This window comes from Triticum aestivum, chromosome 2A (assembly GCF_018294505.1).
Source record: "Triticum aestivum cultivar Chinese Spring chromosome 2A, IWGSC CS RefSeq v2.1, whole genome shotgun sequence".
In the NCBI taxonomy this organism is placed as follows: domain Eukaryota; kingdom Viridiplantae; phylum Streptophyta; class Magnoliopsida; order Poales; family Poaceae; genus Triticum; species Triticum aestivum.
The window spans coordinates 554,440,832-554,512,920 of NC_057797.1; the positions used below are offsets into that span (position 1 = coordinate 554,440,832).

At 44.4% G+C, this 72,089-nt stretch overlaps 3 protein-coding genes across 4 annotated transcripts; 1 reads left to right on the forward strand and 2 right to left on the reverse strand.

The window, feature by feature from the left end:
* Positions 1-706: 706 nt before the first annotated feature.
* LOC123189390 (probable protein phosphatase 2C 41) lies at positions 707-5,311 on the reverse strand. 2 transcript variants are annotated; one of them, XM_044601791.1, is made up of 6 exons: positions 5,135-5,311; positions 4,771-4,986; positions 3,954-4,196; positions 3,595-3,871; positions 1,306-1,460; positions 707-1,129 (listed from the first exon to the last, which is right to left on the reverse strand). In XM_044601791.1, exons 2-6 carry the CDS (start codon positions 4,807-4,809, stop codon positions 989-991), a joined length of 855 nt encoding a protein of 284 aa, XP_044457726.1. In that variant the 5' UTR covers positions 4,810-4,986; positions 5,135-5,311; the 3' UTR covers positions 707-988. The 2 variants fall into 2 exon arrangements, with proteins under 2 accessions (XP_044457726.1, XP_044457725.1); XM_044601790.1 differs by having other exon boundaries at positions 4,771-4,979; positions 5,135-5,289.
* Positions 5,312-9,606: 4,295 nt separating this feature from the next.
* Positions 9,607-14,479, forward strand: LOC123189391 (cryptochrome-1). The gene is made up of 5 exons (XM_044601792.1): positions 9,607-10,338; positions 11,350-11,568; positions 11,774-12,480; positions 12,588-13,399; positions 14,078-14,479. The coding sequence occupies exons 1-5, from the start codon at positions 9,990-9,992 to the stop codon at positions 14,127-14,129; spliced, it is 2,139 nt and encodes a 712-aa protein (XP_044457727.1). The 5' UTR covers positions 9,607-9,989; the 3' UTR covers positions 14,130-14,479.
* Positions 14,480-15,052: 573 nt separating this feature from the next.
* On the reverse strand, positions 15,053-19,941 carry LOC123189392 (ubiquitin carboxyl-terminal hydrolase 4). Its single transcript, XM_044601793.1, has 7 exons — positions 19,584-19,941; positions 19,284-19,506; positions 17,597-17,713; positions 16,973-17,071; positions 16,403-16,588; positions 16,107-16,288; positions 15,053-15,777 (listed from the first exon to the last, which is right to left on the reverse strand). The coding sequence occupies exons 2-7, from the start codon at positions 19,404-19,406 to the stop codon at positions 15,372-15,374; spliced, it is 1,113 nt and encodes a 370-aa protein (XP_044457728.1). The 5' UTR covers positions 19,407-19,506; positions 19,584-19,941; the 3' UTR covers positions 15,053-15,371.
* Between the last annotated feature and the right edge of the window lie 52,148 nt (positions 19,942-72,089).

The window sequence follows — 72,089 nt, forward strand, 5'->3', positions numbered from 1 at the left end:
TGTACGAAAAGACAGTGTGCATTGTTTTGCCGCAAATTTTCAGTGTAGGAAACGAAGAGGGCATAAAACAGTGTGCACGGTTTCTTCTAGCGTGTCTATGTATATAGTTTTGCCTAAAATTTTCAGGTCCACATTTTATCAAATAATGCATGTCTGGGACGGCTCCACTCTATCAAAATCAGCTTCACTTCATCAAATCCACTTTGGAGCAGTTGCATATAGGAGTTGCAGCTCCACAAAGAGCAGTTTATCATATTTGACTTCCAGGTAGCTCCAGCTTCAAGAATGAGAAATTTAGTGGAAAGAGTCTATTTGAATGAATGTCGTGGGAAAAAACAGAAGGGTATCCACTTAACTCCAACGGAGCACTCCCTCAAGAGCTTCATAAAAAATAGTGAGTTGTACCCTAGATTTTAGTTTTCTTGGAGTGGCATATTGTGGAGCTACCCTGTTTGGTTTGTAATTTCTAGAGCAGATATGAATTTTAGGGAGTGGAGCAGTCCCAAACAGGCCCATACATGCTTATAAAAACTGGGAGTTATTCACATTTTATCATACCCGAAATCGCAATCACTGTTTGTGATTTTGTAGAAAAGCAATGAGTTGCCCTTGATTTTAAACATGAAAATCGCCCATTTTAAAATTAATTTTACCCAATTTTGGGTAAACTTCAAGTTGGAAGATGAAGACAACCCACCCAAAAAGCTCTCACAACGGAGCACCCTGAACTTTGAATATCTGAAAACCATTATTTACAGAAGAAGGCTATTTGGACCCACTCGCATGTACCCTGGAATCACCAAACAAAGAATTCTAGCATATTTATATATGAACTTACAATCAAGCTAACACATCCTTTACAGCCAGCATTCCAGAGAATTATTCTTTTGCATTACCACTATCCTTGTCAAGCAGGCTATGTTTTGCTGTTATAATTCCTTGTGCTCTCCTCTCGGTGACAATTCTTCACGAGTTGCCTGCAACAAATTTACATCTTGAACCGAACGACCACGCATGATATATCATCTTTACTGTCTCTTTTCACTGCTTCGGCGACTAATTGCTTGGCAGCTGTTTGTGGGTCCTTGTACCTTTTCACCACATCAACGGCTTCCTGATTGTTCATTACCTGGTTGACACAAACAAGTATAAGCATATATCAACCAATGTGCTACTCCCTCTGATCCAAATCAATTGTCGCAGCTTTAGTACAAAACTTTGTACTAAAGCTGCGACAATTGATTTGGATTGGAGGGAGTACTAGGTTTTATCCCAGCAATCCACTATATCTGTAACAAACCACACCTTCCAAACTCCATCGCTCGCAAGGACAACTAGCTCAGCAGTGTGATCGATATCTTCAACTTTCACATCAGGCTCTGATTTCAAAAGTGATTTTAGATTCCTGTCCCCAAACGCTCTGGACACGGCCAACTGACCACAGACTCTGGGAACATCTCCTGTAAATTACAGCATCATATTTCAGGCACAAACACAAAAACATATCTAGGCAATTATAGAAAAAGACACTAATGCATAGAGTTAACAGGCTATTATATATAAAATCATGGAGTTAACTAGAAACAAGAGTGGATGCCACGCAAGCTGCACCAGTGTACGTCCTGGCAATTTTTGTCGTTTGTATTCTACTCTGCTGCCACATTGCTGAGGCTGGCTCAACTAAAAAACTTCTGCCCTTGATGTGAACTACACTCGTTTATTACTTAATCAGTGCAATGTTTGAACAAAATTGGTGGTATCAATCAGCAACTGCTACATGGTGTACCGATGGCATTAAGATCCCATTTTCTTCACACGATCATGTTCTACATTTCCGTGGCTACCGTTTACTCATTCACAACCTTTCAGCAGAAACCATGTTATCATTCTGCATCGTCACCTTTTCATTCCATGTTCCTTTTCAACACGCATTTATGCTCTTCTTAGTAGTGTAGCGAGCTCTTCTGCAACTCGGACAGCAGATTGCCAGTAAGGCAGAAAGGATAGAGCGTGAGGAAGCAAACGAGTATATTTTGTCGGTAGCTTTGTTCAGGACTAGCAGAAAAGATAGGCGAAATGGAGTAAGCGAGTATTTAATCAGTGTCTTTGTTCAGGACTTGTTAACGTTTAGCATGGGCTAAAAAATCCTTATCCAGATAGTCAGAAGTTCTGAGTCATGTTAGGAGCCTTAAGGTTGATTACATCCTTACAAAAGGAGGGCTTGTACTTGACAAGGTTCAAGCAACAAAGAAATCTCCATCATCCCTATAGTTCACTCATTCCCAATATACTATGTCTGTATCCCCTTTCAATTATCCCCACTATGTATGTCTCCCCTTTCAATACCTTAGTCCTCTCCAAGCCATCCCGATGTGAATCAATGTCGACATCACAATGCATGATACCATTAACATAAGAATTTTTGTAGCCACGGGTCAGATGCATCAAAATTACTCCTGCCCTTTCAATTTTTGTACCTACTAGCTACTAATCGCAAATACAAGATAATATCAGTCACATCCTACTAAACAACTAAAGGTAATACTGTTCTGGCATTTAATGCCTCCTGCCCGCAACTGTCATTCTTTTCATAAGAAGACGTTGAGGCTAAACTTGCATATTTGTATTTATAGTCATCACTAGCGTCCATTCTCACGGCAATTATTGATTTTTATCAGAAGCATGCTATGGTGGTGGAAAAAGGCAACAATGATGAACATACTGATACTCTAATATATGTCAGAGCAGATATTTTGTTGGCTTTTCGTGCTAGGGCCTTGTGCCCTTGTGGAACTTACGTGAAAAATAATGCATAAGACTAGGGATGGTGACTATTGCCACTTTCTCAAGAATGAATTGACAAGAGTTTCAAAAAAAAAATTGAATTGACAAGGATGGATTTACAAAGCTTTCTGCCTTTTGAGTTGTAACACTAGTACTTCTTATTTGTTCAGACACTTTAAGGTTAGCTAATACAGAGTAGTGCTATAATAATATTATCAAATTCATTGAAAACCTTAAAGTAGACGGAAAATAATTGCTGCATACGTGTAATAATATTGGTTGTATTAGAATCACAATACTGAACACTTATACATCGTTTTATGTGATCCAATATTGACCACGGGGCTTAGTATCCACTTGTTACAGTTGTGTATAAATTTTAAAAAGTAAAGCACTTCCAACATTTTCTGGATAATTTAAGATTAGCTAACTACTCCCTCCGTCCCACAATAGAAGATCATTTTTCAAGCTATGTTTTTCAAGCTATGTTAGCTTGAAAAATGATCTTATATTGTGGGGCGGAGGGAGTACATTACATGGCAGGTCAAAAAATTCATATAATTTAACAATAAAGAATGGCAAGAATATAGCAAGCATATCACTAATCTAAGCAGTATTCAGTAGCGGATACGTTTTTCATTTTGACATCACTAAAAACTTTTCACTAGTACAAAACATTTGAACTAATATTCTGCGTTTGCAGTATCCTGATATTCCAGAACAAGATTAGTGAATCAAATATCAGATGAACAACTGGATGCAAGCCTGTAACAATGATTTCAATCAAAAATATTAAAATAGAAGACCCACCTGGCATATTTGAAACAAAACCACCCTTGTTTTCAATAGCTCCACGCTCTGCATTCGGGTCGTGGTCAATTGACATCTGTATGGCCTCACCTCCTTTCAGAAGAACAGCCCGCGAATCCCCAACATTAGCTACCCACAACTTACTGCCATTTATAAGGATGGCAGTTACGGCAGTGGAGCCACCTTGTCCCAAATCTGGAGTATGTGACAGAATAGCCTTGTCCGTCTTTTCATAAGCCTTTGTGATTGCTCTGTCCGGATGTGTCCAAAACTCTTCCTGAAATGACCCAATTAAACTAAGATCACAAAAAGTACTAGTGAATGGGCCATTCGTATTGAAACAGATGTCGAAAACTCGCCTCGTTCAAAATATTAGGAAACAAATTTTTCTGTAGGTATGCAGGAACAGTATCGCCTAAATGACCATCATAAATAGCAAAAAGACCAAGCTCGTTTCCTTTCACTTCAGCAAGTTCTGCGACATGAAAATCCTCCATCGGATGGTTTGTCTTTCCTCTTACAAGGCTAAACCCGTAGCTAACCTTGACTTGGCCCTGACAGCCTTTCCCTTTACCAGAGGTGGTTGATGCATGCCCTGTCAACTATATTGAAACAGAACAGTCAGCAAGAGTAAATTAACCAATATAGCTTCCAACCAATGCATTCGACGAGCTTCTAACAATTTTTAGTTAAAAAGTTTCAAGTATCAATAAATTTACTTCTAGGAATACTATAAAAAGCATCTTAGAGTAGGTGAGGTGTAGTTCTTCTTTTTTCTTTTTGAAAGGAAACACAGAGCAGGTATAGTCCAGTCAACAACTAACGAAAATCATGTCATAAGAAGATGAGGGCTAGTTTCAAAAAAAAAGATGAGGGCTGATGGGCTTTTGTGTCCAATAAGTCAACTTTAGTCAATTAAAAGATTACCACAAAGCATATGTCACCGGCAGTGAAATCTGTGCCATATCAAAGGCAGTGTAATTCGTGAAGAAAGTACAGCTTTGCTCACTAGGAGCCACATGCTCTAGATATCATCGTAGGAGTACTTAATTTCCCGAATTATCACGTGATATTCTGTACAGACAGCCTCACAGGAAAAATCCTATTCTATTTATGCAGAAAAAAACATGCAATTAGCAAAGAAAATACTGGGACATGGAAGGAAACAAAACTTACCTCGGAGCAACCAGCGCCGAAGCAGCAAAACCTGGCCATATCTCGTAAACTCCCAACCAGTTCCAACCCGTGAACTAAAACAAGATAGAGCAGCCGGAGGGAGAAGAAGAATAGGAAGCCCCCGCCGCCAGCGAGACCCGTCTCGGGACACCACGGGGCTCGGCTTCGGTTACAACGGCCTCCCAAAACCGCGCCTCTTTCATGGAACTCTGCACCCTGACGGCAAGCAAAAAGATGGCGAGGGAATTCGATCACCTCAGTCAGATCCGGTGGCGTGGCGGGAAGCAGAATTAAAGAACGGCCACAGAAAAGAAGAAGAAAAAGAAAAAATCGTGGTTTTCTCCGGCGAAGCGGGTCGACTCACCGATCGATCCAGCGGTGGACGAGCTCGGAGATTCGCAGGGGAGATGGAGGAGAGCTCGAGGCCTTGAGCGATGGAGGCGAAGGAGCTGAGCTGCTCTCGCTCAGGGTCGGGGGGGCCTCCGGTTTTGGGTATTTTTCCTTTCGTCAGGTTTGCGCGTGTGGACGAAGAAGTCTATGGGAGGGGCCTTTCCGGGGGTCAACACTCAGCAGGGTACAGACGGCGGGCCCACACTGACATAGACCCGGCTCATGCACCGGATTAATCGAGCCACACTATCCAGGCGGAATGAACGGTGGCGATGCTTCCGTCTGAAGACCAGGTGCGCGCAGAGGGGCTTGCGTGAGGGGGGCGACAGGGGAGCAGAAACGGTCGTAAATGACGGGTCCAAGCGAGAAAATTCAGCTCCATACGCCGACCTGTGGGCCTGGAGGAGTGGGGCCGATTCGTCATGTGCTGCTGTTCGGTGGAGGTAGGACACGGGCGCGGAAATTAAAGACTTCGGCGGAGGGAGCGGGGCTCGCCGGTTTGACTTGCCTGTCTAGGGGCCGAGACGAGACAAAACAGGCGTTTGGCTTCTCGGGGAACAGGGTCTATGGACCGGAGGCGGCCATCCGCGTGACGGATGCACGGTGTTGACGCTTCAGTTCTGTGGACCATGTTTTGTTCGGCGCTGTGGGAAATTTAATTCAGCGGCAGACGCAGGCGACGACTGGGAAACTAGACCGAGAGAATAATGAGGTGCACAATTGATTTTTTTTTTATTTGCGAGAAGAGGTGCACAATTGATTGCTTGTGCTTCAGTCCGTTACCCACTGGTAATAGTACTATGTGTGAAAAAAATTCTCGTTTCTTCAAATTTAAAGTTAAGGAGCGTTTCCACTGCGGTTCAAAATGATTTTGACCCTTTTTCAAGGGAAAGCTCGAGTGAGTTTTTACGCAATTCATAGGTTTTATGCACGGCTTTTGCTCCCCGCAATTCATAGGTTTTATGCACGGCTTTTGCTCCGAACCACCACCTGATTGTTTGCATGGGGGTACATGCTGACTGCCGATGCTTTGGGGGTAAAGTAGAAAATGTGCTGAATATGCCTAAATTAACTTTGTTCAAAGGAGAGTCCCACTAGGCATTGTTTAAAAGAGGCTTTGGAAAATACTACGAAGGCTCTATTCACAGAAATACTTTAGGTGAGAAACCGGCATAGTTGCTAGGATTCTCGTTTGGCAGTTGTTGTCAGCAGAACTCAATCGGTATTGGTCTGGGTCTCTTTTGAGTAAACATATTTATATGCTCCATTACATGGCATGGCATGAGGTTCTTTGCCAAATTTACGAGAGGACCAGATTAAAAGAAGCCAAGAAAAAGAAAAGTCCACTTCGCCCGTCCGTCCATCCAGGCCCTGCCTGGGCTTGGGCTCCAAGCGAATCACCAGCAGGCCCGCACAACAAACTTGCACGCCCACCCACCACCGGGCCACTTTTTTCCTCACAGTTGGGCTCGGGCTACTTCCCTATCGGGCCACGCATCCGAACTGTGAGAGCTGATAACTTGTCTCTCGAAACCTGCCGATGACCATCATCCCAAGAATCCCACAGCAGGGGCACGTCATGAGGGGTAGCTGTAGATGAGCACCAGGTCCACGTCCGGCAAATTGCGCGCGCGGGACGCGGCCGAAGCCGTGGCGCTCGCCCGCGCCCACGAGAGACTTTGCGCGCCCACACCCCATGCCGGAGCCCACGGGGAGCCGACGGCGACGGCGCGGCGCCCCCCGAGCGCAAGTGGTATCCACGCCCACACCACCAGCAAGCAACACCAACGGTCCCCTTCAGAGCGCCCCGGCAAATTAAACACGCGCCACCGTGCGCGCGGACGGCGGGCGCTCGCGCGGAGGGGCCGTTTGATCGGAGGGCGAGTTCTGTTTGGGCCCGCCGGGTGCGAGGGGGGCCGCCGCGTGGCGTGCTGCGACCGATCGTGTGGCTCTCCTATCATCCACGCCACACAAGAATATATTCGTCTCTCGTTACAGGATGGCCCATGCACGGCATGCACCCATGTGAAAAGCTCCGCGGCCTTTCCGCCCCTTGGCTCAGTGCGGTGTCGCTTGATCCAGATTACTCCTTTTCTGGCTCCAAAGGAGAAGCACCCAATGATTCATCATGCTATCATGTGTGCAAAGTTTTCGTTCACTGTTGGAAGGTGTGGTATTTCCACTATTGAATACGTTTTGACGAGCTTTTTTAAAAACCATATAAATTTTAAGTGCCGAAACTTAATACAGAGCTAACGAAAAAATGCAAGTTTCAAAAACTAACACTTAAAACCTAGTGTGCCTTCGCGCCAAATTCTACCAACTTTGTAGATCACGAAACAATCATGCGCTCTGACAGAGCTGGGCAGATGCGTGCCCCTGCAAATTTCCGTTGTAGCCTGGCCGTGGGAGGCCAACTTTGCTATATCGTTGCCGTCTCTCATTTGTGCATATTTCACATCTTCTTTTTCTTCTATGTTGTAATGCAAAAACGCGGCATTTAGCAACAGTAGGCAAATGTTGTATTTGGCATGGATTATTCGGCCTCACGGAAATAAATGGACTAATTAGCACGCCTCTAAAAGAACCCAATTCCTATGTCAAAGAAATTTTGAACCGACATCAATATACCATATATACGAATATTGTAGCTTGTTGTATACTTGTATGCCACACACAACAAGGAACTATCTTGTGAGAAGCGCCGGAGGGCAACAGATCTACTCCCTCCGTTCCTAAATATAAGTCTTTGTAGAGATTTCACTATAAACCACATACGGATGTATATAGATGCATTTTAAGTATAGATTCACTCATTTTGCTTCGTATGTGGTCTATAGTAGAATCACTCCAGAGACTTATATTTAGGAACGGAGAGAGTAGTACAATTTATGGCTCTATGTACTTCCCTCGCTAGGAAAAAAAAGAATAACATATTAAATTTCCATTCCCCTGCCCAAAGGTTATCCAACAGGTTGTGAGTGTCTTGCTTGAACTTTTACAAGATGCTCCGAGATTTTAGACGTTACCTCTCTTTTATGTTTACATGATGTTTTATTTATGTATAATAATCAATATATCGATTACTTTGTCACATTTTTGTGACGAGAACTTACTTTATTGATATAAATGTCCCTTTCATAATTGCATCGGAAGTTGACTATGAGAAATAGACATCAGTTGGTAATCTTGTACTAAGCATCTACCTAAGCTAGGAAATTCTCCCAACTCAAAAAGAAAACTAGCAAATTCTCATTATAAAAGTGGTTACCAACAATTTTTCTCTCTCTCATTGATGGTTGGGCTTGCTCTATTTTTGGGTAGCCAATAATTAAGATTGAGATTTGTTGATATCCTCGGTGTCACCAAACATAACGGGACATAAGTCCATCCACCATGTGCATCCAATACGATAATGGGTGGAGGAAAATGTTTTGGCTACTTCTACAACTTTTAAACTTCGTTGGCTTCACAGGTGGGATGCCTTGATGCAAATAGTATATTTTCCTTCTTTCTCTCATATCACTCACACAAAGCCACATGTATTAGATAAGGTGTCGGTGCAAGGCGGAGAAAAATGTAGCATGGTGGCATCTTGGTGCACCAATTCAAGGTTGCTAGACACACGTATAGGTGCCTCCAGATGCAGAGGCCGGGGGTCATCCTCCTTTTCTAAAAAAAACACGTATAGGTGCCTGGAGCGCAAAATGATGGAAGCTCCCATGCCATTGACAAAAGTCTAGGCTCGAGGAAGCAAACATGGGTCGTCATATATTGATATCATCGACTACCATTGTGAAGAGCGGTTGGAAGAAACGACAAAGAATGAGTTGTATATTTTGTTTGGTGGGTGGGTGGAGGGGGGAGGGGGTATTTAGCGGCCTGTAAGAAACATAGCTTATTTACTGCAAGATTTGAGAGAAACAACAAAAGAGACAACGATATACCATGGTCGTTTAATTTGGGAAAACATATTTTGTGTTTGCGTGGGTAATTCTCTATCTCTCTGGTCAGTCTTGTTAACGAATGAAATTTCAAATCGATTTCACCAAAAAAAAAAGGTATTGCCCTAAAAAAGAAATTCAAATCAATTTCAGCTAAGAACAAAAACTTCCAAAATCTTAGGGTCACCAAGTATATCATGGTACTATCTACTCCCTCCGTATCAAAATATAAGATATTTTTTACACTGTTATAGTGTAAAAAAATCTTATACTTTGATACATATTAAAATGAAAAGATTAGTGTTGGGCGCGTCTGGTGGATGCCGTCGGGCCGGATGTCATCTGGAATCGTTCATGCTCGGTTGATCTTTCGCGAGGAAACAAGATGGGTACAAATACTAGGAGGAATATTATCGGGGGTGAGAGGAGAATGGTCAGGTCGCCAAGATAAATGGGGGAGTGGAAAGGTTAGATCAAATCCAGCCAAGCAATCCCGATATCCTCAACCTCCCCCTCTATTGGACCAGAAGCGCACGGCCGAGACCCGCCGCAACAGCGCCAGGCACCAAACAAAAAAACCAATCACTCCAGAAAGTTACGCAGAAAAGAGGAGGAAAAACAAACCACTCCTCGTGCGCCTGCGCTCACTCCGAGGCGAAGACGCCAGAGCAGAAAAAGAAAAATCGCCTGACCCAATCCAATCCAGCGCAGCCCGGCTCCACTGTTCCCGGGATTCTCGAGAGGCCGAGCTGCCTGGTTCTTGATCGGCTCCATGGTTTCTCCGACGTGTTCTTGATCCGAGGAGCGGGAGGCGGGGTTTCTTTCTTGGATAGGAGAGGAGGCGGTTCTTGGACAGGAGGGGATAGGGTTGTGGGTTGGCCGGCCATGTCGGTCTCGTCCTCCTCTATGTGCGGCGGGGACGCCGGGATGAAGTGCGTGGTCTGGTTCCGGAGGGACCTCAGGGTGGAGGACAACCCGGCGCTGGCGGCGGCGGCGCGCACCGCCGGGGAGGTGGTGCCGGCGTACGTGTGGTCGCCGGAGGAGGACGGCCCCTACTTCCCCGGCCGCGTGTCGCGGTGGTGGCTCAGCCAGAGCCTCAAGCACCTGGAGGCCTCGCTCCACCGCCTCGGCGCCGCCAAGCTCGTCACCCGGAGGTCGCCCGACTCCGTCGCCGCGCTGCTCCAGCTCGTCCGCGACACCGGCGCCACGCACCTCTTCTTCAACCATCTCTACGGTTTGCTTCCTTTTCGGTTGAAAATACGCCTCGCTTGTGTTTGCTCGTGCGCGTGTTCTCTAAACAACACAAGAAATACTGCTCTTGTCGGCCGAGATCTCCTTCTCTTTGTAGATGTCGATGATCCAAATCTGTGGTTTATTAACGCTATTTCACTTGAACTTCTTTACCTTGGCTAGATGAAACGAAGCAGCATCTTTTATTTGTTATTCTTACTTATTTTGGGGCTTGCATCTGATTTGCTCAGGTTGAACCAGATCTACTATACTACTCACTACAGTAGTACTATGAGGGTGCTTGGATACAAGGGACTATTTTTAGTCTGACTAAAAATAGTCTCTTTTAGAGGCTAAAGTTCCAAGCACCCCTGACTAAAGAGAGGCTAGGACTAGTCTTGAGGCTAAAATCTTTTAGTCATGGAAAACCTACTAAAATATGTATTAGCTCTCTCTCTCCTCATTTAATTCCTCTCCTTAGTTCTGGATTGGAGGGTTTGGAGGATAATAAATGCTCAATAACTAGATTTTAGTCTCTTTAGTATTTGGATCCAAGCATGGGTGAGACTAGCAAGTTTTAGTCCCACTACTTTTAGTCATGGGACTAAAACGTATCCAAGCATGCTCTATGTTATCATGTCATATCACATCCCAATTTATTATGCTTTCCGTATGGTACAACTCATGGCAAGTCAATTGGAGTAGCGAGTCCAAATTTAGCAATCTTGAGCTTACACTTTCCATATTAACTAGGTATAAACTATGAACATTTCCAGCAACTCCGTCCTTAATTGCCAACAGTTCTTGATGCCACCAACCAACCAAATCAATCTTTTTCCTTTTGAGGGTACACCAACCTACCAATTCAACGAGGCAGTAACCGTATCTAGCTATATTCTCCATTTAGGCACTTGCACTTTCTACTACAGTCTCAATTAATTGCTTGTGCTGAGACTCCTCATCCATTATCTAACTCAACAATCAGTTAATCACTGTGTCTTGGCCATCTTTTCAGACCCGATCTCGCTGGTCAGGGACCACCGGCTCAAGGAGATGCTGACGGCAGAGGGCATCGTCGTGCAGTCTTTCAATGCCGACCTGCTGTATGATCCATGGGAGGTCAACGATGATAAAGGCCAACCGTTCAACATGTTCATGCCGTTCTGGAACAGGTGCCTCAGCATGCCGTATGATCCCCCCGCGCCACTGCTGCCCCCTAAGAGAATCAATTCAGGTGCCTGCTCAGTTATAACCATGATACTATATTTTTATAACCATAATAAGTAGACAAAGTGATAGACTTATTCTACAGAATAAAAATGTTCAACCTTCTGTGTTTAAAGCATATCTCATATTTTTATTCTAACAAGCACTGCACCACAAGTTGATATTGGAATGTATTCTTCAGTTGATTCACTTGCAAAAAATATATTCAACAGGTGACCTATCGATGTGCCCATCAGACGATCTGATCTTCGAGGATGAGTCAGAGAGGGGAAGCAATGCGCTTCTGGCACGGGCATGGTCACCAGGCTGGCAGAACGCAGATAAGGCGCTCAGTGCCTTCCTGAACGGCCCTTTGATCGACTACTCGGTGAACCGCAAGAAGGCGGACAGCGCAAACACCTCCCTCCTTTCACCTTACCTGCATTTTGGTGAGCTGAGTGTGCGCAAGGTTTTCCACCTTGTTCGAATGAAGCAACTCGTGTGGAGCAATGAGGGCAACCATGCAGCGGAGGAGAGCTGCACTCTATTCCTCCGATCGGTCGGCCTCCGGGAGTACTCGCGATATCTTTGCTTCAACCATCCATGCAGCCATGAGAAGCCCCTCCTTGCACACCTCAGGTTCTTCCCTTGGGTGGTCGACGAAAGCACCTTCAAGTTTTGGCGCCAGGGACGGACTGGCTACCCTCTTGTTGATGCTGGCATGAGGGAGTTGTGGGCGACTGGGTGGCTGCATGATCGGATACGTGTGGTGGTTTCAAGTTTTTTCGTCAAGGTCCTTCAACTACCATGGCGATGGGGGATGAAGTATTTTTGGGACACTTTACTGGATGCTGATCTTGAAAGTGATGCGCTTGGTTGGCAGTACATCTCTGGCTCTCTCCCTGATAGCCGGGAGCTCGACCACATTGACAACCCTCAGGTACGTGCAACTACTAATTTCTTTAGAAAAAAATTAGACAACTTGGTGATGACGAATAGTACTGAGTACTGATGCTTTCTCATGTGAATCTTTATGAATTATGTCAGCTCGAAGGCTACAAGTTTGATCCACATGGGGAATATGTCCGACGGTGGCTTCCTGAACTTGCAAGGCTGCCAACAGAATGGATACACCACCCATGGGATGCGCCTGCGTCTGTGCTGCAAGCTGCAGGAGTTGAGTTAGGCTCCAACTATCCTCTCCCCATAGTTGAGCTAGATACAGCGCAAGTCAGGCTGCAAGAAGCCCTGTCAGAAATGTGGCAACTTGAGGCAGCATCCAGGGCCGCAATGGACACTGGAATGGAGGAAGGCCTGGGCGACTCCTCAGAGGTGCCACCCATCGAATTTCCTCAAGATTTGCAGATGGAAGTCCACTGGGAACCAGCCCGGGTAGCACCCAATGTGCTCACAACTGCACAGAGACGCCAGGATCAGATGGTGCCTACCATGACAACTTCACTCAACAGGGTTGAAACAGAAATTTCTGCTGATTTGGGGAATAGCGTGGATAGTAGGGCAGAGGTGCCGTTCCGCATGCATTTTGAGCCACGGACTGAGAGGGAGGAAATGATTCGAAGCACGGGCAATGCAGCTGGAACTAATGGCATTCACCATCACAATAACTTTCAGCAACCTCAGCACCGTATGAGAAATATTTTTGCGCCATCTGTTTCTGAAGCGTCAAGTAGCTGGACCGGGAGAGATGGTGGCGTGGTCCCAGTTTGGTCACCTCCTGCAGCATCAGGCCATTCCGAAACTTATGGAGCTGATGAAGCTGATGTTTCTAGTAGGAGTTATTTGGATAGGCATCCTCAGTCACACCGGATAATGAACTGGCATCAGCTATCACAGTCATTGTAAGTCACACACATTAGCTCATTCTTCTCGGTAAACTGCATTGATGTTGCCTTTGCATTGCAATTTTGTAAGTTTTGCAGGATAGTATGAGAGATTACGTTAGTGGTACTTTATGCCAGCAAAGTGTCTCTCCGCAAAAAAAAAGCCTCTAAAAATAGTGTTTTGTATGTGAAGCAGCATAAGGGCTAAAATCACGCATATTTATCTGGAGACACTACCCATGAGTGTGTCAAATTTCGTATGAACCAAATGTTTTTTTAAGATAACGAGTCTAGCTGCTAGAGTGCCATACAATCTGATACAGTTTCAATTCCTAGATCAGTTGAAATAGGAGGAACAACCTATTTATTTTAGCTCGGTTTTGCATATGTTTTTTTCAGTTTATTGTGTGTGTGGAATTTGAACTGAAACCTTATCTGGGACTCATACTACACATCGCCCCCAAACATTGATTCTGCATTTAGCAACGAGTTACTATCTTCAGTTGTTTGGCCCCCAAACATGTGAATGAATGCTAACTTAGCTTTTTCTCCCCATCTTCTTTTTTTGTGAATGAATGCTAACTAGCTGTTCTTACGAAAATGTAGCATCGTAACATTGTTGTTTGCAACATTGATACCGACATGCATGACTGTTACTCATATACGATCTGATACATGAAGAATGCTGAATTTCAGGACAACAGGCAGGGACGTGGAGAACTCCGTGCAGCCAAATTTCATCGGTTAGAGTTTTCCGGACAGAGTGGAGATTCACAGACCTGTGATGTATAGTCGGAGGAGCGTGCAAGGCAGGCGTCTTCGTGGAAGCGATAATAGCCATGTAAATTTAATCCTCTAGAACCTGCAAGGATATATGCGTTATATATAGCTTTGCTAGAGTTGGTCGAAAAAGGATGTGTATTATTGATCATCAGACAATTGAGGGTTTCCTAGTGGGGGATGCTTATATTTTTTGTAGGGGGTGTGTTATATGTCTATAGCTGCAAACTCCCCTGTGTGATTGGCAATCTTTGGTTACTCCTGGACGGTTTTGTGCAATCAGAATGTATATATTGGCCTTACCTGCTGCTGCTATCACTAACTGTGTTATGTGGATTGATGTGCTGTGTTTCTTAGGGTACGCGCGACGGCAATTTTGATAATGTGAAACGAACAGGGCACCATAAGGACGTGCGATGGGCAATGAATATATACGGTGGAGAATGCACGCAGCATATGTGCGCGGGCTAAGATCACGAGATGCCCCACTAAGTATTGCTACCTTTGGTGCCAGGACCACTGCAAGTTTAAGCCCTAGCCACCCCCATAAATAGAGCAGAAAGCGGCGTAGCTTTCATACAGATTGAAATGTATTTCCTCTGTCCCATAATATAAGGTGTTATTTATGAACGAACTTGAGATGCCCATTGATTGCAATTGGCACAAGTAGCAAATTGTCCCATGAGAGCAGGGACGTACATTTCCTATGAACAGTTTTTGCATCCACATAACTGGAGAAACACATGGAATACATGAATTCAAAAGTAGCCTCAATAGCCTCAATAGCCAAACTCCCTAAATCAATTCAACCATCATAAAGTCAAGCATACACCATATTATAATTCTAACTGGACATGATTCCAAGCCTCGAAGGGCACTGCTAGCACAATAGATGGCTAAATCTAGTGCATAAAAATTTCAAATTAGAATCAACATACAGAACCCAATGCATTGTTACATTCCTTGGTAAGGATGTCGGTGGAAAGTATAGTCGAGTGTACTTTATGACTTGCGCCTTATTTCATCATCACTGGAGCAAGGTTCCATTTTCCGCTGTACACTAGAACCACAAAAAATCCGGCTTTCCTCAGGTTCATACTCACAATCTCCGAGATTAACAATTTTCCATGGAGGTGATGAAATAGCTGTGTACATACAACAGTAAACTTGCATGCTCCAAAGAAAAAGAAAAGAAACACAACAGGGAAAATCAACCTAAACACTTCCCACCAAGGCCCTCGTAAAACAAGATGTATCCATGATCTGTGTTGCCCGAGTATTCGTGCGAAGAACCGAAGAATGTTTGCAGGGTCGACTCTTCAACCATCTCCACGTTTTCATCATCGAAGAACAACCAGTGGTTGTGGCTTTTTACGAGGCTTACATAATGGCCATGGTTGGGGCCGCTTCCAACATGGACCACCACAGCAAAGAGAGAGTATTCAGTATCCACGTCATCAGACGTACTGCTGATCTTCAGCTCCATGGGGAAGACAACCCGATACGAAAGCTTCTTATACCGCCCAAGCTGCTCAATGTACTTAAAGCGTTTTAGGTGGATCACCAATATATGGGGAGCCTTCTTGATCTTCATTCTCTTCTGTGCTTCTTGCAAACTGGAACAAGGCAAATTAAGTTAAATTGACGTTTCCTCCCATGGTAGCTAGAAAAATTATTTCTTTCCATTTCAGCCAAAATGTGTTCTGACACAAGGATGAAGAAAAGAGATCGTTAAGGGCTTTATGATGTTTGCCCGCATATACAAGAAAAGGAGATTACTTGGGGCTTTATGATCTTGCCCACATATACCAGAAAAATGGGTACTCAAGGCATGAAATGGAGATGGCTAGTAGAAACACAAACCAATAATAGGTCAAAGCAAACCATACTATATGATGAGAACAAGAAAAACAGTACTAGAAGGCAAATATGGCATAGTAATAACCTGCAACATTTGTCACAGAAGAATTTGTCCTCAGCATTTAAAGTCTCAGTGGAGCTGAAATTTTTCAGGCAGCTTGTAATGGAACTATTCTGCTCAATGTCAACACTCAGATCAAAAAAAGTTTCGTCCCTTGCAGTTACTGTCTCACATCTTAAGCATTTGGTTTCATTGGTCAGTATGCCCTGTGTAGGTTGTAAAAATAAATAATAAATATATAAAGATAACGACAAACAGGATCTTGAAGAAAGGAAACTAGGTAACATTATGTCCAAGTCATTTCCGTTAAGTTCAGTCACCTGGAAATTCTTATGGACCAAGGTAACAGGTGGTTCTTTTTTAACTCCATTGGCCAAAGGTTGAACTGCCCCATTTGGAACTTTTTCAGGAGATGATGATTGGGGGGAGTCCTTCGCAGCACTGGACTCTTTCTCCAGAATATCAACAAGCTCATTCAACAGAAAATTTAAGAACTCATGAGCATCCTACAGAAATATCATGAACAAATATGTTACTCAAGATAAGTAAGTACAAGTAATGCTTTATCGATTGTACCAATAACTACTTGGAAGGTTATTCCTAAGAGACTGTTTTACAAAGGTAGCATGGTTAAACTAAAGCAAAATAGCAGATAAAAGCACATGCCTGAGAAGAAAAACACTACTACATATAACATGGCTGAGTTTGCCGTGTGAAATATCACAGAATATTGTTTAAAACGCTACCCTCAGTCCATCACTTGGATAAGTCACTGCAACATTTAGCATTGTATATTTACAAAGGCTGCCTTAAGTTGCATCAATAAGATCATCATGAGGATATCATGGCACGACCACTGACATGTGCTGCTACAATAGGTGTCAAATTACCTGGTGCATGTAGCTGCGAAATAATTCATTTTGTTTCTTCACTCTTTGGACAAAACGTTTTGGAGCAATAACGCCTGTCTTTTTCTTTGATTGGCTTACCTGCATGAAATATTATGAGCTGTCATATTTTCTGGAAATATTATAAGCTATCACTAATTCAGTACAAACGGAAATATCCTGCCACAAGTTTCATATCACATAAAACATACAGAAAAGACTGTGCAGCAACGATGATACACATGGATGGAGAGTAATAATGAATAGGTGGTGAAGACACCTTGCCATCAATGATATACAACTTCATATCAAAAACATTATATATATGTTGGTCACTAGGTGTTCATCACCCTAAGAATGAGAAGCCAAAATGGTACTCCCTCCGTCCCATAATATAAGAGTGTTTTTTACACTAGTGGGACGGAGGGAGTAATATAGATCTGCTGACAGCAATCACCATTGAAGGCAGAATATTGTGTGGATTCATTTTTCAAACCTCCATCAATAACGATAGAACATGGCCAAAGCACTATACAATTACAAGTCAATTTGCAGAGTAACAACATGCTCATTGCGCAAACACAATTACATATCACTAGGTTAAGATTATCCTTTTCTCCACTTTACCTGCATGAAAAGATCCGCCAAACAAGTCAAAAGATTTTCCTCTGCATCTCCAGGATTTTTATTATTCATATAATATTCCAGTAGCTGCTCCCTGAATGGAGTGCAAAAATAAAGTGCCTGAAACAAAAGTATGGGTAAGGTTCATGTAATAATGCACTTGTCATATGTGTTAGAACAGTTGATTACACAGCACGGCAAACAACTATCTGATAAGAACAGGATATGAGCAAAATATTTGTCACAAAGAAAGGACAGAACATAACTAAACTGGACAACATATGGCATAAGAATGATAGCATTAGTAGATTGCGAACAGTACAAACCTATATGAAAAGCTAAGATAGCACATCATGAAAGTTCATCCAAGCCAGAAAACGCCACTCCTATATCATAGCTACATCATTGTGCAAATTGGCAGCTAAAAGGTATATAGTGTATAAGTGAATAGAGAATACACAAAAAGGATTTATTTCACAAGCATGAAAAGTATTGTTGCATTTAACAAAATTAACACAATCTCAGGAAAAAAAAGTTACTCCTAGATTTTCTCTAGACAATGATAGCTAAACAATATATATAGTCTAGCCTGCCTGCATATCCACAATATGCACCAAAACGCATCTTACTATTTTACACTGGACCTGGACTTCTCCCAGTGATGAGAAGTACTCCCTCCGTTCCAAATTATAAGATGTTTTGGATATTTTAATATGGACTACATACATACTAAAATGAGTGAACAAACACACTAAAACACGTCTATATACATCCGATTTAGAAAAAAGTTAAGACTTTCAGTGCAATCATGGTGGAGCAGAATTATATAAACAAGGTGAGAGACCATATTGGTGAACAACTGCTTGGCGTGTCTGTAATGAGCATACAACCTTACATGAGACACAAAAAGGGTTTGGCAGGAATTTAGAATGGATAGTAATCTCTCAACGATTTCTCATGTTACCTTCTTTTAGTTAAGAACATGTTGACGCTCTATTAGGAGCTTGGGCTAGAGATAGACAAGTTACCAAGGCAAACCATCAAAATAAAATGACATACAACCCAGTGGGCGCTCTTAATTAGAAGCAGATAAACAGAGGCATATTGACACGCCTCTAACTTGCAAGCAATCTTGCTGAAAGGCATCCAATCTTCGTAAAAAGGTGTGTTTCAGATAAATGCATCAATTTCGGATATTGAACCGGCGCACTTAAATCTATTTCAGATATACAGTGTTTAATTCGGGAGATTTTGGAGGTATCAATGTATTCGTAAAAGACAAGCTTGTGACGGTATTCCAAACGGTAGGATGTTGTCACTATACCTGGCTGTAATAAATTCTTAAACATGCTAACGACATACTATGTGAACACGGTGCAATCATAAGCAAACATACATGTGTCACATAACTCATAACAGTTTGGGTAGCTGAATCGTCGAAAAATTCCACCCATACCAACATATATATTTCACATTATACCCACACGGCGCTGAATCTAATGAGCATCTACTATGCCAACATAACAAGGAGCATATTCAACACAGCCGCAAGCAAACAAAGGCGCCTCAGCGGCTATCGAACTAACACCTAACGGAAACATTTACACATGTATACTGCACAGATTACCGCTTAGCATGCAAGGCGCAACAAATCTATAAGCTACAAGTTCCCGGGATAGGATATGAAGACCTGGAGTACACTGTTGCAGTAGCAGGTGTTGCCGAAGTTCTCGAGTCCGAAGTAGCGCTCGCCTTCAGGGAACTGGTCGCCGAGAGCCTTCTCGAGCTTGGAGCCGCTGGCTCCCATGACCATCCACCGGTCCCACCACCCGGTGGCGGCTCCGGTGAGGTACCGGAAACCTGACCCGAGCCCGGAGCGGCTCCTCTCGGCCGCCGAGGAGGCCAGGGCGGATCTAGATGGTGCGCGCACCGGGAATTTGTGGAGGTTAGCTCGGGATTGAGCAGTCACTGTATGGACAAGAGCTCATACCTCAAAAACCGATGTCAATATGCAGGCGGGGGTGGAGTCAGCAGCGACGCGATGGGGTAGAACGAGGACGGCGATGGCGGCGAAGCGCGTGAGAGGCGAAGGAGTTGGGGGGTGTGAGGCGCCGGCGGTGAAGCTTAGCTCGGCACGGCGGCAGCTCTAGGGCACGGCGGCGGTGGAGTACGGGAGAAGATTTTAGAAACTCATTGGGTTTGGATTGGAACTGGAATGGAGCTTGGGTAGGTCAGAGTATGAGAGCAGCAGCGTGGGGGGAGGAGTGGATCGGGAAGGAAGAGGAAAGGTACGGGATGGTGGGGAGGAAAAAGTCTGGCTGCGGAGTGGAAGATGTGTTTTGATGGTTCAGATCGTTCCCTGGCGTGACGATTGGTAGTAGTAGACGATGTGAAGAGATTTGACCGCATCAGGATAAACACAAAGTAGTACTCCTGACAGTGGATTTTTGGAGCCGGGGTATATTGGAGGACCTTATTTTAAATACTTTATAAAATCACAAGTTTTAGAAAATTCCAAAAGGAATTCTACATGATCATATGGATGTATATTACACATGTGTAAAGTTTGGTGATGAAATAAATAAACATGTGAGCTATACAAAATGGTGATTTCCAGATACTGAATAATACGTGCACTATTCATCTTTCCAAAATCATGACTTTTTCATTTTTGTGGAACTCACATGGTTATTTATTTCAGCATCAAAATCTGCACATATATAATATACATCCACATAAACATGCTGATTTATCTTTAGATTCTTTTTTGAGATTTCAAAATAGCATTTTGGCACCATTCAAAATACAGGGTTCCAATGCACCCTGTCCTCCAAGTAACTTTTTGTCCCTCTGTATCCTATATACCTAAATAGTACATCCCTACTATTTCTATTATCCCCATAGCCAGACTTTTTCCTCTCCACCATCACGTACCTTTCCTCTTCCTTCCCAATCCCCCCCCCCCCCCCCCGACATGGCCATGGATCATCGTCCGCTTTCCGAGTATGAGTCAGACTTAAGAAACGAGTCGCTTGCCTCGCTACGTTGGAACAGGTGAGGAAGAAGCAAAGTGCACGGATCAATAATCTCCGGCAGCGCGATGCCAATACACACTTCTTTTGTATCCGAGTAAATTCCAAACGGAGAAAAAAAATCATTCTTGGGCTCAAACATAATAATGGTTGGGTCATTTCCCATGAACAAAAGGCTCATACCATTCAGGATCATTTTAGTACAGTGAAAGTGCAACTATCCCTAGGTGGTTTTGGTAATTCCTAACAACATATAGCTCATTGAGCTAATGCTATTCCAAGATTAATATTTCAGGAAAAGCTCAATGAATGGCATGGCATGGATGAGGAAAGTGGACCCCTCAAAATATTAAGGACAAAAAGATTGGCTGAAGCTCAAAGCTCAAGACTCTACATTTTATATTTTAGTGATCCAAGATCACATTGAGTCTATAGGAAAAGCCAATACTATCAAGGAGGGATGAGATGTTGTTTAATGAGGTTCTTGCCTCATAGTGCTTAGTGATACGCTCCAAAACCCTCAACTACCTTCCCACATCCACATTTGACCTAAATCAAAAGTCAAACTCGGCCCCACCGATTCTTTCTATCCGGCGCCACCGAGTTTCAAATGTCATAGCCACTGCCACAAACCCTAGGCAAATCGGTCTCACCGATAGGGATTTCGGTCACACCGAGATGGGGTTGTAATCTCTCTGTTTCCCTTCGTAACGTTTCGGTCCTACCGAGATGAGCGATCGGTCCCACCGAGATTGCAATGTAAACTCTCTGTTTCTCTTTTGTAATATTTCGGTCCCACCGAAATGAGCGATTGGTCCCACCGAGTTTACCTGACCAACTCTCTGGTTAGCTTATTACCAAAATCGGTCCCACCGAGTTTGTGTAATCGGTCACACCGAGATTACGTTATGCCCTAACCCTAACCATATCGGTCCTACCGAGTTGCATCTCAGTCCCACCGAAAATCCTAACGGTCACTAGGTTTGCTAAATCGGTCCGACCGAGTTTCTCAATTCGGTCTCACCGAGATTGGTAAATTGTGTGTAACGGTTAGTTTTTGTGTGGAGGCTATATATACCCCTCCACCCACTCTTCATTCGTGGAGAGAGCCATCAGAACATACCTACACTTCCAATACACATTTTCTGAGAGAGAACCACCTACTCATGTGTTGAGGCCAAGATATTCCATTCCTACCATATGAATCTTGATCTCTAGCCTTCCCCAAGTTGCTTTCCACTCAAATCTTCTTTCCACCAAATCCATATCCTGTGAGAGAGAGTTGAGTGTTGGGGAGACTATCATTTGAAGCACAAGAGCAAGGAGTTCATCATCAACACACCATTTGTTACTTCTTGGAGAGTGGTGTCTCCTAGATTGGCTAGGTGTCACTTGGGAGCCTCCGACAAAGATTGTGGAGTTGAACCAAGGAGTTTGTAAGGGCAAGGAGATCGCCTACTTCGTGAAGATCTACCGCTAGTGAGGCAAGTCCTTCGTGGGCGATGGCCATGATGGGATAGACAAGGTTGCTTCTTCGTGGACCCTTCGTGGGTGGAGCCCTCCGTGGACTCGCGCAACCGTTACCCTCCGTGGGTTGAAGTCTCCATCAACGTGGATGTACGATAGCACCACCTATCGGAACCACGACAAAAACATCTGTGTCTCCAATTGCGTTTGAATTCTCCAAACCCTTCCCTTTACATTCTTGCAAGTTGCATGCTTTACTTTCCGCTGCTCATAGACTCTTTGCATGCTTGCTTGAATTGTGTTATGATTGCTTAACTTGTGCTAAGATAGCTAAAATCTGCCAAAGACTAAAATTGGGAAAAGGATAGATTTTTAATTGGTCAAGTAGTCTAATCACCCCCCCCTCTAGACATACTTTCGATCCTACAAGTGGTATCAGAGCTTTGGTCTCCATTTGCTTTGATTTCCATAGCTTTTGGTGGTCATAGACTTGGTTTCACAACCTAGGAGAGTATGGCGTCTAGCGAGGGAAATTATCACCGTAGAGGTCCTTACTTTGATGGTACTAATTTTGCTAGTTGGAAGCATAAGATGAAAATGCATATTCTTGGACATAACCCCGCCGTTTGGGCTATTGTGTGTGTTGGCTTGCAAGGTGAATTCTTTGATGGGAGAGAACCGAATCGTGAAGCTACCGCGGATGAGTTGAAGATGCTACAATACAATGCTCAAGCTTGTGATATCCTCTTCAACGGATTGTGCCCCGAAGAATTCAACAAAATCAGCCGTCTTGAGAATGCAAAGGAAATTTGGGATACTTTGATTGATATGCACGAAGGTACCGACTCCGTCAAGGAATCCAAGTTGGATGTGCTTCAAAGTCAACTTGACAAGTTCAAAATGAAGGATGGTGAAGGTGTCGCTGAAATGTACTCTAGGCTTGCTCTTATCACAAATGAGATTGCCGGCTTAGGAAGTGAAGAGATGACCGACAAATTCATCATCAAGAAGATCCTAAGAGCCTTGGATGGAAAATACGATACCGTATGCACATTGATCCAAATGATGCCAAATTACAAAGATCTCAAGCCAACGGAAGTCATTGGAAGAATTGTTGCTCATGAGATGTCACTCAAGGATAAGGAGGAGCTCCATAACAAGTCAAGTGGTGCTTACAAAGCCTCATGTGAAGCCCCCACATCATCAAGTGAGAAACAAACCTTCAATGAAGAATTGAGCCTAATGGTGAAGAACTTCAACAAGTTCTACAAGAGTAGGAGCAAAGAGAGAAGTTCCAAGTCAAGGTCCTACAATGACAAAAGATCTTCTAGTCGAGAGCGAAACTGCTACAATTGTGGAAGACCCGGACACTACTCCAATGAGTGTACGGCTCCCCACAAGAGAAGAGAAGATTCTCCCAAAAGAAGAAGTAGAAGAGAAGAATCACCATCAAGGGAGAGAAGGAGTAGGGATGATCGATATGAACGAAGACCCTCTCGGAGAAGCAAGGATTCGGAAAGGAAGGACAAGTCATCAAGGAGCTACACAAAACGAAGACATCAAGCTCATGTTGGTGAATGGGTATCCGGCTCCGACTCCGACAATGACTCCGAGAGAAGCTATCACTCCGACTCTGAATATACTCAAGATGAAGGTGTTGCCGGTCTAGCACTTGTGTCAACCAACTCCTACGACATATTTGATTCACCAAATGAAGGAATTGGAAGATGCTTCATGGCCAAAGGTCCAAAGGTATCACACCCGAGTATGTTGATTTCAATAGTGATGAAGATGACTTGTTAGGTGATGATGAGTTACTTGTTGACAACTATAGTGATGAATACTATGATGAAACGAATGACAATGATAAGGAGAAGATTGAGTCTCTAACTAAAGAACTAAACACTCTTAAGTTAGCTCATGAAACTATCTTAGGAGATCATCGAGAACTTTTAAGGACTCATGAGAAATTACGTTTTGAGAAGCTCAATCTTGAGCAAGAGCATGAGTTCTTAAAGGCAATCAATGATGATCTTCGCAAGAAAAGTTCTTCTTACATTGCCAAGCGTTTACTCTTATCCACTTACATGCCTCAAGTCAAGTCTAGTAACAAGAACAAGAAAGATTCTTCCTCTAGTAGTAACAATAATCATGCTAAATCCAATGTTGTTGCTTCTAGTAGTTCTCTTGATTCCACTAATGATTCTCTTAGCCAAGTTACACTTGAGCAAGAAAATAGCTTATTGAAGGGAATTATAGAGAAAGGTGTTTACAAGAGCCTTGCCGGGAGTAAGCAATTCGAGGAAATTGTACGCAAGCAAGGAAGGCACCGGAAGAATCAAGGTATTGGTTTTGAACGAAAGTTCAATGCCAATGGAGTTGAGTGGGAAGAAGATCAATACCCCAAGACGAAGTTTGTTCCTCAACAAGAGAAGTATGATCCTACTTCTTCCAAAGGGACACAAGCTCAAGATGATCTTCCACCACAAGACCACAAGCAAAAAGGCAAGGACAAGCTTCAAGAGGAAATTGATGCATTTGAAGAAGCTCCTAAGGCCTTGGTCAAGTGGGTTCCCAAGACTACATCAAGTTCCACTTCATCAAGTACAACTACAACTCCGAGGATTCCCATCAAGATGGTGTGGATCCCGAAGAAGAAGAACTAGAGAGTTCTTGAGGGTGACTCCGCCAACATACTTCACTCTTATCATTTTGGCAAGAACAAGTGCAATCAACTTCCACATCTTGCACTAGTTCAAGGAGTCACAAACCCTCTTGTTGGTAAGACAAGGGACAAGGTAAACTAAAGCTTTCATAGACATCATCTTGTGTGTGCATCACTTTATGTCTATGGATATCCTTGTTTGTTCCTTGTGGGACTAACCCGTGTAGGTATTGAAAGTGCAACTCACTCCAAAGGATAGCTCCAAATGATCTACATCAACATAGAGCATCCACATCTTCAACACCTACATGAAGTCATCATCGACAAAACCCAAGGTTAGTTTATCCCTCTTAGGGGGGATCTCACATCTAGGGGGAGCTTTACTCTAACAATTGAGTTAAAGCAACTCTAATGGTGTGAACACAACAACACTTTATGTAAAAGTAGTAACCCCACTTGTGCTTAAACGATGAGTATGACCTATGATCAAATGTTCTCATTTGACTCCTAAGTCAATATACTCATATATAGATGACCTAGTCATTGTCAATTGCTTGATAGATGCTAGAATTGTTTGTGCATGCTTTGCCACATATTTCACTTGCCATTTTATTGTGTGAGCATGTTGGTTGCATAATTTACTCATTCGAGGACATCCACTTGCTGTTTTGATTGATTGATTTCCTTTTCTTTTGGCCAAGTGGATGGACAAGAATGCCTAAGAACCTTCTCTAGCTATCTATGCTCTTCTCGTCTCAAACTCTATTCATGTTGCATCACAAAATTTGATCAAGTCAGATTCGAACCACTCTGTGTGAGGAGCACTCGGAGTCCCCGATTCGTCATAGACTTAAACTTCCAAAACTTCTTTGTGCGTTTTGGTCTGACCGATTCATCCATTTCGGTCATACCGAGATCACTAAGTCGATCTAGGTTTTCAACCTCGGTGCAATCGATTTGAACTTTTCAGTCACACCGAGTTGCAGTAACTGCTTGCAGTTATGCATCTCGGTGCCACCGAGTTGTTCCACTCGGTCACACCGACAGGGTCGGGCTATATATATCCATGGGTCAAATTTTGGAAAACTTCCCGAACCTCCTCGACCCGCGCTTAGCCCGCTCTGCCTCCAGGGTCTCTGGATCGTCCTCCTCGTCGCCATCCGCCTCTTGTCGCTGGTCTCCGCCGCCGTCAACGGGAATCAACCCCGCCGTTGCCGCCGTAGCGAGTTCATCACCGAATTAGGGTATGAACTCGATCACTGTACTATCCCTATCTGATTCATAGCACATTGTGTTCGTCATGTATCTTGCCACGATTGAGATCATTCTTATCCAGTCAAAACACTCCGTAGTTTATTCATGAATTGAAAATTTAGGGTTAGGTTTCCACGAAACCATCTCGGACCCACCGAGTTGTGGAACTCGGTACCACCGATTCGGCTCATGCCATTGCACACATGATTCTCGGTCTGACCGAGAATTGCAAATCGGTGTGACCGAGTTCAGGACTTTGTGAAACCCTAGTAGTCTCGGTGCCACCGAACTATGACTCGGTCTGACCAAGTTCACTATTAGGTTCCAACAGCTACTTCGGTATCACCGAGTTTACAAAATCGGTTGATCCGAAATGCTTTCTATGGAAAACTAAAACTAAGTTTTTGACTCACTCTTTTGCAAAAACCTCTGCATTTTGTGATGCTTATCCACTCTATCTCATCTATATCTATTCACAGGGTCAGGTGTCAGTGTTTGCAATATGTCTGATCAGAGTGACAGCCAAAACAAGTCAGAGGAGCAGGTTCACTTGAGTGAGGGCACTAGTCCCTCTAGCAGCTCAGATGATGGTAGCAGGAGCACCCCAAGCAACCGACCCAAAGCTGCCACCAGGGCCAGCAAGAAAAGAACTTCAGAATCAGAGGATGAGGACTATGTGGCTGATCAAGAAGAAACCACCTCAAAGAGAAAAGTCCTGAAGAAGGAATATGGCACAGCTGCTGCTACCAAGCCATGCATGAAGCAAAAGGTTCCTGCCAAGAGAATTCCAATGTCTAAGGCCAGAGCATCTACTCAAGAGACTTTGTGATCTGCACCCAAAGAGCTGGTTGTGGCAGAGAAGAAGAGGAAAGAGAGGGTCAAGAAGACCACTGCCAGAGTGCTTGGGAGATCCTCAATCATGAGAGATTCTGAAGAGGAAGAGGAAGAAGGTGCTGCACCAGCACCCAAAGCTCAGAAGCTTATGGGTGATGCCATCAAGGCACGGGCTGTTCCATCTAAGCCTAAGACTGCTCCAAAGGCTGCTGCTCCAGCTCCGAAGCCAAAACCAAAAAGGAGCACCAGGAACATCCCTGCTGAGGAGAAGAACAAGGCCCCAGTGCCTGAAGCTGAAATGGAAGAAGATGATGAGTCACATGTCTTGAGGAAGCTGAAGCCAAAAATTCCAGATCACAATGATGCTCATCCAGTAGCTGAGAACACGAAGATCAGGAAGGACTCAGGTCTGAGGCTATGGAGAGAGTCTGATCCATATGCCACCAGGAGAAGGACTGATGTGGACTACATGTTCCATACAAAGGAACATCAGGACTTCTATGAGACAGTCTTGCTTGACAAGAAGCCCATAGTGTGTGACATGAGATGGGTCGACTGGGACTACATCAAGGAAAACGAGGATCACTATCCAAGTGTATATGACAGTTTCAAGGCTTGTGGAGTCGATGAGTTTGTGGCTCAGAAGCTCACAAAATGGAATGACGAGCTCATCATGCAGTTCTACTCCACAGCTCACTTCTACCCAGATGGAAGGATTGTCTGGATGTCTGAAGGTATGAGGTACCAGTCAACGGTTGCTGAATGGGCGAAGTTGATCAATACCCCAAAAGAGAGTGAAGATGACTTGGATGTCTATGCCAAGAAGAAGAAGGATCACAACTCCATGGCACACATGTACAAGGAGATCCCAGATGCTGCTCTTGAGACACACAAGTTTGGATCTGTACATTACCTTCTGTCAGGCTTGCCTACTATCAACCGGATTCTCAGGCACACTCTTTTGCCAAAGTCAGGTCATCACAAGATGATCAGAGGCCATGCAATTAACTTGCTTCACATCTTTGATGTCCCACAGAAGTTCAAAGTCATGAGCCTTATAGTTGAAACTATCAAGAGGACTGCTGCAGATCAGAAGAGGATTTGTGGGTATGCCCCACAGATCCAGGAGTTGATCAACTCCAAGATGGGCACTGGCACATATCTGCTGGACAAGGAGCACATGCCTATCTATCCAGACTTTGAGGACAACCAAGTGGTAATGGATGAAAATGAACCATCTTCGGTGCATGCACAAGCCAAGAAGGAGAAGGCAAAGGCTGAAAAGGCTGCAAGGATGCCAACTACTGAAGAAGCATCTCAGTATCTTCTGAAGAGCAACCAAGATCAGCTTGGCTACCTGATTACATCCACTCTGAGGATTGAGAAGGGGCTGGCCACCCTGACTCAAAACCAGGAGAGCCTGGAAAGGATCGTGGAGCAAAAGTTCTATGACTTGGATGTGAAGGTAACTGAGATCCAGTCTGTTGTGGAGCAACTTCAGGATGATATGCAGGAGAGGAAGGGCAAGACAACCACTGATGCATTTGCCAGAGTGCCTAGAGCTCAGAGGTCTGCTGCAGTGCCTGTTCCAGACACTAGAGCCACTTCATCTGTACCAGCTACAGCTTCAGTGCCACTAGCTCCAGCACCTACTCCATCAGCTCCATCTACTTCGACTGAAGCCTTCGTTCTTGGAGTCATCCGGACACCACCACCTGAAGACCAAGCCTGAGAGACATTTTAGTGCTATGCATTTTCTAGAAACTTTTTGGTAACTTGTTGCCAAAGGGGGAGAAAATGTATAGATCATAGGCTTCGAGAGAGAGCGTTGCTTTTTATTCTCTCTTGCTTTGGTGGTTGAACTTTATTTGCTTTGCTTGTTTGAGATACTTTTTGTCTGTGTGGTACTTGGATGATCATGTGTTTGATCATATGCTACTTTAATGCTTGTTGGATGACATTATCATTTTATCCCTATATGATCATTCACTTTGCTTGGTGATGAGTGCATGTATTTAATTATTATCATTTTGAGCGCTCCACCAAGATGTATGTGACATGGAAGAGTAACCCATGAGCCTAACTCTTTGTGCATTTGCAGTCCAAAGCAAATCATAAACTATGCACAAATTTAGGGGGAGCTCTTGCTTTTCACATACTTCTCAAAGCGACAATGTTTTTCACTCTTATTATCATTTGTTGAAGCTTTGATCTATATGTTGTCATCAATTACCAAAAAGGGGGAGATTGAAAGTGCAACTATCCCTAGGTGGTTTTGGTAATTCCTAACAACATATAGCTCATTGAGCTAATGCTATTCCAAGATTAATATTTCAAGAAAAGCTCAATGAATGGCATGGCATGGATGAGGAAAGTGGACCCCTCAAAATATTAAGGACAAAAAGATTGGCTGAAGCTCAAAGCTCAAGACTCTACATTTTATATTTTAGTGATCCAAGATCACATTGAGTCTATAGGAAAAGCCAATACTATTAAGGAGGGATGAGGTGTTGTTTAATGAGGTTCTTGCTTCATAGTGCTTAGTGATATTCTCCAAAACCCTCAACTACCTTCCCACATCCACATTTGACCTAAACCAAAAGTCAAACTCGACCCCACCGATTCTTTCTATCCGACGCCACCGAGTTTCAAATGTCATAGCCACTGCCACAAACCCTAGGCAAATCGGTTTCACCGATAGGGATTTCGGTCACACCGAGATGGGGTTGTAATCTCCCTGTTTCCCTTCATAACGTTTCGGTCCTACCGAGATGAGCGATCGGTCCCACCGAGATTGCAATGTAAACTCTCTGTTTCTCTTTTGTAACATTTCGGTCCCACCGAAATGAGCGATTGGTCCCACCGAGTTTACCTGACCAACTCTCTGGTTAGCTTATTACCAAAATCGGTCCCATCGAGTTTGTGTAATCGGTCACACCGAGATTACGTTATGCCCTAACCCTAACCATATCGGTCCTACCGAGTTGCATCTCAGTCCCACCGAAAATTCTAACAGTCACTAGGTTTGCTAAATCGGTCCGACCGAGTTTCTCAATTCGGTCTCACCGAGATTGGTAAATTGTGTGTAACGGTTAGTTTTTGTGTGGAGGCTATATATACTCCTCCACCCACTCTTCATTCGTGGAGAGAGCCATCAGAACATACCTACACTTCCAATACACATTTTCTGAGAGAGAACCACCTACTCATGTGTTAAGGCCAAGATATTCCATTCCTACCATATGAATCTTGATCTCTAGCCTTCCCCAAGTTGCTTTCCACTCAAATCTTCTTTCCACCAAATCCATATCCTGTGAGACAGATTTGAGTGTTGGGGAGACTATCATTTGAAGCACAAGAGCAAGGAGTTCATCATCAACACACCGTTTGTTACTTCTTGGAGAGTAGTGTCTCCTAGATTGGCTAGGTGTCACTTGGGAGCCTCCGACAAAGATTGTGGAGTTGAACCAAGGAGTTTTTAAGGGCAAGGAGATCGCCTACTTCGTGAAGATCTACCGCTAGTGAGGCAAGTCCTTCGTGGGCGATGGCCATGATGGGATAGACAAGGTTGCTTCTTCGTGGACCCTTCGTGAGTGGAGCCCTCTGTGGACTCGTGCAACCGTTACCCTCCGTGGGTTGAAGTCTCCATCAACGTGGATGTACGATAGCACCACCTATCAGAACCACGACAAAAACATCCGTGTCTCCAATTGCGTTTAAATTCTCCAAACCCTTCCCTTTACATTCTTGCAAGTTGCATGCTTTATTTTCCGCTGCTCATAGACTCTTTACATGCTTACTTGAATTGTGTTAAGATTGCTTGACTTGTGCTAAGATAGCTAAAATCTGCCAAAGACTAAAATTGCAAAAAGGATAGATTTTTAATTGGTCAAGTAGTCTAATCACCCCCCCTCTAGACATACTTTCGATCCTACATATAGTCGTGAAGAAGGATGGTCCTTGGTCCACTACTCTCAACTGGACGTGCTTAACATCAATGTTGGAAACCTTCAAGGCCTTGATGCACCCATCTCTGAGGCCCCGAGGTCAAAGCCGTTATCCATCAACTCCCATCCCACAAGGCTCCGGGTCCGGATGGCTTCACTGCAGAGTTCTTCAAAACTTGTTGGGAGATCATTAAGGATGATGTGATGAATGTCTTTAGTCGGTTCTCCGGTCTGCAAGTCGCCCACTTGCAATGGCTTAACTCGGCTAATGTGGTCCTTCTTCCCTAGAAATATGGTGTCGAGGACATTCTTGACTTCCATTCGATTAGCCTCATCCATGCTTTGGCTAAGATCTTGGCCAAGGTGTTGGCCAACAGACTCACCCCTCATATTGACTCTCTTGTTTCAAACGCCCAAAGTGCCTTCATCAAGAATAGAAGCATTCATGACAATTCTATGTTCATCCACAGCTATGCACAATGGCTGCACTGTCGGAAGATGTCGGCTCTATTGTTCAAGCTCGACATAAAAAAAGACTTCGACTCGTTGCTGTGGGATTACATCCTCGACCTCCTTCAGCGAAGGGGTTTTCCATCTAGGTTCTGAAACTGGGTCACTGCCTTACTGAGCACAGACATTTCGAGGGTGCTTCTCAACGGAGTCCCCGCGCGACCCGATCAAGCATGGGAGGGGTTTGCGGTAGGGCCCCCGCTTTCCTCTCTCCTCTTTTTTCCTCACGATCGACCCTTCATAGAACATCCTTGCCTCGGCCACCGACCACGGCATCCTTCATCGTCTCCCTGGGAAGGTGATAACCCACAAGTATAGGGGATCAATTGTAGCTTTTTCGATAAATAAGAGTGTCGAACCCAACGAGGAGCTACATGTAGAATTTTATATTCTCTTAAAGTTGTATTGACCACTAATACAACTCTACGCACACTTAATGTTTGCTTTACCTAGAAAAAGTATGAAACTAGGAGTACTTGGTAGGTGTAAGGATAAGTTTGTAAGAATAGAACTAGATGTACTTAGCGAGAATAAAACTACGAGTAATTTGCAAGATAATAAAAGTTAGCCTTTTAGTAGAAAGCTTTTTGTAACACAAGAGAAAGATTTTGTCCCTGGGCAATCGATAACTAGACCGGTAATCACTATTGCAATTTTATATGAGGGAGAGGCATGAGCTAACATAATTTTTGTACTTGGATCATATGAACTTATTATTGGAACTCTAGCAAGCATCCGCAACTACTAAAGATCATTAAGGTAAAACCCAACCATAACATTAAGTAACAAGTCCCCTTTACTCCCATACACAACAACCCCCTTACTCGGGTATAAGCTTATGTCACTCTCGCCACCCACTCTAAGCGAATCATGAGCGTATTGCAACACCCTGCATCGGTAATGTTGGGAATCGTTGCATGGAAAACAAAACAAAATTCTACCCACACGCAATGATCTATCCATGGAGATGCATAGCAACGAGGGGGAGAGTGTGTCTACGTACCCTCGTAAACCGTAAGCGGAAGCGTTTCACAACTCGGTTGATGTACTCGAACTTCTCACGTCAACCGATCAAGTACCAAACACACGACACCTCCGCGTTCTGCACACGTTCAGCTCAGTGACGTTCCTCGCCTTCTTAATCCAGCAAGACGTCGAGGTAGTAGATGAGTTCCACTAGCAAAACAGCCCGGTGACAGTGATGGTGAAGTGATCTCTGTAGGGCTTCGTCTAAGCACTACGAAAATATGATCGGGGGTGTAAACGGTGGAGGGGGTGCCGCACACGGCTAATAATTGATCTGGTGTGTGCTAGCCCCCCCACATATATATAGGTGAGAGGGGGAGGGGAGAGGTCAGGAGGCGCCCCAAGTAGGACCGAATCCTACTTGGGCTCCTCCCAAGCCGCGCCCCCCCTGCCATATATGTCTGAGGGGGAAGGAAAGAGGGAGCGGAGAGGGAAGGAAAGGGGAATCCTATTTCACTCTTTCCTTTCCCTTCCCCTCTTTCCTTATCCTCCTAGGCAGACTCATATGGGGGGCACACCAGCCCCTTGTGGCTGGTGCGTTTCCCCTCTTGGCCCATAAGGCCCATCTCTTTTGCCGGGGGTGCCCGAAACCCCTTCCGGTGACCCGATAAGTACACGGTACCCCCCTGAAACACTTCCGATGTCCGAATACCATCGTCCTATATATCAATATTTACCTCTAGACCATTTCAAGACTCCTCGTCATGTCTGTGATCTCATCCGGGACTCCAAAAACATTCGGTCACCAAATCACATAACTCATATAATACTATATCGTCATCGAACGTTAAGCGTGTGGACCCTACAGGTTCGAGAACTATGTAGACATGACCGAGAAACCTCTCTGCTCAATAACCAATAGCGAAACCTGGATGCCCATATTGGCTCCTACATATTCTATGAAGATCTTTATCAGTCGAACCGTTATGACAACATACATAATTCCATTTGTCTATCGGTATGTTACTTGCCCGAGATTCATGTCGGGGAACGTAGCATGCAATTTAAAAAAATTCCTACACTCATGCAAGATCTATCTAGGAGATGCATAGCAATGAGAGGGGGAGAGTGTGTCCATGTATCCTCGTAGACCGAAAGTGGAAGCATTTGGCAACACGGTTGATGTAGTCAAACTTCTTCTAGATCTGACCGATCAAGCACGGAACGTACGGTACCTCCGAGTTCTGCACACGTTCATCTTGATGACGTCCCTTGTCCTCTTGATCCAACAAAGGTGTCTAGGAATAAGATGAGTTCCATCAGCACGACGGCGTGGTGACGGTGATGGTGAAGTGATCCGCGTAGGGCTTCGCCTAAGCACTACGAAGATATGACCAGAGGCATAAACTGTGGAGGGGGGCACCTCACACAACTAACAATTGTTGGTGTGTGTTTTAGGCACCTCCTCCCCACGTATTTTTGGGGAACGCGATATTTCAAAAAAATTCCTACGATCACATCTATCTAGGAGATGCATAGCAACGAGACAGGACAGTGTGTCCATGTACCCTCGTACACCGAAAGCGGAAGTGTTTAGTAATGCGGTTGATGTAGTCGAACGTCTTCGCGATCCAACCGATCCTAGCACCGAACGTATGGCACCTTTGTGTTTAGCACACATTTAGCACGACGACGTCCCTCGAGCTCTTGATCCAGTTGAGGGTGAGGGAGAGTTTCGTCAGAACGACAGCATGTTGACGATGATGATGAAGTTACCGGTGCAGGGCTTCGCCTAAGCACTACGATGATATGACCGAGGTGTGTAACTGTGGAGGGGGGCACCGCACACGGCTAAGAGAAGGCTTGGTGTGCCTTTGGGGTGCCCCTCCCATGTATATAAAGGGGGAGGAGAAGAGGCCGGCCATAGGGGGGCGCGCGCCATAGGGGAGTCCAACTAGGATTCCCAATCCTAGTTGGAGTCCCCTTCCATTCCAAGAGAGGGAGAGAGAGGGAAGGGGGAAGAGGGGAGAAGGGAAGAGGCGGCGCCGCCCCCTCCCTAGTCCAATTCGGACTGGCCATGGGGGGGCGCGTGGCCTCCCTTGTGGCCCTCCTCTCCTTTCTACTAAGGCCCATGAAGGCCCATGAACTTCCGGGGGGGGGGGTCCGGTAACCCCCGGTACTCCAAAACTTATCCGAAACAACCCAAACCATTCCGGTGTCCGAATGTAACCTTCCAATATATAAATCTTTACCTCTCGACCATTTCGGGACTCCTCGTCATGCCCGTAATCTCATCCGGGACTCCGAACAGACTTTGGTCATCAAATCACATAACTCATAATACAAATCATCATCGAACGTTAAGCGTGCGGACCCTACGGGTTCGAGAACTATGTAGACATGACTGAGACACATCTCTGGTCAATAACCAATAGCGTAACCTGGATGTTCATATTTGTTCCTACATATTCTACGAAGATCTTTATCGGTCAAACCGCATAATAACATACGTTGTTCCCTTTGTCATCGGTATGTTAGTTGCCCGAGATTCGATCGTCGGTATCATCATACCTAGTTCAATCTCGTTACCGGCAAGTCTCTTTACTCGTTCCGTAATGCATCATCCGACAACTAACTCATTAGTCACACTGCATGCAAGGCTTATAGTGATGTGCATTACCGAGAGGGCCCAGAGATACCTCTCTGATACAAGAGTTGTGGACGATAATAGTCATACTGCTTACCAGCAACGTCTTACTTTGATTCGGCGGTATTGTTGGATGAAGCGGCCCAGACCGACATTACATGACCACGTTCATGAGACTGGTTCTACCGACGTGCTTTGCACACAGGTGGCTGGCGGGTGTCTGTTTCTCCAACTTTAGTTGAATCGAGTTTGACTATGCCCGGTCCTTGTTGAAGGTTAAAACAGCACACTTGATGAAAAAACGTTGTGGTTTTGATGCGTAGGTAAGAACGATTCTTGCTAGAAGCCCGTAGCAGCCACGTACAACTTGCAACAACAAAGTAGAGGACGTCTAACTTGTTTTTGTAGGGCATGTTGTGATGTGATATGGTCACGACATGATGAGATATAAATTGTTGTATGAGATGATCATGTTTTGTAAAAGTTATCGGCAACTGGCAGGAGCCTTATGGTTGTCGCTTTATTGTATGAAATGCAATCGCTATGTAATTGCTTTACTTTATCACTAAGCGGTAGCTATAGTCATGGAAGTAATAGTTGGCGAGATGACAACGATGCTACGATAGAGATCAAGGTGTCAAGCCGGTGACGATGGAGATCATGACGGTGCTTTGGAGATGGAGATCAAAGGCACAAGATGATGATGGCCATATCATGTCACATATTTTGATTGCATGTGATGTTTATCTTTTATGCATCTTATTTTTCTTAGTACAATGGTAGCATTATAAGATGATCCCTCACTAAATTTCAAGGCACAAGTGTTCTCCCTGAGTATCCACCGTTGCTACAGTTCGTCATGCCGAGACACCACGTGATGATCGGGTGTGATAAGCTCTATGTTCACATACAACGGGTGCAAACCAGTTTTGCACGTACAGAATACTCGGGTTAAACTTGATGAGCCTAGCATATGCATATATGGCCTCGTAACACTGAGACCGAAAGGTCGAACGTGAATCATATAGTAGATATGATCAACATATAGTGATGTTCACCATTGAAAACTACTCCATCTCACGTGATGATCGGACATGGTTTAGTTGATTTCGATCACGTGATCATTTAGATGACTAGAGGGATGGCTACCTAAGTGGGAGTTCTTAAGTAATATGATTAATTGAACTTTAATTTATTATGAACTTAGTACCTGATAGTTTTTGCATGTCTCTGTTGTTGTAGATCAATGGCACGTGCTACCGTTCCTTTGAATTTTAATGCATTCCTAGAGAAAGATAAGTTGAAAGATGACGGTAACAACTACACGGACTGGGTCCTTAACTTGAGGATTATCCTCATTGTTGCATAGAAGAATTACGTCCTGAAAGCACCGCTAGGTGCAAGACCCATTGCAGGAGCAACTCCGAACGTTGTGAACATTTGGCAGAGCAAAGCTGATGACTACTTGATAGTTCAGTGTGCCATGCTTTACAGCTTAGAATCGGGACTTCAAAGACGTTTTGAACGTCATGGAGCATATGAGATGTTCCAGGAGTTGAAGTTAATATTTCAAGAAAATGCCCTAATTGAGAGATATGAAGTCTCCAGTAAGTTCCGTAGCTGCAAAATGGAGGAGAATAGTTCTGTTAGTGAACATATACTTAGAATGTCTGGGTACCACAACCACTTGACTCAACTGAGAGTTAATCTTCCTGATGATAGTGTCATTGATAGAGTTCTTAAATCACTGCCACCAAGCTACAAAAGCTTCATGATGAACTATAATATGTAAGGGATGGATAAGACAATTCCCGAGCTCTTCACGATGCTAAAGGCTGCGGAGGTAGAAATCAAGAAGGAGCATAAAGTGTTGATGGTTACCAAGACCACCGGTTTCGAGAAAAAGGGCAAAGGGAAGAAAGGGAACTTCAAGAAGAACGACAAGCAAGTTGTTGCTCAAGTGAAGAAGCCCAAGTCTGGACCTAAGCCTGAGACTGAGTGCTTCTACTACAAAGGGACTGGTCACTGGAAGCGGAACCGCCCCAAGTATTTGGCGGATAAGAAGGGTGGCAAAGTGAAAGGTATATTTGATATACATGTTATTGATGTGTACCTTACTAATGCTCGTAGTAGCGCCTGGGTATTTCATACTGCTTCTGTCGCTCATATTTGCAACTTGAAACAGGGGCTATGGATTGAACGAAAATTGGCTAAGGACGAGGTGACAATGCACGTGGGAAATGGTTCCAAAGTCGATATGATCGCGGCCGGCACGCTACCTCTACATCTACCTTCGAGATTAGTTTTAGACCTGAATAATTGTTATTTGGTGCCAGTGTTAAGCATGAACATTATATCTGGATCTTGTTTGATGCGAGACGGTTATTCATTTAAATAAGAGAATAATGGTTGTTCTATTTATATGAGTAATATCTTTTATGGTCATGCACCCTTGAGGAGTGGTCTATTTTTGTTGAATCCTGATTGTAGTGATACACATATTCATAATATTGAAGCCAAAAGATGAAAGGTTAATAATGATAGTGCAACTTATTTGTGGCACTATCATTTAGGTCATATTGGTGTAAAGCGCATGAAGAAAGTCCATGCTGATGGGCTTTTGGAATCACTTGATTATGAATCACTTGATGCTTGCGAACCATGCCTCATGGGTGACGATCCAAAAGTGTAGGGGATATATCGTAGCCTTTTCGATAAGTAAGCGTGTCGAACCCAACGAGGAGCAGAAGGAAATGATAAGCGGTTTTCAGCAAGGTATTCTCTGCAAGCACTAAAATTATCGGTAACAAATAGTTTTGTGATAAGGTAATTTGTAACGAGTAACAAGTAATAAAAGTAAATAAGGTGCAACAAGATGGCCCAATCCTTTTTGTAGCAAAGGACAAGCCTGGACAAACTCTTATATAAAGGAAAGCGCTCCCGAGGACACATGGGAATTATCGTCAAGCTAGTTTTCATCACGCTCATATGATTCGTGTTCGGTACTTTGATAATTTGATATGTGGGTGGACCAGTGCTTGGGTACTGTCCTTCCTTGGACAAGCATCCCACTTATGATTAACCCCTATTGCAAGCATCCGCAACTACAACAGAAGTATTAAGGTAAACCTAACCATAGCATGAAACATATGGATCCAAATCAGCCCCTTACGAAGCAACACATAAACTAGGGTTTAAGCTTCTGTCACTCTAGCAACCCATCATCTACTTATTACTTCCCAATGCCCTCCTCTAGGCCCAAACAATGGTGAAGTGTCATGTAGTCGACGTTCACATGACACCACTAGAGGAAAGACAACATACATCTCATCAAAATATCGAACGAATACCAAATTCACATGACTACTTATAGCAAGACTTCTCCCATGTCCTCAGGAACAAACGTAATTACTCACAAATCATATTCATGTCCATAATCAGAGGGGTATTAATATGCATAATGGATCTGATCATATGATCTTCCACCAAGTAAACCAACTAGCATCAACTATAAGGAGTAATCAACACTACTAGCAACCCACAGGTACCAATATGAGGTTTGGATACAAAGATTGGATACAAGAGATGAACTAGGGTTTGATATGAGATGGTGCTGGTGAAGATGTTGATGGAGATTGACCCCCTCCCGATGATAGGATCGTTCGTGATGACGATGGTGATGATTTCCCTCTCCGGGAGGGAAGTTTCCCCGGCAGAACAGCTCCGCCGAAGCCCTAGATTGGTTCCACCTCTTGGCGGCGGAGTTTCGTCCCATGAGCTAGCTTATGATTTTTTCCTCAATGAAAGACTCCATATAGCCAAAGATGGGCATAAGAGGGCCACCAGGGGGCCCACGAGGCAGGGGGTGCGCCCAGGGGGTAGGGCGCGCCCCCACCCTCGTGGACGATGGGTGGCCCCCCTCTGGTACTTCTTTCGCCCAATATTTTTTATCCCTGTTCAAGAATTCATCCGATTAACCAGTTAACTTGCCGATTAATCCCTACTCATAGGGTCCCCGAGTAGCCGATTACCCGATTAATTGATTAAATGGCCGATTAACTTGCCGATTAGCCTATTAATCCCCTACTCATCAGCCGACCGAGCAGCTACCAGTTAACGATTTCCTCAACAATGTTTTTTATATATTCTGAAAATAATTCCCATGGAGTTTCAGGACTTTGGAGATGTGCGTAATAGGTCTCTAATATTTCCTCCTTTTCTAGCCCAGAATTCCAGCTACCGACATTCCCCCTCTTCATGTAAACCTTGTAAAATAAGAGAGAAAATGCATAAGTATTGTGACATAATGTGTAATAGCAGCCCATAATGCAATAAATATCGATATAAAAGCATGATGCAAAATGGACGCATCAACTCCCCCAAGCTTAGACCTCGCTTGTCCTCAAGCGAAAGCCAAAATTGAAAAATATGTCCACATGTTTAAAGATAGAGGTGTCGATAAAATAAAATACGGACATGAGGGCATCATGATCATTCTTAGAACAACAACATATATATATATATTGTCATATGATCTCTTATGCTAAAGTAACAATTAATTCATTCACATACTCAAGTATGAATAAGAAACTTCATTGAAAACTAACAAACTATAATCTCAGTCATTGAAGCAATTGCAATTTATCATAACATAGGACAAAGTCAATATAAGAGCTTCTCAGCAAGTCCACATACTCAACCATCATTTAGTCTTTCACAATTGCTAACACTCACGCGATATTTATGGTTAGGAAGTTTTAATCGGACACAGTGAAAGATATGGGCTTATAGTTTTGCCTCCCAACTTTTTACCTCAAGGGTAATGTCAACAATAATAGTTCATGAAAACTCACATCCAATTAGTTATATATACCTGGATCTTTCCAACACATTGTGCTTGCCAAAGGATAAAATGTAAAAATGAAAGGTTAAGATCACCGTGACTCTTACATGAAGTATAATACAAGAATAAAAGATAGGCCCTTCGCAGAGGGAACCAGAGGTTGTCATGTGCTTTTATGGTCGGATGCACAAAATCTTAATGCGAAAGAATGTCACTTTATATGGCCACTTGTGATATGGACCTTTATTATGCAGTCCGTCGCTTTTATTTCTTCCACATCACAAGATCGTATAAAGCTTATTTTCTCCACACTAATAAATCATACATATCTAGGGAGCATTTTTTATTGCTTGCAACAATGACAACTTACTTGAAGGATATTACTCAATCCATAGGTAGATATGGTGGACTCTCATGGCAAAACTGGGTTTAAGGATATTTGGAAGCACAAGTAGTATCTCTACTTGGTGTAAACAAATTGGCTATCAAGAGAGGGAAAGGCAAGCTCAACATGTTGAATGATCCATGACAATATAATTTATCTCAGATGCAAGAAAACATAACCCATTACATTGTCTTCCTTGTCCAACATCAACTCTTTAGCATGTCATATTTTAATGAGTGCTCACAATCATAAAATATGTCCAATATAGTATATTTATATGTGAAAACCTCTCTTTCTTTATCACTTCCTATTAATTGCAACGATGACCAAAACCATGCTTGTCAACTCTCAACAATTTTTATTCATCATACTCTTTATATGTGAAGTCATTACTCTCCATAAGATCCATATGATCTCTTTATTTCTTTTTATTTCTTCTCTTTTATTCTATTCCCTCAAGATCATAGCAAAATAATCAAGCCCTTGACTCAACACTAATCTTTATTATATATGGCTCACAGACTCGATTACATAGAAGGATCATAAAGCAAAACTCACAACTATATCATACTAAAACTTTATTCTACTAGATTAAGATATTACCAAAAGGATCGAACTAAGAAAAACGGTAAAGATAAAAGTGATGGTGATACAATACCGGGGCACTCCCCCAAGCTTGGCAGTTGCCAAGGGGAGTGCCCATACCCATGTGTTTATGTCTCCTTCTTCGGAGGTGGTGATGATGGAGTTGTTGATGATGTGGGCTTGTTCCTTAATTTGCGCTTGAGGATAGAATTTTGCTCCCTTAGGTCCTCGATCTCCCGCTCAAGGCTTAATACCTTTTTGCATAGTTCTTGTTTGTTCTCCTGCGAGAGACGAAAAGGGATAAACTCGATCTTAGGTTTATTTTCTCTATTGGGGAGGCTTGACTTTTTGAATTCCACATGCATGTCCCCAGGTTGAGGTAATGTGACTTCATCTTCATCTGAGCTCATCTCCTCCTTTCCCCTAGGCTCATAGTCTTCTTCTTCCTCCGTGGTCCAACCACAATGCTCCAAGTCCCCGTAGACCTTATGATCTGCAAGGTAATCAGCCAAATAGCTTTCTTCCTCTGAATCTTGGGATGACATATTGCTCTAATCTGCAGCAGAAACATCTCGAAACAAAGACAAAGGATGTTTGCGTGATACGGTGGTCAAAACCTTGGGAGATTATATAGTGATTTTTTATCGACCAAAAGAAGTATCGTCCAATAAAATGGAGTCCGGAGAGCACACGAGGTGCCCACGAGGCAGGGGGCGTGTCCAGGGGGGTAGGGCGCGCCCTCCACCCTCGTGTCCTTCCCGGACTACTTCTTATTTTCCTATTTTCATAAATATTCCAAAACAGAGAAAAATTGCCATTAGAACTATTTTGGAGTCGGTTTACTTACCGTACCACGTACCTATTCCTTTTCGGAGTCTGAAACGTTTCGGAAAGTGTCCCTTATGTATTCCTCTAGGGTTACGGTTTCAATAACATTGGTTTCAACATTTATGGGATTACCTGAGATATAATGTTTGATTCTTTGACCGTTCACCACCCTCGGATTTGTGCCTTCGAAGTTGTTGATTTTATGGCACCGGAACGATAGACCTCCTCGATGATGTAAGGACCTTCCCATTTAGAGAGGAGTTTGCCTGCAAAAAATCTTAAACGGGAGTTGTATAGCAATACATAATCACCTACATTAAACTCACGTTTTTGTATCCTTTTATCATGCCATCTTTTAACTTTTTCTTTAAACAGTTTGGCATTCTCATAGGCCTGGGTTCTCCATTCATCAAGTAAGCTGATGTCAAAAAGCCTTTTCTCACCGGCAAGTTTGAAGTCATAGTTGAGCTCTTTAATGGCCCAATATGCCTTATGTTCCAGTTCAAGAGGTAAGTGACATGCTTTTCCATAAACCATTTTATACGGAGACATACCCATAGGATTCTTATATGCTGTTCTATAAGCCCATAATGCATCATCAAGTTTATTGGACCAATTCTTTCTAGATCTATTAACAGTCTTTTGCAAAATTAATTTAATCTCTCTATTACTCAATTCTACTTGACCACTAGACTGTGGATGATATGGAGATGCAATTCTATGATTAACATCATACTTAGCAAGCATCTTACGAAAAGCACCATGAATAAAATGTGAACCACCATCAGTCATTAAATATCTAGGGACTCCAAACATTGGAAAAATAACTTCTTTAAGCATCTTAATAGAGGTGTTATGATCAGCACTACTAGTTGGAATAGCTTCTACCCACTTAGTAATGTAATCAACAATAACTAAAATATGTGTATACCCATTAGAGGAAGGAAACGGTCCCATATAATCAAAGCCCCAAACATCAAATGGTTCAAGAACAAGTGAATAATTCATAGGAATTTCTTGACATCTACTAATATTACCAATTCTTTGACATTCATCACAAGACAAGACAAACTTACAGGCGTCTTTGAAGAGAGTAGGCCAATAAAAACCGGATTGCAATACCTTATGTGCAGTTCTGTCTCCAGCATGGTGTCCTCCATAAGCTTCGGAGTGACACTTGCGTAGGATCTGTTCCTGTTCATGCTCAGGTACACAACGTCTAATAACACCATCTACTCCTTTTTTACAAAGGTGTGGGCCATCCCAGAAGTAATGTCTTAAATCATAGAAGAACTTTTTCTTTTGCTGGTATGTGAAACTAGGTGGTATAAACTTAGCAACAATATAATTAGCATAATCAGCATACCATGGAGCAGTACGAGAAGCATTTATGACAGCTAATTGTTCATCAGGAAAGCTATCATCAATAGGTAGTGGGTCATCAAGAACATTCTCTAACCTAGACAAGTTGTATGCAACGGGGTTCTCAGCTCCCTTTCTATCAATAATATGCAAATCAAATTCTTGTAGCAAGAGAACCCATCTCATAAGTCTAGGTTTAGCATCTTTATTTTCCATAAGATATTTAATAGCAGCATGATCAATGTGAACAGTTACTTTAGAATCAACAATGTAAGGTCTGAACTTATCACAAGCAAATACAACTGCTAAAAATTCTTTTTCAGTAGTAGCATAATTTCTTCGAGTACCGTCTAGAGTCTTACTAGCATATTGAATAACATTTAGTTTCTTATCAACTCTTTATCCTAGAACAGCCCCCACAGCATAATCACTAGCATCACACATAATTTCAAATGGTAAATTCCAATCAGGAGGCTGAACAATAGGTGCAGAAATCAAAGCTTTCTTAAGTACTCCAAATGCTTCTACACAATCATCATCAAAGACAAAAGGAACATCTTTTTGTAAGAGGTTAGTCAGAGGCCTGGAAATTTTAGAAAAGTCCTTAATGAACCTCCTATGAAAACCGGCATGACCAAGGAAACTTGTTATACCTTTAATGTCCTTAGGACATGGCATCTTTGTTGGAAATATGCCCTAGAGGCAATAATAAATTGGTTATTATTATATTTCCTTGTTCATGATAATCGTTTATTATCCATGCTAGAATTGTATTGATAGGAAACTCAGATACATGTGTGGATACATAGACAACACCATGTCCCTAGTAAGCCTCTAGTTGACTAGCTCGTTGATCAATAGATGGTTACGGTTTCCTGACCATGGACATTGGATGTCGTTGATAACAAGATCACATCATTAGGAGAATGATGTGATGGACAAGACCCAATCCTAAGCCTAGCACAAGATCGTGTAGTTCGTATGCTAAAGCTTTTCTAATGTCAAGTATCATTTCCTTAGACCATGAGATTGTGCAACTCCCGGATATCGTAGGAGTGCTTTGGGTGTGCCAAACGTCACAACGTAACTGGGTGGCTATAAAGGTACACTACGGGTATCTCTGAAAGTGTCTGTTGGGTTGGCACGAATCGAGACTGGGATTCGTCACTCCATGTAAATGGAGAGGTATCTCTGGGCCCACTCGATAGGACATCATCATAATGTGCACAATGTGATCAAGGAGTTGATCACGGGATGATGTGTTACGAAACAAGTAAAGAGACTTGCCAGTAACGAGATTGAACAAGGTATCGGGATACCGATGATCGAATCTCGGGCAAGTATCGTACCGATAGACAAAGGGAATTGTATACGGGATTGATTGAATCCTTGACATCGTGGTTCATCTGATGAGATCATCGTGGAGCATGTGGGAGCCAACATGGGTATCCAGATCCCGCTGTTGGTTATTGACCGGAGAGTTGTCTCGGCCATGTCTGCATGACTCCCGAACCCGTAGGGTCTACACACTTAAGGTTCGATGATGCTAGGGTTATAGGGAAAGTATGTACGTGGTTACCGAATGTTGTTTGGAGTCCCAGATGAGATCCCGAACGTCACGAGGAGTTCCTGAATGGTCCGGAGGTAAAGATTGATATATAGGAAGTATAGTTTTGGCCATCGGAAGTGTTTCGGGCATCACCGGTAGTGTACCGGGACCACCGGAGGGGTCCGGGGGTCCACTAGCCCCGGAGGCATACATTGGACAATAGTGGGAAGGGACCAGCCCCTAGGTGGGCTGGGGAGCCTCCCACCAAGGCCCAAGGCGCCTCCAAGAGGGGAGGGGGCAAACCCTAGGGCAGATGGGCCCTAAGGCCCACCCCAGGTGCGCCTCCCCCTCTCCCCCTTGTGGCCGCCACCCTAGATGGGATCTAGGGCTGCCGCACCCCTTGGGGTGGGAACCCTAGGTGGGGGCGCAGCCCTCCCTCTCCCCCTATATATAGTGGAGGCAAAGGGGCAGCCGAACACATGATCCGGTCTCCCTCTTGGCGCAGCCCTACCTCTCTCCCTCCTCGTCTCTTGTAGTGCTTGGCGAAGCCCTGCTGGAGTTCCGCGCTCCTCCACCACCACCACGCCGTCGTGCTGCTGCTGGATGGAGTCTTCCCCAACCTCTCCTTCTCCCCTTGCTGGATCAAGGTGTAGGAGACGTCACCGGGCTGCATGTGTGTTGAACGCGGAGGCGCCGTGGTTCGGCGCTTAGATCGGAATCAACCGCGATCTGAATCGCTACGAGTATGACTCCTTCATCCGCGTTCTTGCAACGCTTCCGCTTAGCGATCTACAAGGGTATGTAGATGCACTCCCCTTCCCCTCGTTGCTAGATTACTCCATAGATTGATCTTGCTGATGCGTATAAAATATTAAATTTCTGCTACGATCCCCAATAGTGGCATCATGAGCTAGGTCTATGCGTAGTTTCTATGCACGAGTAGAACACAAGTTGTTGTGGGCGTCGATTTTGTCAATTTACTTGCCATTACTAGTCTTATCTTGATTCGGCGGCATCATGGGATGAAGCGGCCCGGACCGACCTTACACGTACTCTTACGTGAGACTGGTTCCACCGACTGACATGCACTAGTTGCATAAGGTGGCTAGCGGGTGTCTGTCTCTCCCACTTTAGTCGGATCGGATTCGATGAAAAGGGTCCTTATGAAGGGTAAATAGAAATTGGCATATCACGTTGTGGTTTTGGCGTAGGTAAGAAACGTTCTTGCTAGAAACCTATAGCAGCCACGTAAAAACTTGCAACAACAATTAGAGGACGTCTAACTTGTTTTTGCAGCATATGCCTTGTGATGTGATGAATGATATATGTGATGTATGAGATTGATCATGTTCTTGTAATAGGAATCACGACTTGCATGTCGATGAGTATGACAACCGGCAGGAGCCATAGGAGTTGTCTTAATTTATTTATGACCTGCGTGTCAACATAAACGTCATGTAATTACTTTACTTTATTGCTAAAGCGTTAGCCATAGTAGTAGAAGTAATAGATGACGAGACAACTTCAAGAAGACACGATGATGGAGATCATGATGATGGAGATCATGGTGTCATGCCGGTGACAATGATGATCATGGAGCCCCGAAGATGGAGATCAAAAGGAGCAAAATGATATTGGCCATATCATGTCACTATTTGATTGCATGTGATATTTGTCATGTTTTACATCTTATTTGCTTAGAACAATGGTAGCTTAAATAAGATGATCCCTCACTAAAATTTCAAGAAAAGTGTTCCCCCTAACTGTGCACCGTTGCGAAGGTTCGTTGTTTCAAAGCACCACGTGATGATCGGGTGTGATAGATTCTAACGTTCGAATACAACGGGTGTTGACGAGCCTAGCATGTACAGACATGGCCTCGGAACACATGCGAAACACTTAGGTTGACTTGACGAGCCTAGCATGTACAGACATGGCCTCGGAACACAGAAGACCGAAAGGTCGAACATGAGTCGTATAGAAGATACGATCAACATGAGATGTTCACCGTTGATGACTAGTCCATCTCACGTGATGATCGGACACGGCCTAGTCGATTCGGATCATGTATCACTTAGATGACTAGAGGGATGTCTATCTGAGTGGGAGTTCGCTGAATAATTTGATTAGATGAACCTAATTATCATGAACATAGTCTAAGTTGGTTTTGCAAATATGTTGTAGATAAATAGCTCACGTTGTAGCTTCCTGTTTCAATACGTTCCTAGAGAAAGACCAAGTTGAAAGATATTGTAGGCAATGATACGGACCGGGTCCATAGTCCGAGGAGTGTCCTCACTGCTACACAGAAGGCTTATGTCTTCTGATGCACCGCTCGATGTGCAAACCCCTACAACATCGTCTGTGGATGTTGTGAACACCTGACAGACACATTCTGATGACTACTTGATAGTTTAGTGCACCATACTTTACGGCTTAGAATCGGGATTCCAATGACGTTTTGAACGCCATAAGACATATGAGATGTTCCAAGAGCTGAAATTGGGACTTCAGGCTCATGCCCGTGTTGAGAGGTATGAGACCACTGACAAGTTCTTTTGCCAACAAGATGGAGGAGAATAGCTCAGTTAGTGAGCATGTGCTCAGAATGTCTGGGTGCTACAATCACTTAAATCAAGTGGGAGTTAAACTTCCAGAGAAGATAGTGATTGATAGAGTTCTCTAGCCACTATCACTAAGCTACTAGATCTTCGTGATGAACTATGACATGCAAGGGATGGAGTTGATCCCGGAGCTGTTCGCGGTGCTTAAGACCGCAAAAGGTAGAAATCAAGAAGGAGCATCAAGTGTTGATGGTTTAACAAGACCACTGGTTTCAAGAAGGGCAAGGGCTAGAAGGGAAATTTCATGGACGACAAACCAGTTACCGCTCCAGTGAAGGAACCCAAGGTTGAACCCAAACCCGAGACTAAGTGCTTCTATTATAAGGGGAACGATCACTGGTAGCGGAATTACCCCAAATGCATGGTAGATAAGAAGGCTGGCAACTTCAACAAAGTATATACGTGTTATTAATGTGTACCTCACTAGTACTCCTAGTAGCACCTGGGTATTGGATACCGGTTCAGTTGCTATTATTGGTGACTTGAAGCAAAAGCTACGGACTAAACGGAGACTGGCTAAGGGCGAGGTGACGATGTGTGTTGGAAGTGTTTCCAAAGTTGATGAGATCACCATCGCACGCTCCATCTGCCTTCGGGATAAGTATTGAACCTAGATAAATGTTATTAGGTGTCTACGTTGAGCATGAATATGATTAGATCATGTTCATTGCAATACGATTATTCATTTAAGTTAGAGAATAATGGTTATTCTGTTTACATGAATAATACCTTTCATGGTCATGCACCCTATGTGAATGGTTCGGTGAATCTCGGTCGTGGTAATACACATGTTCACGCCAAAAGATGTAGAGTTAATAATGATATGACCACTTTCTTGTGGCGCTGCCGCTTAGGTCATATTGGCGTAAGATGCATGAAGAAACTCCATGTCGATGGATGTTTGGAGTCACTTGATTTTGAATCGCTTGACACATGCGAGCCATGCCTCATGGGCAGGATGACTAAGACCCCGTTTTCAGGTACAATGAAACGGGCAAGTGACTTGTTGGAAATCATACATGCTGATGCGTGTGATCCAATGAGAATTGAAGCGTGCGGTGGATATCGCTATTTTCTCATCTTCACTGACGATTTGAGTAGATATAGGTATATTTACTTAATGAAGCACAAGTCTGAAACGTTTGATAAGTTCAAGCGATTTCAGAGTGAAGTTAAGAATCATCATAACAAGAAGATCATGTTCCTATGATCTGATCAAAGGGGGATTTTCTGAATTATGAGTTTGGCAATCACTTAAGACATTGTGGAATTGTTTCACAGTTGAAGCCACCTGGAACACCACAGGGTAGTGGTGTGTCTAGACGTCATAATCGAACCTTATGAGATATGGTGCGATCTATGATGTCTCTTACCGATATACCATTTTCATTTTGAGGTTATGCGTTAGAGACAGCTGCACTCACTTTAGATAGGACACCATCTAAGTCCGTTGAGACGACGTCGTGTGAACATTGGTTTGGCAAGAAACCAAAGTTGCCGTTTCTTAATGTTTGGGGCTACGATGCTTAAGGCTTTAGCCGGAGAAGCTCGAACCCAAAAGCGGACAAACACATCTTCATAGGATACCCAAAGGTGACAGTTGGGTATACCTTCTATCTCAGACCCAAGGGCAAATTGTTTGTCGCTAAGAACGGGTCCTTTCTCGAGAAGGAGTTTTTCTCGAAAGAATTGAGTGGGAGGAAGATAGAACTTGATGAGGTTGTCGAACCTTTACTTTAACCAGAGAGTGATGCAACACAGAAATATGTTTTCTGTGGCACCTACGTCTGTTGAATAGGAAGTTAATGATAGTGATCATGAAGCTTCAGATCAAGTTGCTATCGAACCTCGTAGGTCGACAAGGATATGTACTACTCCTGAGTGGTACGGTAATCCTGTCTTAAATATCATGTTGTTGGAAAACAATGAACCTACGAACTATGGAGAAGCAATGGTGGGCCCCTATTCCGACAAATGGTTAGAAGCCATGAAATCCGAGACAGGATCCATGTATCAGAACAAAGTATGGACTTTGGTGGACTTACCCGATGATCGGCAAGCCATTGAGATAAATGGATCTTTAAGAAGAAGACGGACATGGGCGGTAATGTTACTGTCCATGAAGCTCAACTTGTGGGAAAGAGTCTTTTCACAAGTTCAAGGAGTTGACTACGATGAGAATTTCTCACCCGTAGCGATGCTTAAGTCCGTCGGAATCATGTTAGCATTAGCTGTATTTTTCGATTATGAAATTTGACAGATGGATGTCAAAACAAGTTTTCTTACTAGTTTTCATAAGAAAAAGTTGTATGTGATACAATAAAAGGTTTTGTCGATCCTAAGGATGCTAAAAGGTATGCTGGCTCCAGCAATCCTTCTATGGACTAGAGCAAGCATCTCGGAGTCGGAGTATATGCTTTGATGGAGTGATCAAAGCTTTTAGGTTTATACAATGTTTGCTAAGAAACTTGTATTTACAAGAAAGTGAGTGGGAGCACTACAACATTTCTGATAAGTATATGTGGATGGCATATTGTTGATCCGAAATAATGTAGAATTTCTTGAAAGCATAAATGGTTGTTTGAAGAATGTTTTTCAAAGGAATACCTGGATAAAGCTGCTTACACATTGGGTGTCAAGATCTATAGAGATAGATCAAATCGCCTGATGATACTTTCAAAGAACACACACCTTGACATGTTTTTGAAGGAGTTCAAAATAGATCAGTCAAAGAAGGGGTTCTTACCTGAGTTGTAAGGTGTGAAGTTGAGTAAGACTTGAAGATTGACCACGACAGAAGAAAGAGGAAGGACGAAGGTCGTCCCCTATGCTTTTGTCATAGGCTCTATACGGTATGCCATGCTGAAGTACCGCATCTGATGTGTGCCTTGCCACATGTCTGGCAAGAGGGTACAAAGGTGATCTAGGAGTGGATCACCAGATAGCGGTCGAAATTATCCTTAGAGGAATAAGGAGATGTTTCTTGGTTATGGAGATGATAAAGAGTTCGACGTAAAGAGTTAAGTTGATGCAAGCTTAACACCTATCCGGATAGCTCTGAGTAGAGATACCGGATACGTATAATGGATCAACAATTTGGAATAGCTCCAAGTGGAATGTGGTAGCAGCATCTACGATATGACATAAAGTTTTGCAAAATACATAGGGATCTGAATATGGCAAGACCCGTTGACTACAACCTCTCTCACAAGCATAACATGATCAAACCCAAAACTCTTGAGTGTTAATCACATAGTGATGTGAACTAGATCATTGAGTCTAGTAGACTCTTGGATGTTGGTCACATGGCGATGTGACCTGTGAGTGTTAATCACATGGCGATGTGAACTAGAGTATTGACTCTAGTGCAAGTGGGAGACTGTTGGAAATATGCCCTAGAGGCAATAATAAATTGGTTATTATTATATTTCCTTGTTCATGATAATCGTTTATTATCCATGCTAGAATTGTATTGATAGGAAACTCAGATACATGTGTGGATACATAGACAACACCATGTCCCTAGTAAGCCTCTAGTTGACTAGCTCGTTGATCAATAGATGGTTACGGTTTCCTGACCATGGACATTGGATGTCGTTGATAACGGGATCACATCATTAGGAGAATGATGTGATGGACAAGACCCAATCCTAAGCCTAGCACAAGATCGTGTAGTTCGTATGCTAAAGCTTTTCTAATGTCAAGTATCATTTCCTTAGACCATGAGATTGTGCAACTCCCTGATATCGTAGGAGTGCTTTGGGTGTGCCAAACGTCACAACGTAACTGGGTGGCTATAAAGGTACACTAGGGTATCTCCGAAAGTGTCTGTTGGGTTGGCACGAATCGAGACTGGGATTTGTCACTCCGTGTAAACGGAGAGGTATCTCTGGGCCCACTCGATAGGACATCATCATAATGTGCACAATGTGATCAAGGAGTTGATCACGGATGATGTGTTACGGAATGAGTAAAGAGACTTGCCGGTAACGAGATTGAACGAGGTATCGGGATACCGACGATCGAATCTCGGGCAAGTATCATACCGATAGACAAAGGGAATTGTATACGGGATCGATTGAATCCTTGACATTGTGGTTCATCCAATGAGATCATCGTGGAGCATGTGGGAGCCAACATGGGTATCCAGATCCCGCTGTTGGTTATTGACCGGAGAGTTGTCTCGGCCATGTCTGCATGACTCCCGAACCCGTAGGGTCTACACACTTAAGGTTCGATGACGGTAGGGTTATAGGGAAAGTATGTATGTGGTTACTGAATGTTATTCGGAGTCCCGGATGAGATCCCGGACGTCACGAGGAGTTCCGGAATGGTCCGGAGGTAAAGATTGATATATAGGAAGTATGGTTTTGGCCACCGGAAGTGTTCCGGGCATCACCGGTAGTGTACCGGGACCACCGGAGGGGTCCGGGGGTCCACCAGGTGGGGCCACCAGCCCCGGAGGCATACATGGACCAATAGTGGGAAGGGACCAGCCCCTAGGTGGGCTGGGGCGCCTCCCACCAAGGCCCAAGGCGCCTCCAAGAGGGGAAGGGGGCAAACCCTAGGGCAGATGGGCCCTAAGGCCCACCCCAGGTGCGCCTCCCCCTTGTGGCCGCCACCCTAGATGGGATCTAGGGCTGCCGCACCCCTTGGGGTGGGAACCCTAGGTGAGGGCACTGCCCTCCCTCTCCCCCTATATATAGTGGAGGCAAAGGGGCAGCCCAACACACGATTCGATCTCCCTCTTGGCGCAGCCCTACCTCTCTCCCTCCTCGTCTCTCGTAGTGCTTGGCGAAGCCCTATTGGAGTTCCGCGCTCCTCCACCACCACCACGCCGTCGTGCTACTGCTGGACGGAGTCTTCCCCAACCTCTCCTTCTCCCCTTGCTGGATCAAGGCGTAGGAGATGTCACCGGGCTGCATGTGTGTTGAACGCGGAGGCGCCGTGGTTTGGCGCTTAGATCGGAATCAACCGCGATCTGAATCGCTACGAGTACGACTCCTTCATCCGCGTTCTTGCAACGCTTCCGCTTACTGATCTACAAGGGTATGTAGATGCACTCCCCTTCCCCTCGTTGCTAGATTACTCCATACATTGATCTTGGTGATGCGTAGAAAATTTTAAATTTCTGCTACGATCCCCAACAATCTTTTCAATAGCATCAATCTTAGCTTTATCAACTTCAATACCTCTTTCAGAAATTTTATGCCCCAAGACAATACCTTCATTAACCATAAAGTGGCACTTCTCCCAATTCAAGACAAGATTAGTTTCTTCACATCTCTGCAAAACTCGGTCAAGGTTGCTTAAGCAACCATCAAAAGAAGTTCCATAAACGGAGAAATCATCCATGAAAACCTCAACAATCTTTTCACAAAAGTCAGAGAATATAGCAGTCATACATCTTTGAAAGGTAGCAGGTGCATTACATAAACCAAAAGGCATACATCTATAAGCAAAGGTACCAAAAGGGCAAGTAAAAGTTGTCTTTTCATGATCCTCTTTTGACACAGGTATTCGAGAGAAACCAGAATAACCATCTAGAAAGCAAAAATGTGTATGTTTAGATAATCTTTCTAGCATTTGATCAATAAAAGGTAAAGGGTAATGATCCTTTTTAGTAGCTTTATTTAGTTTACGGAAATCAATTACCATTCTATAACCTGTAACAATTCTTTGTGGGATCAATTCATCTTTATCATTAGGAACAACAGTAATACCTCCCTTCTTAGGGACACAATGGACAGGACTTACCCACTGACTATCAGCAATGGGATAAATCATACCTGCCTCTAGAAGCTTTAGTATTTCTCTTCTTACCACTTCTTTCATCTTAGGATTTAACCTTCGTTGGTGATCAACAACCGGGCTTTGCATCTTTCTCCAGTTTTATTTTGTGCTGGCATAGAGTAGGACTAATGCCCTTAAGATCATCAAGAGTATATCCAATAGCAGCATGGTGCTTCTTCAGAGTTTTCAATAATTTCTTTTCTTCATGCTATAAAAGGTTAGCACTAATAATAACAAGATATATCTCTTTCTCATCAAGATAAGCATATTTAAGAGTATAAGGTAAATGATTAAGCTCAAACACGGGATCACCCTTAGGTGGAGGAGGATCCCCTAAGATTTCAACAGGAAAGTTGTGCTTCAAAATAGGTCCCTGTTTAAAGAATACTTCATCTATCTCTGTTCTTTCATTCATAAACATATCATTTTCATGATCTAGCAAATATTGTTCTAAAGGATCACTAGGAGGCATGACAATAGAAGCAATACCAATAATTTCATCTTTACTAGGAAATTCTTTATCATGGGGTTGTCTACGAAATTTATCAAAATTAAACTCATGAGACATATCCCCTAAACCAACAGAAACAATATCCTTATTGCAGTCTATCTTAGCATTAACAATATTCAAGAAGGGTCTACCAAATATAATGGGACAAAAGTCATCTTGTGGGGAACCAAGAACAAGAAAATCAGTAGGATATTTAACTTTCCCACGCAAGACTTCAACATCTCTAACAATCCCAACTGGTGAAATAGTATATCTATTGGCAAGCTTAATTGTAATATCAATTTCTTCTAACTTAGTAGGTGCAATATCATGCATAATTTCTTTGTATAAGGAATGAGGTATTGCACTTGCACTAGCACCCATATCACATAAGCCATGATAGCAATGATCTCCCATTTTAACAGAAATAACAAGCATGCCTACAACAGGTCTATGTTTATTTTTAGTATCGGGTCTAGCAATTCTAGCAGATTCATTACAGAAGTAAATAACATGCCCATCAATATTATCGGCCAAGAGATCTTTAACCATAGCAACGCTAGGTTCAACTTTAATTTTCTCAGAGTGAGTAGGTGTTCTAGTATTACTCTTACGAACCACAGTTGAAGCTTTAGCATGATCCTCTGTTCTAACAGGGAAAGGTGGTTTCTCAATATAAGCTGTAGGAACAACAGGATCATTATAAGTGATAGTATTTTCTTCAACTTTAATAGGTGCAACTACTTTTACTTCAATGGGGGGATTATATTTAAACCACTTCTCCTCAGGGAGATCAACATGAGTAGCAAAGGATTCATAGAAAGAAGCTACTATCTCAGAGTCAAGTCCATATTTAGTGCTAAATTCACGGAAAGCATCGGTATCCATAAAAGATTTAACACAGTAAAACTTAGGTATTATACCTGACTCCTTACCTTCGTCGAGGTCCCAATCTTCAGAGTTGCATTTAATTCTTTCCAATAAATCCCATTTGAATTCAATAGTCTTCATCATAAAAGATCCAGTACAAGAAGTATCGAGCATGGAGCGATTACTGAGAGAAAGCCGAGCATAATTTTTTCAATAATCATTTCTTTTGAGAGCTCATGATTGGGGCATGAATATAACATTGACTTAAGCCTCCCGCAAGCTTGAGCGATGCTATATCCTTTGCGAGGCCAAAAAATATATATAATTACGATCACGATGAACAAGATGCATAGGATAAAACTTCTGATGAAATTCCAATTTCAGTCGGTTGTAGTTCCATGATCCCATATCATCACATAGCCTAAACCATGTCAATGCCTCTCCCTTCAAAGATAAAGGGAAGACCTTCTTCTTGATAACATCCGCGGGCATACCTACAAGCTTAAATAATCCACAAACTTCATCCACATAGATTAGGTGCAAATCGGGATGTAATGTTCCATCACCTGTGAAAGGATTAACTAGCAGTTTCTCTATCATACCCGAAGGGATTTCAAAGTAAACATTTTCAGTAGGTTTAGTAGGTTGAGGAGCAACTCTTTGCTCTACTGGTCGGGGTGAAGATACCCCGAACAAGCCCCTCAAAGGATTATGTTCCATAGTAACAAGTGACAGTAAATTTCAGCACAATATATAAATTTTTCCTTACCAAATTCCACCTACCAAAGGCGCTTCACTCCCCGGCAACGGCGCAAGAAAAGAGTCTTGATGACCCACAAGTGTAGGGGATCTATCGTAGCCTTTTCGAGAAGTAAGAGTGTCGAATCCAACGAGGAGCAGAAGGAAATGATAAGCGGTTTTCAGCAAGGTGTTCTCTGCAAGCACTGAAATTATCGGTAACAGATAGTTTTGTGATTAGGTAATTTGTAACGAGTAACAAGTAATAAAAGTAAATAAGGTGCAGAAATATGGCCAAATCCTTTTTGTAGCAAAGGACAAGCCTGGACAAACTCTTATATAAAGGAAAGAGCTCCCGAGGACACATGGGAATTATCGTCAAGCTAGTTTTCATCACGCTCATATGATTCGCGTTCGGTACTTTGATATTCTGATATGTGGGTGGAACGGTGCTTGGGTACTATCCTTCCTTGGACAAGCATCCCACTTATGATTAACCCCTATTGCAAGCATCCGCAACTACAATAGAAGTATTAAGGTAAACCTAACCATAGCATGAAACATATGGATCCAAATCAGCCTCTTACGAAGCAACGCATAAACTAGGGTTTAAGCTTCTGTCACTCTAGCAACCCATCATCTACTCATTACTTCCCAATGCCCTCCTCTAGGCCCAATTAATGGTGAAGTGTCATGTAGTCGACGTTCACATGACACCACTAGAGGAAAGACAACATACATCTCATCAAAATATCGAACGAATACCAAATTCACATGACTACTTATAGCAAGACTTCTCCCATGTCCTTAGGAACAAATGTAACTACTCACAAATCATATTCATGTTCATAATCACAGGAGTATTAATATGCATAATGGATCTAAACATATGATCTTCCACCAAGTAAACCAACTAGCATCAACTACAAGGAGTAATCAACACTACTAGCAACCCACAGGTACCAATCTGAGGTTTGGATACAAAGATTGGATACAAGAGATGAACTAGGGTTTGAGATGAGATGGTGCTGGTGAAGTTGTTGATGGATATTGACCCCATTCCGATGAGAGGATCGTTGGTGATGACGATGTTGATGATTTCCCCCTCCCGGAGGGAAGTTTCCCCGACAGAACAGCTCCGCCAGAGCCCTAGATTGGTTCTGCCAAGGTTCCGCCTCGTGGCGGCGGAGTTTCGTCCCGTGAGCTAGCTTATGATTTTTTCCTCGATGGAAGACTACATATATCCAAAGATGGGCACCAGAGGGCCACTAGGGGGCCCACGAGGCAGGGGGCGCGCCCAGGGGGTAGGGCGCGCCCCCACCCTCGTGGATGGTGGGTGGCCCCCCTCTGGTACTTCTTTCGCCCAATATTTTTTATATATTCTGAAAATAATTCCTGTGGAGTTTCAGGACTTTTGGAGATGTGCCGAATAGGTCTCTAATATTTGCTCCTTTTCTAGCCCAGAATTCCAGCTGCCGGCATTCCTCCTCTTCATGTAAACCTTCTAAAATAAGAGAGAAAGGCATAATTATTGTGACATAATGTATAATAGCAGCCCATAATGCAATAAATATCGATATAAAAGCATGATGCAAAACGGATGTATCAATGGGCAAGATGACTAAGACTCCATTCTCCAGAACAATGGAGCGAGCAACTGACTTATTGGAAATAATACATACTAATGTATGTGGTCCAATGAGTGTTGAGGCTCGTGGCGGGTATCATTATTTTCTGACGTTCACAGATGATTTGCGCAGATATGGGTATATCTACTTGATGAAACATAAGTCTGAAACATTTGAAAAGTTCAAAGAATTTCAGAGTGAAGTGGAAAATCACCGTAACAAGAAAATAAAGTTTCTACGATCTGATTGTGGAGGTGAATATTTGAGTTATGAGTTTGGTCTTCGTTTGAAACAATGTGGAATAGTTTCACAACTCACGCCACCTGGAACACCATAGGGTAATGGTGTGTCCAAACGCGTAACCGTACTTTATTAGATATGATGCGATCTATGATGTCTCACCGATTTACCGCTATTATTTTGGGGTTATGCTTTAGAGACGGCTGCATTCATGATAAATAGGGCACCATCTAAATCCGTTGAGATGACACCATATGAACTGTGGTTTGGCAAGAAACCTAAGTTGTTGTTCCTTAAAGTTTGGGGCTGCGATGCTTATGTGAAAAAGCTTCAACCTGATAAGCTCGAACCAAAATCGGAGAAATGTGTCTTCTTAGGATACCCAAAGGAGACTGTTGGGTACACCTTCTATCACAGATCCGAAGGCAAGATATTCGTTGCTAAAAATGGATCCTTTCTAGAGAAGGAGTTTCTCTCGAAAGAAGTGAGTGGGAGGAAAGTAGAACTTGATGAGGTAATTGTACCTTCTCCCGAATGGTAAAGTAGTTCATCACAGAAATTAGTTCCAGTGATTCCTACACCAATTAGTGAGGAAGCTAATGATGATTATCATGAAACTTCAGATCAAGTTACTACCGAACCTCGTAGGTCAACCAGATTAAGATCCGCACCAGAGTGGTACGGTAATCCTGTTCTGGAGGTGATGTTACTCGACCATGACGAACCTACGAACTATGAGGAAGCGATGATGAGCCCAGATTCCGCGAAATAGCTTGAGGCCATGAAATTTGAGATGGGATCCATGTATGAGAACAAAGTATAGACTTTGGTCGACTTGCCCGATGACCGGCAAGTAATAGAGAATAAATGGATCTTCAAGAAGAAGACTGACGCTGACGGTAATGTTACTTTCTACAAAGCTCGACTTGTTGCGAAAGGTTTTCGACAAGTTCAAAGAGTTGACTACGATGAAACCTTCTCACCCTTAGCGATGCTTAAGTCTGTCCGAATCATGTTAGCAATTGCCGCATTTTATGATTATGAAATTTGGCAAATGGATGTCAAAACTGAATTCCTTAATGGATATCTTAAAGAAGAGTTGTATGTGATGCAACCAGAAGGATTTGTCGGTCCTAAAGGTGCTAACAAAGTGTGCAAGCTCTAGCGATCCATTTATGGACTGGTGCAAGCCTCTCAGAGTTGGAATATACGCTTTGATAGTGTGATCAAAGCATATGGTTTTATACAGACTTTTGGAGAAGCCTGCATTTACAAGAAAATGAGTGGGGGCTCTGTAGCATTTCTAATATTATATGTGGATGACATATTGTTGATTGGAAATAATACAGAATTTCTGAATAGCATAAAAGGATACTTGAATAAGAATTTTTCAATGAAAGACCTCGGTGAAGCTACTTATATATTGGGCATCAAGATCTATAGAGATAGATCAAGACGCTTAATTGGACTTTAATAAAGCACATACCTTGATAAAGTCTTGAAGAAGTTCAAAATGGATCAGTCAAAGAAAGGGTTCTTGCCTGTGTTACTAGGTGTGAAGTTGAGTCAGACTCAATGCCCGACCACTCCAGAAGATAGAGAGAAAATGAAAGTCATTCCCTATGCCTCAGCCATAGGTTCTATCATGTATGAAATGCTGTGTACCAGACCTGATGTGTGCCTTGCTATTAGTTTAGCAGGGAGGTATCAAAGTAATCCAGGAGTGGATCACTGGACAGCGGTCAAGAACATCCTGAAATACCTAAAAAGGACTAAGGATATGTTTCTCGTTTATGGAGGTGACAAATATCTCATTGTAAATGGTTACCTCGATGCAAGCTTTGACACTGATCTGAATGACTCTAAGTCACAAAGCGGATACGTATTTATATTGAATGGTGGAGCTGTCAGTTGGTGCAGTTCCAAGCAGAGCGTCATGGCGGGATCTACGTGTGAAGCAGAGTACGTAGCTGCTTCGGAAGCAACAAATGAAGGAGTCTGGATGAAGGAGTTAATATCCAATATAGGTGTAATACCTAGTGCATCGGGTCCAATGGAAATCTTTTGTGACAATACTGGTGCAATACGTAGGGTCCGCACGCTTAACGTTCGATGACGATTTGTATTATGAGTTATGTGATTTGATGACCGAAGTTTGTCCGGAGTCCCGGATGAGATCATGGACATGACGAGGAGTCTCGAAATGGTCGAGAGGTAAAGAGCGATATATTGGAAGGTTATATTCGGACACCGGAATGGTTCTGAAGTGTTTCGGGTATTTTTTGGAGTACCGGGAGGTTACCAGACCCCCCCCGGGAGAGTAATGGGCCTTAATGGGCTTTAGGGGCAAGGAGAGAAGGGCCTCATGGGGTGGCCGCACGCCCCCCCATGGCTGGTCTGAATTGGACTAGGAGGGGGCGCCCCCCTCTTTCCTTCTCCCCTCTTCCTCCTTCCCTCCTTCTCCTAGTTGGAATAGGAAGGGGGGGGGGGCGTATCCTTCTTGGACCGGGAGTCCAAGTAGGACTCCCCCCTTTGGCGTTCCCCCCTTGGGCCGACGCCCTCTTCCTCCCTCCTTTATATACGTGGGAGGGGGCACACCAAGTCTTCTCTTATCCGTGTGTGGTGCCCCCCTCCATATTTACACACCTCGGTCGTATCGTCGTAGTGCTTAGGCGAAGCCCTGCGCCGGTAACTTCATCATCACCGTCAACACGCCATCGTGCTGACAAAACTCTCCCTCGCCCTCAACTGGATCAAGAGATCGAGGGATGTTGAGGGAGTCCTGGATTAGGGGGTGTTCGGATAGCCGAACTATACCTTCAAGCCGGACTCCTGGACTATGAAGATACAAGATTGAAGACTCCGTCCCGTGTCCGGAAGGGACTTTCCTTGGCGTGGAAGGCAAGCTTGGCGATACGTATATGAAGATCTCCTACCATTGTAACCGACTCTATCTAACCCTAACCCTATCCGGTGTCTATATAAACCGGAGTGTTTTAGTCCGTAGGACAACATACACATCAACAATCATACCATAGGCTAGCTTCTAGGGTTTAGCCTCTCTGATCTCGTGGTAGATCTACTCTTGTACTACCCATATCATCAATATTAATCAAGCAGGACGTAGGGTTTTACCTCCATCGAGAGGGCCCGAACCTGGGTAAAACTTCGTGTCCCTTGCCTCCTGTTACCATCCGGCCTAGACGCACAGTTCGGGACCCCCTACCCGAGATCCGCCGGTTTTGACACCGAAATTGGTGCTTTCATTGAGAGTTCCTCTGTGTCGTCGCCATCAGGAAGGATGCCTCGCCCCGTCTTTAAAGACGGCACCGTTGCTAAGGGAGCTTTGGCTGTTGGCCAAACCCTCCGACTAGGTGGTTTTCTTATGACCACCTGTTCGGCTTCCGCGTCGACGATGACCTCTCGAGCCATCGAAAACAATCTTCATGTCAACTCAGAACTTGCCAAGCAGTTAGATCCAATAGAGCTTTCCTCCATAAACAAGCTCTTGGATCGCTTCGCCGCCCTGGGAGTCGCTACGAATTACGACCAGATTAGGCCTAAAACCGATCTGAGAGAGATTAACTCTCCCCAAGCCACCCATCACGTTGCCGTGGTAGAGGGACAATGCGGCGACCCTTCATCTATCTTAAGGACTCGCTACGTCCGGATTGCCGATCCCTCCAAGCCGGATGTCCGCGGAGGGGAGGATATCACTCAAGACCTGAACTTAGAATCAGGCGATGGACTGGATTCATTGGATGACATCCAGGAATCCAAATTTTCGAGTTCGGAAATTCCTCGGCCTCTGAGCCTCAGAAGGGGTAAGGCTCCGGATTTAATTCCACCCACCCACCCGAACATTAGCGATCTATCCCAAATCAGGCAAGAGCCCAAAGAAACAGTACATCATTACTGGGCCAGATTCCTCCTGGTTATGAACAGGATAAAGGGCTGTCGCGAGGAAGACGCAATTTCATTCTTCTGCAATAATTGCACGGACAAGGGAATACTCAACACCATAAGTCGCCGTGATATTACATGCTTCGCTGACTTAGCGTCCATAGTACGAAAGTACTGTGCGATGGAAAGCGCCCAGAAAACCGAAACAAAATTTTGGGACAATCCGGCCCTTAAGGCAAGCCCCAGTCCGAAATAAAAGGGTGCATCATCGCCAGACACCCGGGTCAAACACCAAAAGGCAAAAACCCTCTACAGGGCATGGAACCGTACTGGAAGGATGGCTTAATGGACCCTGTAAAATTCATAGTACAGAGGACGCCACACCAACTCATAGCCTTAGAGCATGTTGGATACTCCGGCAGGTGGCCAAAATTGGCGAAAACCTCCTAATTCAGGAGGCCACAGAAAGCCACCCCAGAGACACGAATACGGTAATAACAGTCTTCGAGACCTTCGCATCAAATAATATGCGAAAAAGGACACTCCGCAGCCTTGCCGAAGTCTACCAAGTGGCAACAATAAACCCATGGAGTGACACGGCCATCATCTTTAACGCCAGTGATGAACCTAAATTCCGAACAGCCCAAGCACCAGCTGCATTGGTCCTCAGTCCAATAGTGGACGACTTTCGTCTTACCAAGGTACTCATGGACGGCGGCAGCGGATTGAACCTCATTTATGAGGAAACTCTTCAAAAAATGGATAGAGACTGGAACCGCATCATGCGAAGCAGCACAACCTTTAGAGGAATAATCCCCAGTCGGGAAGCGCGCTGTACAGGAAAAATCACACTAGATGTGGTGTTCGGCACGCCGGACAATTACAGGTCTGAAGAGGTCACGTTCCATGTGGCCTCGTTCAGCAGCGGTTATCACGCTTTGCTAGGGCAGGAAGCATTCACAATCTTCCAAGCAATACCCCATTACGGGTACATGAAGCTCAAGATGCCCGGGCCTAATGGGATCATCACTCTCGCTAGTGATCCGGACATAGCACTCTGCGCCGAAAACAAGACAACCTCACTGGCCCTCGAGGCACTATCCGAAGCCCTAGCGGCTGAGGAGCTGACTGCGCTGCGCTCTACGGTGAATAGGGACGATGTGGTACTCGACAAAAGATCCAAATTCACCTCCTTTAAACCAGCGGACGAAATAGTCAAATTCCAAGTCCATCCAACGGACCCCAATAAAACAGCTTCCATCGGGGCACAGCTAAACCCTAATGTCGACGCCGCATTGCGAGAGTTCCTACGAGAGAACTAGGACATTTTCGCCTGGCACCCTTCAGACATGCCAGGAATCCCACGCAGGCTGGCCGAACACAGCTTAAATATCCAAACAGGATTCAAACCTGTCAAACAGGCTCTCCGGCGTTTTTCCGAACCTAAGAGATAGGCTATGGGAGAGGAGCTAGCAAAGCTATTAGAGGCCGGATTCATCAGAGATATAAAACATCCGGACTGGCTAGCAAACCTGGTGATGGTACCAAAGAAGGACAAATCCTGGCGCTTGTGTGTTGATTTTAAAGACCTTAACAAGGCTTGCCCAAAGGATCCCTTCCCCCTCCCCCACATCGATCAAATTATCGATGCGACCGCAGGACACGATTCGCTGTGTTTCCTCGACGCATATTCTGGCTACCATCAAATCAAGATGGCAGAACCAGACCAAGCCGCAATGACATTTATCACACCATACAGGCCATTCTACTTCAACACGATGCCCTTTGGGCTCAAAAACGCCGGCGCAACATATCAGCGCATGATTCAGACATGTTTGGCAAGCCAGATCGGTAAAACAGTGGAGGCATACGTAGATGATGTGGTCGTCAAAACAAGACATGTTGAATCTCTAGTAGACGACTTGAGGCTCACATTTGATAATCTCCGAACATACGACATCAAGCTCAACCCGGAAAAATGCGTTTTTGGCGTTCCAGCCGGAAAGCTCTTGGGATTCATTGTATCCAGCAAAGGAATTGAAGCAAATCCAGCCAAGATCCAAGCTCTGTCGCAACTGGATATCCCAAAGGACCTCAAACAAATACAAAAGTTAACCGGATGTGTGGCGGCTCTAAGCCGCTTTATCTCCCGCTTGGGAGAAAAGGCCCTTCCCCTTTACCGCCTCCTTCGGCGCACCGAACACTTCAAATGGACGGACGCAACCACGGCCGGACTCGACAAAATAAAAGCCATACTGGCAACAAACCCAGTCCCGGCCGCGCCAAACACCGGCAAACCAATGCTATTGTACATCGCAGCAACACATCAGGTTGTAAGCGCAGTGCTCGTCGTCGAACGAGAAGCGGACGAACACAAATTCCCCCTCAAAGGCCAGTCTATTATGTGTCCACTGTCCTCACTCCCTGCAAATCACGATACCCGCATTATCAAAAGATTGCGTACGCGGTATTCATGGCATCCAAGAAGCTACGACACTACTTTCAAGAGTGTTCAATAACAATAGCCTCGGAAGTACCACTTAACGACATTATAAACAACCGTGACGCAACGGGCCGGATCGCGAAATGGGCCATTGAGCTCCTCCCGTTCGACATAACTTATAAGCCACGACGAGCCATCAAGTCACAAGTTTTGGCCGACTTCGTCGCAGAATGGACGGAGGCCGAACTCCCTAGAGAGTACGTCACATATTCAAATTGGATCATGCATTTCGACGGCTCGAAAATGTTGGCTGGACTGGGGGCTGGCGTCATTTGACGTCCCCCATAGGAGACACAGTTCAATACGTACTACAGATTCTTTACACGGACTCCAACAATGCAGTCGAATATGAGGCCCTTCTACATGGTCTCCGGATGGCAGTATCCATGGGCATCCAACGCCTAGAGGTGCGCGGGGACTCGAACCTCGCAATCTCCCAAATAAATGGAGACTTCGATGCCAAGGATCCGAAAATGGCAGCTTACCGCAACATCGTCCTAAAAATGTCAGCCCGGGAAAATAATCAGGCGGCATATGTCCTGGCACGCATCGGCGCAATACGCGATGTAGTCCCCCCCAACATCTTCTTGGAAAGGCTTTTCAAGCCATCCGTGGTATGGGAAGGGGAGCCAAACAATAACAGCCCGGACCCAACCGCACTGCCCGACACCGAACATTCTGACATAGTTGGAGGCTCTGCCATTGAAATAACACCTTCATCCCATGTAATAATGACCGTCATCGCCCCATGGACAGAATCATTCCTCGCCTACCTTACTAGGCAAGAACTCCCCGAGGACCAAAATGAGGCACGCTGCATAGTGCGGCGATCCAAAGCCTACAGAGTCCACGAGGGAGAGCTTTATAAGAAAAGCACTATCGGAGTCCTTCAAAGGTGCATCTCCAAAGAGGAGGGGCGGAATCTCCTGGCTGAAATCCATGCCGGACTCGGCGGTCATCACGCTGCAGCCCGGTCCCTGGTAAGCAAAGCCTTCCGTACAGGCTTTTATTGGCCGACGGCCCGGGCAGACGCTCAGGACTTAGTCCAACGATGCACCGGCTGCCAGCTCTTTGCAAACCAAAGCCATATGCCACCCACCGCCCTCCAAACTATCCCCATCACTCGGCCCTTTGCGGTCTGGGGGCTTGATATGGTTGGACCCCTTAAAGGCGGAATCCACAAGCACACATACTTACTGGTCATGGTGGATAAGTTCACCAAATGGATAGAAGCCAAGCCTGTTAAGACGGCCGAATCCGGACCTGTGATAGACTTCATATCCGGGGTTGTACACCGTTATGGCGTCCCCCACAGCATCATCACTGATAATGGCACGAACTTTACGGCCGACGAGGTAAAACTCTGGTGCAAAAACATGGGCATAAAACTCGATTATGCTTCCGTCTATCACCCACAAACTAACGGCCAGGTCGAACGTGCAAATGATCTTATCATGAGCGGCATCAAAACCAGACTAGTGCGGTCCCTCAAGGAATCTAACATGCACTGGGTAGAGGAGCTCGACTCCGTACTCTGGGGGCTGCGGACCACGCCGAATCGCACCACCGGATACACACCATTCTTCATGGTATACGGCGCAGAGGTAGTTCTGCCTTGCGACATAATTCATGACTCACCTCGAGTGCGCATGTATGAGGAAAGAGAAGCCGAGCTCGATCGGCAGGACAGTTTGGACGCATTAGAGGAGGAGCGCGACGTGGTGAAAGCCCGTTCCGCATTCTATCAACAGCAAGCTCGAAGATACCAAAGCAGAGAAGTACGGGCCAAAAATTACAACGTTGGCGAATTAGTTCTACGCCTGCCGGACAAGAAAAAGGACAAACTCAAGCCCAAGTGGGAAGGTCCCTTCATAATTGACCAAGTCCTGACTGGTGGAGCGTACCGCCTGCGAAACGCATCGGATAACCGACTCGAGCCGAACCCATGGAATGCAGCCCATATCCGAAGATTCTATGCCTAGCGCCGGATCCTGTGTTCATCTCCTTACTCTGTCCATTTTTTATATACTGTCCGTCTTACATTTCTCTCCTTCTCCCTTTTTCTCTCTCTTATAACCTTTAAAGGCTCACAAATTGACGCGCTATCCGCGCTCAATGAACCTGGGGGCTTCTTTAAACAGAAGCTTATTTATACGGGCTTCATGCCTAACACATGTGTCAAACTTCCACATGTACCTTTTATTCACCATTATATGCATCGATATGACTTAAGTTTTGGCCAAGCTGGGTTGCCTGGCTCCTGTGTTTACCCCTACGTTCCCGATTATTCGGCTAGGTGGTAAAGGGAGCACCTCTGCGATTGTTACTGCCGGATCAGCCGGACGTGTACCTCAGACTGGGTGAAGCCGAAAGATAGCGTTCTTAAGAGAATATTCGGTCGGTGAACTAAAGATGATCTTTTTCTTTATCTATGTGCCCCCAGGCGTTTTTCCTGCGTTTCTTTTCGCAGCATGGACATGCACTTTAGGGCATGCCCCCCAGGGAAAGGAACCCCTAACGGAACTATTCTCCCTGGAAGATGTTTCTTACTAACCATGTAATATAACATAACTAGTCGGGCACTTGTCTGTTCATGCACTAATGACCCCTATGCCTGGTCTCCATGCATTCCCCGGTTCGTATATAACCGCATGGGAATTCGGACACACTCCGGACCGTCAGGCCCCGAGGTTGAAGCGAAAAGGTCGGCCATGACAAACGATCTACAATCCGGCTAGAAGGCATTATAAATGTCAATTCGATTACATAGTAATTTTGACTGATTGTATTCCTCTTCAATACCATCTAACAGGCTATCTAATTTACAGTCCTGCTGGGAGTACTTTGTGGCCAACTCTACTTAGCCGTACACTAATCTTATAGGGATCTCCTTCCCATCGGGCCCTATAGGACCGACCTCGGCCATGTGGTTGGGGTCAGCATTTGAGTACCGCGTCTTCACCACGGCCCAGGCCTCCCTAGCGCCTTGACGGCAGGTTGATATCTTCCACAATTGGAAGCGCCGCCATGCTCCCTTCAGCTTCTCCGCAAGCTCTCCAATACCTTCGGGAATGGAGACGGATGGCCACAGGGCCTGGGCGACGCCTCGCATCGCCTGCCGAACTCGATCGAGCAGTTGCGAGAGCTCGAGAAGAAGGTCACCCGTAGAACCGGGCATCTCCTCCGCCGGACGACCTGTTAACACACCTACAGACATTACTCTGTCAGTCGACTTCCCCGCCGAACTTTCTTTCAAATGGTTCGTTCAAGCACTTACTAAATATGCCGCGCCAAAGCCGCTGATTCTCCTTCACGGAGTCTGATAGCTGGGCACGAACATCTTTCAGCTCGACGCCCAGCTGGGTGTTGGCATCTTGGAGAACGTTCTTCTCCCCCATCACCTTTAATAGCACCTCTCACCAGCCTTTAGCTGGCGTAGGAGATGTTGCTTTTCCGGATTCAATCCGGCGCCATCTGCAATTTTATTTGTCAGATTCGCACCAAAGCCGCGCTTCACAAAATACTTATCTTTCGAAATGTATATTACCAGAAGGGGCCTCCTTAGGCTCCCCTGCCGCGGCTAGTGCGGCCTCCAGTTGGGCTTTGCACTCTTCCAGCTCCTGGGACAGTAGGGAATTCTTTTCTGTAAGAACCTGCATATCAAACGATCCTTAAACCAGTTATTCTAACTGTTTCAAGTCTCAGGGGCTACTGCTACATATATATTTACCAAAATTTTCTTACCTGTATGTCTTTTACATATTGCTCCGTGGCTCTAGCTAGACCATTTTGAGCGGCACGGAGGTGCGCATCTCCCGAATTGAAGGCATCTAACGCCTCTTGGGAGAAGCAAGCGTCGCGAAGAATTGTCCGGCGACGCCTGTGGTTCATGGCACTTTCCACTTCAGAGTTGGTGGCAGACAACCTGTCCGCATCATCCGTCGGAGGAACGTCCGGCATGCGCCTTGCGTTCGCCTTCGCCCCCGAACCAGGCTTTGGAGCCTGGCGAGTGGAGGCGCGATTGGCAGCCTCTCCGGATATAGTACGGCGAGGTCTATTTGTCCTGAAGGGGGCGCGAGTGTCAAATGTGCCTCGAAGGTATAACAACTGGGATAGAGGGGCGCGCCATACCTTTGCGCTGATGCCTCGGTCCGGTCTGCACCTCTTTTCTGCCCACGGGGCCCTGCGGCCCCTCGTTGGCTTGTCGCCGTAGGTTCGGCCTTCCGCCTCAACAACCTCCCCTGCAAAGTTCGGTAGCAATCAGGAAATTGAACACGCATGGACAGACCCCAATCCGGGTTACTGGGACTTCGATCTCAGGTACCTGGGGCGTCAGGATTAGCCCTGGGTAATCGACCGTAATGGCCACCAAGGTGTTGTCCTCGCTCAATTGATGGAACACTCCATCAATCAGCTCCACAGATATGTCCGAATCCTCTTGAGAGGCCGGGTCGAGAGACCGTCCTAGGTCCTCGGGTTGTGGAGGTGGGCTGCTTATTTCCTTAACAGCCTGGCGCAGTTCCTGCGTTGAGGTCATCAGACTAAGTATTCAACAATGGGAACACTAAACGGATGAGCAAGTAGATGTGACCACTTACCCAGCTTGGGGGATTGTGCATAGATAATCCACCCTGTGGGTTGACGCGGAGAAATTCCTCCTCTTCTCCCTTGTACAAAGTGGACAAGATCTTTAATAGAGCGGTAACTGAATCTGGCCCTTTACGGCCGTAGCGGGTGGCGTCGTCCTCCCCGTTGAAATCCCACATGGGGTGGCTTCTATACTGAAGCGGCTGCACCCCCCGCATGATGCATTCGGCCATAACTCCGATCATGGTTAGTCCGGAATGGGCCAACAATCTTATTCGGCCCATCAGGTAAACGATGTTCCTGTCACTTTCCCTTCGAGGGCTCCGTGGACGCCAGCTTAAGCGCTTCTTTAAGGGAGCACTATCGAATTCTGGGAGGCCGATCTGGATAGGATCCGGCAGCGGGACATCTTCTATATAGAACCATTCCGAGGGCCAATCTTCGGACGCCTTCTTTGGAGTTCCGGACAGATTGCTGGGGAACGTAGTAATTTCAAAATTTTCCTACGCACACGCAAGATCATGGTGATGCGTAGCAACAAGAGGGGAGAGTGTGATCTACGTACCCTTGTAGACCGACAGCGGAAGCGTTAGCACAACACGGTTGATGTAGTCGTACGTCTTCACGGCCCGACTGATCAAGCACCGAAACTATGGCACCTCCGAGTTTTAGCACACGTTCAGCTCGATGACGATCCCTGGACTCCGATCCAGCAAAGTGTCGGGGAAGAGTTCCGTCAGCACGACGGCGTGGTGACGATCTTGATGTTCTACCGTCGCAGGGCTTCGCCTAAGCACCGCTACAATATTATCGAGGATTATGGTGGAAGGGGGCACCGCACACGGCTAAGAAAACGATCACGTGGATCAACTTGTGTCTCTAGGGGTGCCCCCTGCCCCCGTATATAAAGGAGCAAGGGGAGGAGACCGGCCGACCCTATAGGCGCGCCAAGGAGGAGTCCTCCTCCTAGTAGGAGTAGGACTCCTACTAGGAGGGGGAAGGAAGTGGGGAGGGAGAAGGAAAGGGGGGCGCCGCCCCCCCTCTCCTAGTCCAATTCGGACCAGGGGGGAGGAGGTGCGCGGCCCACCCTGGCTTCCCTTCTTTTTAACCACTAAGGCCCATATGGCCCATTACTTCTCCCGGGGGGTTCCGGTAACCCTCCGGTACTCCGGTTTTCTCCGAAATCACCCGGAACACTTCCGGTGTCCGAATATAGCTGTACAATATATCAATCTTTATGTCTCGACCATTTTGAGACTCCTCGTTATGTCCGTGATCACATCCGGGACTCCAAACTAACTTCGGTACATCAAAACTCATAAACTCATAATATAACTGTCATCGAAACCTTAAGCGTGCGGACCCTACGGGTTCGAGAACAATGTAGACATGACCGATACATGTCTCCGGTCAATAACCAATAGTGGAACCTGGATGCTCATATTGGCTCCTACATATTCTACAAAGATCTTTATCGGTCAGACTGCATAAGAACATACGTTGTTCCCTTTGTCATCAGTATGTTACTTGCCCGAGATTCGATCGTCGGTATCTCAATACCTAGTTCAATCTCGTTACCGGCAAGTCTCTTTACTCGTTTCGTAATACATCATCTCGCAACTAACTCATTAGTTGCAATGCTTGCAAGGCTTATGTGATGTGCATTACCGAGAGGGCCCAGAGATACCTCTCCTACAATCGGAGTGACAAATCCTAATCTCGAAATACGCCAACCCAACATTTACCTTTGGAGACACCTGTAGAGCTCCTTTATAATCACCCAGTTACGTTGTGACGTTTGGTAGCACACAAAGTGTTCCTTCGGCAAACGGGAGTTGCATAATCTCATAGTCATAGGAACATGTATAAGTCATGAAGAAAGCAATAGCAACATACTAAACGATCGGGTGCTAAGCTAATGGAATGGGTCATGTCAATCACATCATTCTCCTAATAATGTGATCCTATTAATCAAATGACAACACATGTCTATGGTTAGGAAACATAACCATCTTTGATTAATGAGCTAGTCAAGTAGAGGCATACTAGTGACGTTTGGTTTGTCTATGTATTCACACAAGTATTATGTTTCCGGATAATACAATTCTAGCATGAATAATAAACATTTATCATGATGTAAGGAAATAAAATAATAACATTATTATTGCCTCTAGGGAATATTTCCTTCAGTCTCCCACTTGCACTAGAGTCAATAATCTAGATTACACAGTAATGATTCTAACACCCATGGAGCTTTGGTGCTGATCATGTTTTGCTCGTGGAAGAGGCTTAGTCAACGGGTCTGCAACATTCAGATCCGTATGTATCTTGCAAATCTCTATGTCTCCCACCTGGACTAGATCCCGGATGGAATTGAAGCGTCTCTTGATGTGCTTGGTTCTCTTGTGAAATCTGGATTCCTTTGCCAGGGCAATTGCACCAGTATTGTCACAAAAGATTTTCATTGGACCCGATGCACTAGGTATGACACCTAGATCGGATATGAACTCCTTCATCCAGACTCCTTCGTTTGCTGCTTCCGAAGCAGCTATGTACTCCGCTTCACATGTAGATCCCGCCACAACGCTTTGTTTAGAACTGCACCAACTGACAGCTCCACCGTTTAATGTAAACACGTATCCGGTTTGCGATTTAGAATCGTCCGGATCAGTGTCAAAGCTTGCATCAACGTAACCATTTACTATGAGCTCTTTGTCACCTCCATATATGAGAAACATATCCTTAGTCCTTTTCAGGTATTTCAGGATGTTCTTGACCGCTGTCCAGTGATCCACTCCTGGATTACTTTGGTACCTCCCTGCTAGACTTATAGCAAGACACACATCAGGTCTGGTACACAGCATTGCATACATGATAGAGCCTATGGCTGAAGCATAGGGAACATCTTTCATTTTCTCTCTATCTTCTGCATTGGTCGGGCATTGAGTCTTACTCAATTTCACACCTTGTAACACAGGCAAGAATCCTTTCTTTGCTTGATCCATTTTGAACTTCTTCAAAATTTTGTCAAGGTATGTGCTTTGTGAAAGTCCAATTAAGCGTCTTGATCTATCTCTATAGATCTTAATGCCCAATATGTAAGCAGCTTCACCGAGGTCTTTCATTGAAAAACTCTTATTCAAGTATCCCTTTATGCTATTCAGAAATTCTATATCATTTCCGATTAGTAATATGTCATCTACATATAATATCAGAAATGCTACAGAGCTCCCACTCACTTTCTTGTAAATACAGGCTTCTCCAAAAGTCTGTACAAAACCAAATGCTTTGATCACACTATCAAAGCGTTTATTCCAACTCCGAGAAGCTTGCACCAGTCCATAAATGGATCGCTGGAGCTTGCATACTTTGTTAGCTCCCTTTGGATCGACAAAACCTTCCGGTTGCATCATATACAACTCTTCTTCCAGAAATCCATTCAGGAATGCAGTTTTGACATCCATCTGCCAAATTTCATAATTATAAAATGCGGCAATTGCTAACATGATTCGGACAGACTTAAGCATCGCTACGGGTGAGAAGGTCTCATCGTAGTCAATCCCTTGAACTTGTCGAAAACCTTTTGCGACAAGTCGAGCTTTGTAGACAGTAATATTACCGTCAGCGTCAGTCTTCTTCTTGAAGATCCATTTATTCTCAATTGCTTGCCGATCATTGGGCAAGTCAACCAAAGTCCATACTTTGTTCTCATACATGGATCCCATCTCAGATTTCATGGCTTCAAGCCATTTTGCGGAATCTGGGCTCACCATCGCTTCTTCATAGTTCGTAGGTTCATCATGATCTAGTAGCATGACTTCCAGAACAGGATTACCGTACCACTCTGGTGCGGATCTTACTCTGGTTGATCTACGAGGTTCAGTAGTATCTTGTTCTGAAGTTTCATGATCATCATCATTAGCTTCCTCACTAATTGGTGTAGGTGTCACAGAAACTGGTTTCTGTGATGTACTACTTTCCAATAAGGGAGCAGGTACAGTTACCTCGTCAAGTTCTACTTTCCTCCCACTCACTTCTTTCGAGAGAAACTCCTTCTCTAGAAAGTTTCCGAATTTAGCAACAAAAGTCTTGCCTTCGGATCTGTGATAGAAGGTGTATCCAATAGTTTCCTTTGGATATCCTATGAAGACACATTTCTCTGATTTGGGTTCGAGCTTATCAGGTTGAAGCTTTTTCACATAAGCATCGCAGCCCCAAACTTTCAGAAACGACAACTTTGGTTTCT

Bases quoted from the DNA above. Each gene is read 5' to 3' on its own strand.
- LOC123189390 (XM_044601791.1), bottom strand. From the start codon at position 4,809: ATGGCCAGGTTTTGCTGCTTCGGCGCTGGTTGCTCCGAG. The intron at 3,872-3,953 runs GCGAGTTTTCGA...GGGTCATTTCAG, and splicing joins TTCCTAATATTTTGAACGAG to GAAGAGTTTTGGACACATCC. The intron at 1,130-1,305 runs GTGTGGTTTGTT...TGTGTCAACCAG, and splicing joins CGAGCGATGGAGTTTGGAAG to GTAATGAACAATCAGGAAGC.
- LOC123189391 (XM_044601792.1), top strand. From the start codon at position 9,990: ATGTCGGTCTCGTCCTCCTCTATGTGCGGCGGGGACGCCGGGATGAAG. The intron at 10,339-11,349 runs GTTTGCTTCCTT...CCATCTTTTCAG, and splicing joins CTTCTTCAACCATCTCTACG to ACCCGATCTCGCTGGTCAGG. The intron at 12,481-12,587 runs GTACGTGCAACT...GAATTATGTCAG, and splicing joins ACCACATTGACAACCCTCAG to CTCGAAGGCTACAAGTTTGA.
- LOC123189392 (XM_044601793.1), bottom strand. From the start codon at position 19,406: ATGGTCATGGGAGCCAGCGGCTCCAAGCTCGAGAAGGCTCTCGGCGAC. The intron at 17,714-19,283 runs GTCTTCATATCC...CTTTTGTTTCAG, and splicing joins ACTGCAACAGTGTACTCCAG to GCACTTTATTTTTGCACTCC. The intron at 17,072-17,596 runs GTAAAGTGGAGA...TATTTCATGCAG, and splicing joins TGGCGGATCTTTTCATGCAG to GTAAGCCAATCAAAGAAAAA.